This window comes from Castor canadensis, chromosome 4 (assembly GCF_047511655.1).
Source record: "Castor canadensis chromosome 4, mCasCan1.hap1v2, whole genome shotgun sequence".
NCBI classification, from domain to species: Eukaryota; Metazoa; Chordata; class Mammalia; order Rodentia; family Castoridae; genus Castor; species Castor canadensis.
In genome coordinates, this window is record NC_133389.1 from 184,611 (window position 1) to 254,870 (window position 70,260).

At 44.8% G+C, this 70,260-nt stretch overlaps 3 protein-coding genes across 8 annotated transcripts; 1 reads left to right on the forward strand and 2 right to left on the reverse strand.

Annotated features, from left to right (window-relative positions):
- Window positions 1-5,269: 5,269 nt before the first annotated feature.
- Rbfa (ribosome binding factor A) lies at window positions 5,270-14,999 on the reverse strand. 3 transcript variants are annotated; one of them, XM_020162180.2, is made up of 7 exons: window positions 14,742-14,997; window positions 12,381-12,423; window positions 11,490-11,666; window positions 10,708-10,820; window positions 8,124-8,208; window positions 6,863-6,936; window positions 5,270-5,889 (listed from the first exon to the last, which is right to left on the reverse strand). In XM_020162180.2, the coding sequence occupies exons 1-7, from the start codon at window positions 14,903-14,905 to the stop codon at window positions 5,493-5,495; spliced, it is 1,053 nt and encodes a 350-aa protein (XP_020017769.1). In that variant the 5' UTR covers window positions 14,906-14,997; the 3' UTR covers window positions 5,270-5,492. The 3 variants fall into 3 exon arrangements, with proteins under 3 accessions (XP_020017769.1, XP_020017770.1, XP_073925691.1); XM_020162181.2 differs by having other exon boundaries at window positions 11,490-11,691; window positions 14,742-14,973; XM_074069590.1 differs by lacking the exons at window positions 8,124-8,208; window positions 10,708-10,820 and having other exon boundaries at window positions 14,742-14,999.
- Window positions 15,000-15,722: 723 nt separating this feature from the next.
- Window positions 15,723-33,329, reverse strand: LOC109685369 (uncharacterized). The gene is made up of 4 exons (XM_074069577.1): window positions 32,676-33,329; window positions 23,471-23,649; window positions 21,342-21,438; window positions 15,723-15,888 (listed from the first exon to the last, which is right to left on the reverse strand). Exons 1-4 carry the CDS (start codon window positions 32,858-32,860, stop codon window positions 15,723-15,725), a joined length of 627 nt encoding a protein of 208 aa, XP_073925678.1. The 5' UTR covers window positions 32,861-33,329.
- A 14,313-nt stretch (window positions 33,330-47,642) lies between these two features.
- Txnl4a (thioredoxin like 4A) lies at window positions 47,643-60,638 on the forward strand. Of its 4 annotated transcripts, XM_020162185.2 has the most exons (5): window positions 48,736-50,012; window positions 50,086-50,232; window positions 50,636-50,705; window positions 57,259-57,362; window positions 60,293-60,638. In XM_020162185.2, the coding sequence occupies exons 4-5, from the start codon at window positions 57,319-57,321 to the stop codon at window positions 60,462-60,464; spliced, it is 216 nt and encodes a 71-aa protein (XP_020017774.1). In that variant the 5' UTR covers window positions 48,736-50,012; window positions 50,086-50,232; window positions 50,636-50,705; window positions 57,259-57,318; the 3' UTR covers window positions 60,465-60,638. The 4 variants fall into 4 exon arrangements, with proteins under 4 accessions (XP_020017772.1, XP_020017771.1, XP_073925698.1 ...); XM_020162183.2 differs by lacking the exons at window positions 48,736-50,012; window positions 50,086-50,232; window positions 50,636-50,705 and adding exons at window positions 47,643-47,741; window positions 48,005-48,200; XM_020162182.2 differs by lacking the exons at window positions 48,736-50,012; window positions 50,086-50,232; window positions 50,636-50,705 and adding exons at window positions 47,651-47,768; window positions 48,005-48,200.
- Window positions 60,639-70,260: the final 9,622 nt, after the last annotated feature.

The window sequence follows — 70,260 nt, forward strand, 5'->3', positions numbered from 1 at the left end:
CACTGGTAGTGCTTGCTTAGCATGCATGAGGCCTGAGCTTTTAGCCCCAGCGCTGCCAAAAAAAAAAAAAAAAAAACAAAAAAAACAACTATACAAACAGTGTGCATACTTAGCATGCCTGACAGAAACAGTGCAAAAGGGTGTGCATGAAGGTGTGGGGCCAGGGAAATGGCTCCACGTGGCTCCCTCCACAATGGTGCTCTTCACGCCAACACTGAGCTGTTGCAAAGCAGGGCTCAACAGGTGCACAACGTACTGCAACACTAGTTAGACAGAAATACAGACACACACACACTGACCTACATTCACCAAACAACAGAGGTGTGGCTAGCCAGGGGTTGATGAGATGGCAACTGCAAAGACATGGGGAGTGAGAGGGGTCAGAAGGGGGGTTTCTCTCAGTGTTCCTGATTACAGCTACAGCTCAGTCAACACCTGCTTAAAAAAACAAAATTAAATTTTAGAAATGGAAGCAATTACAACTACATTCCAAGTTGGCAATGCAATCACATAGAGAAAAATTATTTTATGACTATCCATGTTTTATTAGATATCTTAATTAGATGTGTTAAGGAAAAAGAGCTACAACCAAATATGAAACTGTTCAGTAGCAGTAAAAATGCAAATGTGGGAAACTACTGTAGCTTGGTGATGAGGTTCCATGAGAATGTCTGCTATTAACTATTTTCTCTGCTTTTGTACATCTTGAAAATATCCGTAATTTTAAAAATTACTTTCAAACCTCCCTCTCCCCCTCCAAAAAAATAAAACCTTACATGCTGTTCTTGCACCTAAGCAACCCAATGCTGAGTGCTGGGGTATCCAGGAGGCAGCCTCACAGCAGGCACCCAGAATGGCACTGAAAGCACTCAGAATGAAGAGGGACCATAGTCCAGGTGCAGGGTGAGGGGAGGTTGGCCATGGTGGTGGGGCTGCCACAGAGGTTGGGCTGTCCAGGAGAAAGGCGACATCCCTGTGAGGGGAGGGAGGGAGCCAGGCACAGGAATGGAATTGGAAGGATGGTATGGGCTGGTGAGCTTTGAAATAGCTGTGGACCTGGTGGGCTTGGGGCACACTGTCCACGTCCCCTTTAGGGAGAGCTTGCTGTCCTGATGCAGGAGTAAGTCAGCAGACACCTCTGGCATCAGGGGACCCATATTTAGGAAAGGTAAAAACAAACCACTGAGGTAAACCTCAACATCAGAATCAAACTTAGCTGTTCTGTATTTTATCTGGCAACCCAGAACAGGTAACCTCACAATAACCACACCAGCCACAGTACCATTAGCCAGTCTGACACTCATGGCCAGCCTGCATCCTCTCCTGTCTCACCTTGCCCCAAACTGTCTGCAGCACCCACTTTCAAGGAGCATGTGTATCCCCACCTCCACAGAGCACACACTACAGCTCCCAGGTGTATGCACTGCATCGAGATGCCTAGCTCTATCCCAACCCTGACAGCAGTAGACACCCCTATGCTCAGGTTCCTGGTCCTACACCATTTTCCACTATATTGAGCTGAACGGCCAAAAGGAGGAAGGGGCAGGAAAGAGTGAGCTGAACCAGGATGCAGGCTGCACTGAGGAAATAGTGGGGCAAAGACACAGAACCATTCTGAGGGTGCTGTCAGGGTCTGACATGCCCCTTCCAGATTCACTCACTTGGAATCATGATCTTCACAGATGTAATTAAAGGTCTCAAAATGAAATCATTCTGAACTTAGGATGGTTCCTAAACCCAGCTATGAAAATCTTCAGGAGTACTTTTGAGGGAGATTTGGTTAAACTCCTGGCCATCTGGGGTAAACTACTCCTGGCTAAACTACTGTAGCCACCTTGAGTTCTTAATTCTTGACAAGGCAGCTGACGTTTTTATTTTGCATTGGCCCACAGATGAGTAACTGTTCTTAATCCCACCCCAGCACTGCTCTGGCTGTGCCTGCAAAATTGGTGTTCCTGATAGGGTTAGCAGGTTAAGTACAAAAGCCTTGTAACCTAAAGTCATTGTGCTGAGAAAACTAAAAGGCCTTTTTTTGTCTTTCTCACTATATAGCCCAGGCTGGTCTGCAACTCAAGATCCTCATGCCTCAGCATCCTGTATGCTGGTTTAAAAATGCTTTTGGGGGGACAGTACTGGGTTTGATCACAGAACTTAGTGCTTGCTAGGCAGCACTTGAGCCATGCCTCCAGCCTTTTTGCTCTGGTTATTTTGAGGTAAGGTCTCACTTTTTGCCTGACCCAACCAGGACAGTGATCCTCCTATTTACACTTTCTGCCATAGCTAGGAGGACAGGCACTTAGCATCATGCCCAGCTAAAAATGGTTAAGATAGGATGTTTGATAGCCTCAAAAAAAAATTAAATCCTAGGAATAAACCTAAGGAGGTGAAGAACCGCTATAATAAAAACTATAAAACAGTGAAGAAGGAAATTGAAGAAGACACCAAGAAGATGAAAAGACCTCCCATGCTCACAGATCAGCAGAATTAATATTGTGAAAATGGCTATATTACCAAAAGCAATCTACAGATTCAATGAGATCCCCATTAAAAATCCAATATTATTTTCACAGAAATAGAAAAATCAATCCCAAAATTCATTTGGAACAAAAGACCCCAAATAGACAAAGCAATCCTGGGCAAAAAGAGCAATGCTGGAGGTATCAAAATACCTGACTTCAAATTACACTACAGGGCCACAGTTAAAAAACCAGCAGGGTCTGGCATGAAAACAGACACAGACCAATGGAATAGAGTACAGGACCCAGAGATGGGGGGAATCTGAAAGAAGAGGGTTGGGGGGTGAATATGGTCAAAGTACTTTATACACATCTATGAGAATAGAATAATGAAACCTGTTAAAAATTATTTTTAAAGGGGAAGGAGATGAAAGTGTAATGAAGGGGATGAATCTGATCAAAGCTCATTGTCTATATGTATGGAAACATCACAATGAAACCCCTTCGTACAACTAATATATACCAAAAAAATGTTTTCAAAAGTGATGTGGTGTTTGTATATCTCCTGAGGTTCCTTCCCCCAGATCTGTCTCTGGGAGTTGTGAGCCCCCAGCCCTCTCACACTCTCCCATCTTACCACAAACTCAGAGACTAGTGTCCCATGAGAGGGAGAGACAGTGACCCAGGAGGCCACAGATTCCACAGTGACATTCTCAAAACCTTCTGATTTCCTGATGGCAAAGGGCAAAGGCCTATCCAGAAAAGGACAGCTTTCAACAACATGGGATCCCATCCTCCAGATTCTTCTCCCAGCCTTCATGGAGCTGAGGCTGCCCAAGACAACCAAACCCACAGGACAGACATCAGGCAAGTCAGCACAGTGCCAGCTATGGGCTCTATACAGCCTTCTGTGGCATATCACTACTGAGTCTTCCAACCTCCCAGGCCAAACAGCTCACGTACACATAGCACACTCAAGCCTCACACACTCATGCATATGTATACAGGGCACTCACACACCAAACACATGACACAGCTGTGCACACATGCACGCACACCATGCACATGTGGGCAGTCACACATATACATCCATATGTCCACACACACCAACACAAAACAGGCACTCATGCATGCACTCCCAGACTCACAAATACAGTGACACTCAAATCATGCATGCACAAGACACACACAAAGCACTCACACTCTTACAGACATGTGTGCAGGTGTCTTGGTGTAGCATTCTACAGCTACATGTAGCACACTACCAGATTCTGCTTGAATATACAACTAGAATTTAGGCAAATGTCAGATTAACAAGACATGGGCCTGCACAGGGCTGACATCATGAATTCAGCCCAACTTGGAAGACATTTTAAACAGGAAAACCACCAACAAAAGGAGCAAATATGTGAAACATGTGGCACTTAGACCACGGAACAGATGCTTATTTACAGTGAGGTGAAACAGGAATGCAGATGGCCACCTGGATCAACCTCAGCTGAGAGCGTGCACTGACTTGGGACCCAAATTGCTCTCTCTGTGGGTCCTTGAATGACAGCTGCTCCACAATAGTGAGCAGCTGAATTAGCAGGCACACAATCTGCAAACAATGCATATATGCTCTATAACCCCTGACGTGAGAGATGTTTATAGCTGCGGACTAGGTAAGGCTGGAGAAGAAGGCATTTGTACTGGGCAGACCCCTATCTACTGGCTATCACTGGTGGCTTCTTCCTGTTACTGGTTGCTGATAGCTGCTGGCTGTTACTGGTAGTTGTCAGTTGTTACTAGTTACTGCTGGTTGTCACTGGTGTCTGTTAGCTGTTCTGCTGGATGTTGGAAGTGCTGGATGTCACTTGCTGGTTACCACTAGTAGTTGTTGGATGTCACTGGTTGTCACTGTGGTACCTTCAGTCATTTGAAGAAATGTGCAGAGAGGGGCCCAGCTCAAATTGTGCTCCTAGCTGAGGTTGAGCAAGGTAGAGCTCTGCATTCTCATTCAGCTCACACCATAAACATCCTTCTTCCCTGTCTAAGCACCACATTTTCCACTTTTTGCACCTTTTGTTGCTGATTTTCTATTTAAAACAAACCAAAAGTAAGTTCCAAGATGGAATCCATTTCCTTTTTTTGTGGACTGGGGTTTTAACTTAGGGCTACATACTTGCAAAGCAGGTGCTCTTACCATTTGAGCAACACCTCCAGTCCATTTTGCTCTGGTTATTTTGAAGATGTGAACTATTTGCCTAGGCTTTCCTTCAGCCATGATCTTCCTGATCTCTGCCTCCCAAGTAGCTAGGGTTACATTCCTGAGTAACCTGGCCAGCTGAGTTTTTTCTTCTGGTAAAGAGTAAAATGATTCACCTCAGAGCTGATAGAAAGAATTCAGCACAACAGAAAGAAGCTGTTCCCTCTAGTGTCCAAGAGTCACACACTCTAGAGGGCAAAAACCAAGCCTATTAACACATGGGTGGATTTTAGAAAAAACACCAGCTGGACAGAGGCACCAAGTAGTCTGTCACTACTTTAGGGACCTTGGTCACAGCCAGGATCACTCAGGAGTCCCCCGAACTCAATGACGCACACTTCCTCTTCAATCAGAAGGTGTAACCAGAGCACAAAGCCGTACTAAAGAGGCCATAATTAGGACCAACACTGAACACCACCTTGGGAAGGTCTGCAAAGGTGGGCCTGTAGACTCTGTCCTCAGTCCTTTGGTAGCTACAGCCCAGGTCTGGCTCTGTGGTGGAGCTGCCTGTACTGGTAACTCTGAGACATGATTTTACTCTCGTCACATTTGTGAGGGTCAGTGATAAGATAACCATTTATATTTTTTATTGCAGAGCGTTAAGAGAAAAACAGTGAGTTTTGGTAGAAAGTGTAAAAGTTTAGATACATGGAAGAACTACTGAAAGTCCAGCAGCAGGGGAATGGGCAACCCACCAAGGTTTCACCTCACCAACTGTCTCTCAAGTACAGACCACGAACCTCACGCAATGTCCAGCAGGTACAGGTGGGCAGTGCTGAGGCCTTGCCCTACCCCTGCCCTGTTCTGCCACAAGGGTCTCGCTGCACCACATCACCTCTGGCCTCTACTCTCCACTCATCCTCTGCTTCCTGGGTTTGACATCCACACCCCAGGGTGCCATCCTCATTGTCTTCCTCCTCCTCCTCACCCGAAAGGAAGCTTCTGGGGGAAGCATCTCGGTCCTGGTGTGGTGGGACCTTTTTTCTCCTTCTTACCCACTGTATCAGCCCAGTAGCCTGCTCCTGCTCCAACAGCCGTGGAACCAGGCTCACTCCCCGGAGCCCCTTCTCCTTCCCCCGTTTGTACTCCATTATTTGTTTGTTGAGTGCCTCATGGTCGATCCCACACAGACTTGAGTTCATAGCAGATCCTGGGGAGTCAGGTGGTAACAGAGCACCAGGGTTCCTGTAGGGAAAAGCAGAGCCTTCACACTGGGCATGAGTCAAACCTCAAACCACAACGCTGTTGCCCAAAATGCCAGCCCAAGGTGCATCCTACATCTCCCACATGTGCACACTCCTATGCATGGGTCTGAGGAAGGCTGGGAGCAGGGATGTAGAAAGGCAATTCAAATGTTAGTTCTCCACCATCAGAACCAGTGGGTAGCACAGCCTTGTGCAGCTGCCGGACAGTCACCAGGTACTGCTGCTGGGTTCACCCCCGACTTTCCTCATGAACATGGTAGTGCACAGAGTCACAGGTGGGTCTGAGCTGTCACTCGGACCACTGGTGCACCAAAAGATGGTTCACTCTTGGAAGAAACACCTGAGTTTCTGACTCTCTGAGGATCTAGAAGGTCTCAGAGCCCTGGGTCAGGCACCCTGACCTATCTCTCCCTCTGGCCCAGACAAGCCAGGCCGGTAGCAGTTCCGGGCCTTTGCTCTGGTATCTGCAGGATGGTTGAACTGCAGACTTTCTGCTGGGCCCTGTGGTTCCCAACAGGCCAGGGATGGATACTGCTCTTCCCTGGGTGTGCCATGCCTACAACAGGGTCCCTCTAAAAACACCCATGAGCTCACTCCCTCAGGCTTGTTTCCTCAGAGATCTACCTGTGCTCCACTGGCCACCTCTGCTCCGGCCCTATTCTTCCTAGAGACAACAACGCTTCCAGCACTGCTGCCTGTCAGCCTCCCCAGCACAGCACCGTCTCCAATCGCAGGGACCACTGCTGATGCTCACAGATGCATCTAACACCACCTGTGTACCTGTGGTCAGGCATTCATAGGCCACTATATGTGGATATGTACTGGGCCTATGGGCAAGTACCAAGGAGGCAATGCAGGCTGGTGGGGACACAGACTATTTGGCCACCATGGAAAACAGAACTTTATGCCTAGGCATTTGCCCCAAGGAATGGAAACATGTCCACAAGCCTCACCTCAAATCATCTCCTGCCAAGTCATCCCTTTCATCTGATGGTCCAAAGTCAGCAACTGCCAGCAACTGATCCATCTGAAAGGCAAGCACATGGTGGGGGCCACACTCAGGCCTCCATCATGGAGTAGCAGTGGCACTGTGCCACAGTCTGAGCTGAAAATTGCAGTTATTTGACACAGCAGGCAGGCTGTTCCCCACACAAGCAGAACCCCAGACCTCAATGGGCTCTGCAAACTATGTGAACACAGCTCTGCTGTTCCAGAGATGTTCTACCAGGCAAGGACCTACACTTCAGACCTCCTAGCACAGCAGCCCACATCAAGCACAGCTTATGGCTTCCCCTATCCAGGATGTTTCTGGAGGGACCTGCAAAGCACCTGGGACTTCCCCTTCCAGGGGTAGCAGGAGCCAGGGGTAGGAGCTCAGTGCGGGTGCTCCACCAGGTACCCAGGGTGGCCCTGTGTCGTGGCCTCAGGCACCAGCATAGGTGAGCCACACTAAGGCCTTGCAGGCACTCCACTTCACTCTTCAGCTTCTCTCTTAGCAGGGGAAATCCCTCACCTCTCAGAGTCACTACTCACAATGTTTTTAGTGCTAGCTATGCAATGAATAACAAAAGACAAACAGGTCAAATAAGGTATTTTCATCTGTGGAGCCAAATCACATCTGGTCCTTCAGTGAGTAATAATTACCTAGATATAATACTGTAAACATTATTTGCTGAATTTTTGGTAAACATTTTTGAGGTGAAACACCCTTTAATAACTACCAGATAACTACTGCCCACTTAAAAAGGTTTTGAACCTTTATAATAAAGCTCCCCCTAAAGTAAGAAAAACACAGTCACAGGGCATATGTCAATTTTTTTTTTTTTTTTGGTGGTGGTGCTGGGATTGGAACTAAGGTCCTCATGCTTGCTACAGCTCAAGCTCTACCACTTCAGCCACTCTGCCAGCCAGAACCTCAATCTTAAGGCCTGTATGGTGTGAGGACACAGACAGACCACAATGAAGAGAGGAAGGTGAGAGGTGGGGCAAGCACAGGAGAGGAACACTGGCCACTCCAAGTTTACAAACTGAGAAACAGCAACTTCACATACTGATCAGTTACAGCATAAACTCTTAATACCAGAAAAGGCCTGGACTGGGGACAGGGAGCGTGAAGGCCTCCCTGATCTTTAAAAGCTGCATCATCTTTTGAGTACTTAAAAATTAATTTAAAGTTACTCATAGAAGTTCATAGTATAAACAGTTCAGCCTTACCTCAGCCAGAACTGCGTGTTTTCTGTCTTGAACAAACACTATTGGTGGCATATTCCTCAGGGTCTGCTGGGACATCAAAAGGTGCCTGAGGAAAAAACATACTTTGCAGGACCATATTTACTGGTCCACACAGGCTACATAAAACTAACTATAAGGCTGGAAGTGAGACTTGCTCGTCCCGTTACTCAAAGGTGAAAATGAGGCAGCTCAGTGTCACACCTGCATGCCCAATGCTCAGGAGGCTAGAACAAGAGGATCACTTGAGTCCAGGAGTTCTAGACTTAGCCTGGGCAACTGTCTTGAGAGGAGAAGGGAGAGGAAGAAAGGGGGAAGGGGAGAGCAGTACAACAGAGAGGGAAAACATCAACCCCAAAACACAACCATACCACAAAAGGATGCAGAACACACCATTCTCTCTCCCTCATTCATTCATTTGCAGTTTTGGGGGGGATTAAACTCAGGACCTCACACTTGCTAGGAAAGCACTCTACCTAATCTACCATGCCCTCAGCCCCTTTGTTCTTTTATTTTGTTTTTGAGAAAGAATCTCACTAACTTTGCCCAGTCTGGCCTCGAACTAGAGCTCCTTCTAACTCTCATCTCCCAAGTAGGGGGGATTATAGGCATGTACCACCACACCTAGCTTTGTTCTTAATTCTGAACAACCTGGTTTGAATGTAAGACACCACCTGTGGCTGTTGGTTACAGGGTTTGGATGCTAAAAACCTGTCCTGCATTCAGTGGACACTCAATGGCACTCCACCTGCACATCCCCACAAGCTAGAGATGAAAGATCTTTGTATAGCTCACAGTCATGTGACACAGACAACCAGGCATTAGGGCACATCCCCTGACCAAACCCTGGATGATCTTTCAAGAGTTGGGAGGAGGACATTCAGTTCAGCCGAATTTTCTGATGACCCAGAATTCAGAAAATACCACTATTTCAAAACTTGTTGAAATCTCTCACTTTCTTGGTTTCATTGAATAGTGAAAGATGAAACTGACCATTCTTTGACAGTTTTAGACAATCTCAGGGGTAACTGCAGATACTGTCTGTCACCCATGCAGAGAGCACAAGATAGCATGGGACTGCTTGAAGTTCTGTCTGGATAAGTGTCCCTCCAAGATGGAGTGAGATACGAAGGGAGGGTCAAGAACAGCAGAGAGGAGTGGAGGTGGGAAGGAGATGTCCAACTCTGAACACTGCTGGGCAGGCTGGACTTGTGTTCTGAGACTGAGAAATCTAAGTAAGTTCTTTATCATCACCCAACTCAGCAACTCAAAATTTTTCGTGTTTTCATGTTAGGATCCTTTACATGTAGACTGGGGAGTGGCTCAAGTGGTAGGAGCACCTGCCTAGCAAGTGTGAGTGAGGCTTCTTTACACTCTTGGAAGTTTTTGAGAATCCCCAAAAGCTTTATCTGTTATTATTTTGGTGGAAATGAGGTTTGAACTTAAGGCTGATATGGACAATTTTGTTGAAAAATAACTACAAATTTTTCTAAAGTACTGAGGACAGTGGCTTTGTTTGCTTTCTGCACATTCCCTGAGGCCTAGCTTGGCAGAAGCCAGCTGGGGTCTCACCACTGCATCTGAATTCTGTTGCTGTTTTGGTTAAAACAGGTAAGAAATTAGGAAAGGAGAACATATTAATAATAGCCCCAGAAATGTGAGGACCTTCTTTGATCCTATGCAAAACCCAACAAATTAAAGACTGCAACCTTAAACCCACCAGTCTCTGGCAGGTGAATGGAACTTCACTGTGTGTGTGCAGGGTGTAAAGTTGCAATTGCACAGGTTTCAGAACCCCACACAGTCTGTCGGGATGCACTGGACTTGTTAAAGTCACAGCTCCCACCAGAAGTGCCTCACATGCTCAAAAGCTACATACTCACAACACTGGATGCTGATTTCTAAAATTCTAATTTTTACTTGGAAGGTGACATTTTACTAATAACAATGTACAGGTAGCTGGTGGAGAGGCTTAAGTGGAAGAGTGCCTGCCTAGCAAGCGTAAAGCCCTGAGTTCAAACCCCAGTACTGCCACCAAAAAAAAAAGACAAAAAAAAAAAACCAAAAAACAGAGTATGGCCACCTGTGTGCCCTGAAGTGGCAGGATCACTTCACGCATCTTTGAGAAAACAACTGCCAAAAACCTGCATCTGAACAGCCACAGGCTGCATTCCTGCGACAGCCAGACCTTGGCAGCAGGCTTTCCACCACAGGATGTTAAAAAGACATGCACTCAAGGGTCAAGGTTTAGTACAATTAATATTTTCTGCTGTTTCATCTACAATACCTTTGGGAGAAAGTGGCATTGTATTTCACAGTGAGAGCCTCAGCACAATGAGAAAGGCAAAATACCCTACTAGTAGAAAAATAGTTTTAACCTCAAGGCCCTTGAAAGGATTTTTGGATCCCTACAAAACTTTGAGAAAAGCTCAGTAGAATGGAAATTCTACTCTGAAATTCAAGAAAGTGCTTCCACAATTTTCCTTAAAATCCAAAATCTTTCATGGGAAAATGTAAAAGTCCACCTTCAAGTGAAACAGCAGGCAACTTAAGGTACGAGCAGTATCACCTCATGTGTGCAGCACTCCTCTGCAGCACGGCCTCTGTGTGCTCATTCTGGGGTGCAGAGAAACTGGTCTTCCAGTATACGCGGCAGGCTGAGAAGTCTGAAGTGAGAGAAACCTGAGACCCACCCAACCACAAGACACTCTTTAGTGTACAGCACTGTCCCCACAGACAGCGCTCTGGAGGTGAAAACTATAGCTGTGTTCTCCCACCCAGGATGCCATTCCTGTGAGGACCAGCAGAGGCCACCACCTCCTGCTGCTGAGCAGTCAGGGCAGGAAGGCCACAGGAACAAAACCGGCTTTCCCTCCTCTCCTTGTCCTGAAAACCACCAGGTCAGCAAGCAACCCTGACCCAGGGCACTCGCTTCAAAGCCATTTTCTGAGATGTTCATCTGAAATGACAACTGCCCCCTATTCTCCCTCTGCCTCAACTCTCTCTGGGAGGGTTCCACCCTCCTTGATCTTAATGCCGGAATACAGGCAGCATGTCCACACCTCCAGGCATCCCCACATTTCTTCCAACATTCTATCTCATCAAACTGGCTCAGTGTCTGACAATCTGCCAGGTGCCATGTGCTCACAGCCCCCACCTGGGTGGAGAGAAACTGGCTGCCTCTACAACATGGCACAGGTGCCCTCTGTGACCTCCAGGACTTAAATGATCAGATTTGTTTATGACTCAGACTCAGCACCACCTCTGACCCAAACCAAGACTGTTGGAATGAGGAGGTCAGACAAGACTGCTGGAGGCCTCCCAGGTCTGCCCCTTGGCCCTGCACTCTACCTTGGAGAGCTCCACATTCAGGTCATAGACCTCCTGGCTCACTTCAGGGGTGCACAGCAAATCTGTCAGCGCTTTGTAGAGAAGGCCATTCAGGGCCCTCAGGCGCACATGGTCTTCCTTCTTGGCCTTCTTTGAGGTACTCTTCATGAGAAATTCCAGCTTGGATGGCTTCTGAGTCTCCAAAAGAAGAACACACCAAGGGCTAGGAGAACACAACTGTCACCAACTTCACTTACACACAGAGACTGTGGAAGGGCTCAGCTGACAACTAGGCAGACAGAAATATCATCCTTGGCCCCTTCTGTCTAATCACAGGCCCAGATCTTTTCAGATTTTATACAGCACTACTCCAAGATTCAAAGTACTGCCAATTTTGGCTATTTCTTTCAAACAGATGTTTGTTTGTAATCACATACCATAAAATTCAGCCTGGAAACTGTATTTTTCTGAGCTGGTGATCCAACCCAGGGCCTTGTGCACACTCTACCACTCAAGCTACATCCCCAGTCCTTCAAGCGGTTAAAGTATTTAATTGAGTACATTTCTAGTATATACAATATACTTGTTTTTCCTAACTGGAATCACATACCATATAAATGTTTCCAGCATATATACTAAAAACTAAGCATATTAGAATTTGATAAAAGAACATTTCTAGGCTGGGGCAGTGTTAAACCACCTGCCTAGCAAGCACAAGGCCTGAGTTCAAATCCTAGTACTGCCAATATAGTACTATATTACTATAGTAATATAGCATATGTAGTAAAAAAAATTCGACAATGTAATCTTTTTCTTTGGAAGGGTGGAAATTCCTGCTGTAGTGACATTTAGCCCACCCACACAGACACCCCCCTCCAAGTAGAAATTCCATAGCTGTAGCTGAATACTTACCAAGTGAGACCCCAGAGAAGGACCTTCATACCAAAACTTCTTTCTATGAGGAAAAAACAAAAATTATATGGGATACCGACAGCAAATTTTGAAGAAAGAGTTATGACCTTGAGAGGCTGGGACACCCCAACCCTATGGAGTTACCTGGATGTGAAGGCAAGTTAATGGGGACCTAAGAAATCAATGTTTAGTGAACAATAACATGGCTGAGGGGATGGGACAGAGGTTTTAATTCAACCTTGTAATTTTGACTTAAGTCTATCTGTAGTCTCAAGGGTAAAGAAAGAGGAACTGTAAATAAATCACCAAGCAACATGAAAGCACTACATCAAGTTGACTGAGTGATCCAGAGGGCAGAGCCTAACTTCTCAATGTTGGAGAGAGGAGTTGCAAGTGAGCAAGATGAAGCTAAATAGTCCATGTTGTGCACTCAAGGTGGAGTGATTACATAAAAAATGTTTATATTAAAGTGAATATACTGAGCACACCTGGCACTCAGATACAGTTTCCAATAATACCTTCCAATAACCAGGGCTCCTTGGAGGAATGGCTGATTCCATGGCTGAGCAGGGAATATGTAAGATGAACCTGGAGCATTTTATAGGGCCAGAAAGTAAGGAGGTGTTAAACCACATGGGTACACTCACAGCAAGACCCCGTATGATGGGGTATGTCAAAGAGACAATTGCTGAGAGGGTTCCTAGTGGCCAAAGATGGAACATTTTGAGTAAAATAAGTAACAGTGGATTATAATCCATGAGTTCACACTGATGATGAATTAACAACATGCAGAACTCCAGATAATTTGTGAGCATAACTCTCCACTCTTTAGGCAGGGGCTGCACACAGAGATTTCCTCCCAATGAAGACAGTACAGAAAGCAGGAAAGAGTCACTGCACAGATACCTGACATGCTCCAGCACAATGATAATCATGTTGGCTAGATATACTCTTGATATGAGGGGGTGAAAAAGCACTTTACCTCTTCTGGCTTCCTCCCCAAATTATCATGAGAAAACAGACAAATTCCAAAGGACACCTACGAAATACCCAACCAGTATTCCTCAAAATTGTGACAGCTGCCAAAAACAGAAAGGGAAAGTGAGAAACTGTCAGTCTAGAGAAGCCCAAGAACACAGTGTGGTCCTGGATGGGTTCCTACACAAGGAAGGACTCTGGGAAAGGCGGATGGATAAGGTATGGGCTCAATTAACAGTAACTGTAACACACGTGCACTACTAACTTAAGGGTATACAAGAGAACCCAAGGTCAATACAGTGGAACTCCTTATTATCTTTGCAATTTTTTCTGTTTTGGGTGGGTCTGGGGTTTGAACATGAAGTTTCAACTTGCAAAGCAACATTCTACCACATGAGCCACACCTCCCTGTCTTTGCAATTTTTCTATAAATCTGAAAGCACCCTTAAAATAGCTCATTAAAACAAAAAAATACATACTTAACTTGCTTAGTGGAACCTAAAATGGTGTGAAAATCAAAATATCTTACCATACTTTTATCATTAAAAAACTAATTATCAGGTCAGGTACGAGTGGCTCATGCCTGTAGCCCTAGCTACTTGGGAGGCTGAGATCAGGAGGATGGAGGCTCAAGGCCAGCCCAGACAAATAGTTATGAGAACCCATCTCCAAAATAACCAGAGAAAAGTGGACTAGAGGTGTGGCTCAAGAGGTAGAGCACCTGCTTTGCAAGTGGGAAGCCCTGGGTACAAATCCCAGTCCCACCAAAAAAAAAAAAAAAAAAAAATCCCACATAATTATAACAAACGTTATCCATCAAATTAAGGCCACATAAAGAGCACTAATATGGAAAGGAAATTCTATCTTTCTTCTTTCCCTTTATTGGAGGAAACTATTCTCCTGACAAAGACGTTGTCAAGAGTCAAAATGAATATATTTATCCCTTTGTTGCTTTTTTCTTTTAACCCAACACACACGCCTGGTGTAATGTGAGGTTTCAGAAGACTTAAAATTGTATAAAAGGAACAGAAAAGAGATGGATAGAAACACGAAACTGTTAAAGGTTAAGGGTGGAACCGCTGGTGATTCGTCAATCATCTAACAAGAACGCAGCATCACGCCTACACCTGTCCCTGCGCAGACAATTGCCCTCTTCCCTATGGACATCCGACTTCTGGGGACACTGCCCTGACCTCTATGATGGACACCAAACCCTGAGGACATTGCCCTGCCCGCTATGGACACCCGACCCCCGCGGACACCGTCCCCCGTGGACAAAAGCCCCCGCGGACACCGTCCGTCCCCTCGAGCACACCTGTCCTCGCACGACACCTCCCTGTCCGCTCGTGGACACCTGTGCCCGCGAACACCGCCAACGCATACCTGGTTTTCGAGGCAAATTTCTTGAGCAAGTTCTTGCTGCCACAGGAGACGGCAGAACCGTGCAGGCCTCGCGCGCGTCCAGGAAGGAGTGCGGCATCGCAGATGCGCCGCAAGGCCCGCAGCCCGGCGCTGGAGCACCACAGGCCGCCGGCCGCAGCGTACATGCCGCGGAGTGAACAGCATACAACAGCCACAACGCACCACGCACGCCGATGGGACGTATGGACGAGGCGACGACTGTGCGTGTGGGCGGGGCGACTGTGCGTGTGGGCGGGGCGACTGTGCGTGTGGGCGGGGCGACGGCTTGCGTGTGGGCGGGACGACGGCTGTGCGTGTGGGCGGGGCGACGGCTTGCGTGTGGGCGGGGCGACGGCTTGCGTGTGGGCGGGGCGACGGCTGTGCGTGTGGGTGGGGCGACGGCTGTACTGTGGGCCGGGCAAAGACGGGACTCGAGGGCGAGGCGGTGTGAGCAGGCTGGTGGGCGGGGCGCGGGCGTTTGGGCGCGGATTGGTCCGGAGGGACGGTGAGGGCGGGGCGAGCGCGGTGCGGCCCCGCCCCTGCCGCTCTCAGCTGCTGCTCTAAGCCTTGGGGTCTGGAAAAGCAGAACCCGGGATGCGAAGTGGGGGAACTTGGCTTTGCTAAGAGCTCGAGTGCTGGGGTGTGGCTCAGGTTGTAGAGCACCTACCTAGCAAGAATGAGCCCCTGAGTTCAAACCCCAGACCACCAATAAAAAAGAAGAGGAACGCTATAGACGACGAAGAGCTTTTCAAGGTTTTCAACGTGAAGAAATGTACATGTCTGAGGACAGATTCAAGCATCATATAACGGTAGGCAGTTTTAAAATAGGTCGTGGCTCCTTGTTAATGTACACTTCACTAGGAATGGTACACGGAGAGAAGCCAGGAGCCTCCCAGCACGTCTTCCATCTGTCGTCTGGACTGGTAAGTTGCACTTCCAATATGAGGTGTCACAGTGATGTTCTCAACTTCGACAGAGGATGAGCTCTGGAGGACAGTATTTGAGGACAGCCTTTGAGAGCTGTTTGGCCTCTCGAACTTCACACTCTGGTTTCAGTTTTCTGGGAAACACCCCCTCTGAGACAGGGGAGGCGATGGGAGGCCCTGTGGTGCCCTCACACCAGTTCTGCCTGTGAGTAAGCAGCACGCATGCAACTGGTCTGAGAGAGCCAGCGTGTGGGCGTCCACATGTGTACCCCAACTGCACTGCACAGAGGCCATCAGCACCACACGGTGGATTAGATACACTTCCCATAGGCAGAAAATGGCTTTAGACAGACAGGTGCCGGTCTGCCGTTATGACACAGCTGAATTCACTTTTGTGTGTCTGTCTGTCTGTCTGTCTGTGGTACTGGGGTTTGAACTTCGAGCCTCGTGTTTGCTAGGCAGGCACTCTAGTCAAGTGCTCTGGCACTTGAGCCATTCCACCAGCCCTGGTTTATGTTGGGTATTTTCAAGATAGGGTCTCCCAAACTACTGGCCCAGGACTGGCTTCAAACCACGCTTCTGCTAGCTGCCTCTTGAGTAGCTAGGATTACAGACATGAGCCACCAGCCCCCAGCTCTGAATTCACTTTTAATGAAGAGAGGCATTCAGAGAGAAAAGATTCATTAACTTGATTAGCAGATTAGAAGGGATACTTCCATGACAAAGGCAAGGAATGGAGATCCGCCTGGAAAGGTGATGAGAGGCAGGGAAGTGGGTCAGGCAGGCAGGGACATCATGATGTGTAATGACTCCCAACATTGAAAGAGGCATGAAACCTTAACCCACAAGGTCTCTTGACCATTTTTACACAAAGGCTAATGGTGGCCCTCCGCCCCAACTGCTGAGGGTTAAGAAGCACTTCAGGAACCCCCAACCCTCTGAAAGTTCTCTGGGGGGTAATGGTAATTTACATTGATGCAGTAATGTTATCAGTACTGATTCAAATAAGACCCATTCTGCACTACAGTCATGGGGGTGGGAACTATGCAAAACACACCAGTGTCTTCCCTAAAGGAAGTAGGAGAGGGCCTGCTACATACCAGTAAACATGGAAAACCAGTCTCATTCCAACTCACTTGGAACCCAGAAATAACAAAATCATGGCCAGCTGTACCAACACCTGTCCATAATAACATCTGGTATATAGGCAAGGCCTGGTTCTCTTGGGAAAGCATAGAAAATACCTCTGTAATTTTTTAAATTTTCTTTTTTTTTTTTTTTTTGGCAATACTGGGGTTTGAACTCAGAGTTTTGTACTTGAACCACACACCAGCCCTTTTTGCTCTGGTTATTCTAGAGATAGGGTCTCATTTATTGCCCTGACTGGCCTGGACCACAATCCTCCTGTATTGCTGGGAAAATCAGCACACACCAGCATACCCAACTTTTTGTTGAGAATGGAGTCTCACAAACTTTTCCCCTGGGTGGGCCTCCAACGATGATCCTCCCAATCTCAGCCTCCCAATAGTTAGCATTATAAATGTGAGCCAGGTGTACCTGGTTCTGCCAGCCCTTTTTCATGTGGGTTATTTTTGAGATAGGGTCTCACTTTATGCCTAGGCTGGCCTGTACTGTGATCCTCCTATTTGTGCTTCCCCACATAGCTGGGAATGACAGGTGTGCTCAATTGTACCCAGCCTCTGGTTGAGATGGGGGTCTTGCAAACTTTTTGCATAGGCTTGCCATCCTCCCAATCTCTGTCTCTCAAGTATCTAGGATTACGGCTTGAGGCACAACACCCAACCTACCTCTGAAATTCTTAATGCCTTGTTCTGTAATGAAATTGAATTGTACCATGACCATACTGGGATATTGTACAACTGGCATTGTTGGTAAGACTCAACTGCCCCATGTAAATAAGGCACATAGCATTACTGATATTGGTGATCAATTGTATTGGGAGACTGAGCTAAAGCCTCTTTGGAATATGATATTTGTGGAAAATGGAAGAACTAGATTTAACAAAATATCACCTGATTCCTTTGCTAAATACTTCTGCACAAGTTCAGCCTACAGTATAAAAGCAATAGATCAAGGGGAAAAGTAAGTAATCAAACTTGTTCAAAAGTACAAAAATGAGTTAGGCACAGTGGCTCATGCCTGTAATCCAGCTACTGGGGAGGAGGGAATTGGAAGGATTGTGGTTCAAGGCCAGTCTGGACAACAAGTTAGAGAGACCCCTCTCAACCAATAAAAAGCTGGCATGATGGTCTGTAACTGTCATCCCAGCTACATGGGAGGCATAAATAGGAGGATCATGGTTCATACTGGCCTGGGCATAAATGTGAGACCCTACTTAAAAAATAATAAAAGCAAAAAAGAGCTGGGGGCATAATGTAAGTGATAGAATGCCCACCTAGCAAGCACAAGGCACTGAATTCAAACCCCAGTACTACATACACACATACACATGAAACGAACCCTAAGTGTGTTAATGCACACATGTGGTCCCAGCTACTCAGGAGCTTAGAACAGGATGATAACTTGAGCCTAGGAGTTTGTGGCCAGCCTAGGCAACATGGTGAGACCCTGTGTCAAAAAGAAACAAATGAATGCATGCAATTGCTTTATAGGATGAGTTAGTTGTTGCATTAAATCTATTTCTGCCCCACACTGTCTGCTCCAAGTGTAAGGCATACTGATGCTATTTCTATATCTGCCATATAGAAAAATACTGTGCTAAATGTAGATGCTCAAATAAATGTGAATGTTGTGCTATAAGAGCCTAGGGCTGCATAATAAAGAATTAACTCACCAGGCAAACTGAGTACTGAATACGTGCACCTTCCAAACAGAGGCTGCCCTTGACTGGCTCATGACAGATGACCTGCAAGTCCTTTAGACACCTGCTTGGTAAGAATGTCTTCTTATACTTGAGCCCTCAAGTGGTGTCAGCCTTGTGGTTTACCATGAATACCTGCTTTATTCACCTGGGCCACCTGTATCAGCTTGACTTCTGCAGAGGCCTGAGACCAAGTAACTAAGGCTAGACCTGCAGGCCCTCCAGGTCTACACAGCCAACCACTGAACCCAAAGGTGCTCAGGGAAGTTTCCCCGGGGGAAACACCTCCCACGTGTGTCACAGAGCATTGCTGGAAGGAATCGATACTGTCCACACAACTGTGGAGTAACTGCAGGCTCATGCCTGGCACCTCTTGGCCCCTGAGCCTTGTCTCTGCTGCCTTCCCTATTTCTTCTCACTGTAATGCACCATAACTGAGTCTGACAGTTTTTCTGAGGTCTTTGAGGCCTCTGGTGGAGTCACTGAGTCTGAAGGTGGTCTTGGTGATTCCTGGCACCACTGACAAATGAGGTCTTTTCTTCTTAAAAATGATCTGGAGCAATCCTTTGTAATGAAAATAATATTTTTATAGTCTCACTAAATAACCCTAACCTTCCTACTTCTAAATTATTTTTGCACAGTTGTGATAAGCAGCAACAAAATTTCTCCCTCAAAATCAGGATGAAAATTTTAAACACATCTGACTAGAAATTAATATGGGTATCAAAAGTTTAAGTTATTTATACAGTAACTATTAAAGCTCTTGGTCACAAAAATAATTCCACATGAGGACTATACTAATTTTTAGATTGAATTGCAGTGTGGGTTATAACCTAATATTTACCTGTGACTTATCAATGAATCTCATAAAAAGTTCATTTCCACAGAACAGGCAACAGAATGATCAGGTGACTTTTAGTGTTTGGGTAGATTTATAACTAAAATTTTCCAACTTCAGTACATTTCTAGTATGTCTCAATTTGTATTGAAATTATTATTATTTTTTTTTTTTTGGCTAGGCAGGTGCTCTTACCACTTGAGCCACACCAGCCCTTTTTTGTGAAGGGTTTTTCAAGATAGGGTCTGGCAAACTATTTGCCCTGGCTGGCTCCAAACTTCGATCCTCCTGATCTCTGCCTCCTAAGTAGGATTACTAGGATTACTGTGAGTGGCTCAAAGTGTAGGCCCTGAGTTCAAACCCCAGTACTGCAAAAAAAAAAGTGCTTGCTTGTATATATGTTATCTATTAATATATTTTGAAGTTTTAGTAAGGATTTTAATGTAACAGGGTAAAAGTTTGGAGAAATTTTAAAAGAGAGGAAAAAGCACCTCCTGCAGAGGTGGGAGACAAGCTCTCTATCGACATTTACTGAACTAATAATTAAAACTGAAGAAACATCAAATACAATCACACAGAAGCCCTCATTCCATGTATTGTCAGGGCAAAGACACTGCCCATCTCTGGCCTCCAGGAAGCCACTTCACACTCAGGAGAAAACATGAGACAAAAGGTGAGTGGTCCTTATGGTGTTGGCCTCGCACCTGACTACATCTGGAAAGCCACTGTTCTAGATAAAGTATTGTTTTCATCAGAGATATCTCTTGGTAAACTTAGAAACTAAATTTGGTTTTAATGTCAAGCATCCAGCTGATAGTAATTTACTTTCTGGACAGAAATCAAAGCCAGGAGGAATGGCTAGTTTAATTTACAACAGAGCCAAGACTCTAATCCTAACAGGCTGGATCACTGGGTCAAAACACAAAAGCTGGCAGTGTGCTCATTACAGTACTTGCCTTGTATGCTCAGGGCCCTGGGATGGATCCCCAGTAACCCCCTAAAAAAAAACCTAATGAGATAAAATAACAATAAATATGAAAGTACACACAGATTTAAGAAAACAATCAAGGGAGTAGCAGTTTCAATCATAACTAAAACTTAGTGCATTCCATGAACAAGGCTTCTCAAACACAAGTATAACTGCACCCTGCAGGTAACTTTTCCTGACTTTTCCACAATGCGCACATCGCAGAGTGGACATCACGACAACTCTGGAGCACACATTGCCAGCCAGACACAGTTGTTACCTCCTGAAATCCCAGCTACTTGGAAGGCAGAGGTAGGAGGATCACAATTCAAGGGCAGCCCAGGCAAAACAGCAAGACCCTATTTCAAAGAACAACCCTGGCATGGTGGTACATGGCTACATGGGAGGTACAGCTACAGGGGAGGCAGAGGTAGGCAAATCTAAGTTCAAAGCTGGCCCAGATAAAATTTCAAAACCCTAGCTGAAAAATTACTAAAAGCAAAAAGGCTGTGGACGTGGCTGAAGTGGTAGAGCACTTCCCTTGCAAGCACAAGACCCTTAATTCAAACCCCAGGACAGAAATAAATAAGTAAATAAAGTAACTCAAAGCACATTTCCACAGTATCTGAAGCTCTACAGTGCTGGAAGGAAGGGAGCATTCATATAGCTACAGTGGAAGGGGTGTGGGAATATGTAGCCTCAAACACAAGACGAAGCGCAGTACAGCCATGAAGGAAAACAACCAAACTGGTCCTGTGGTGCCCAGGGTAGTCAGAGCCATGGAACTAGAGCCTGTAGTGTGCATCCCTGTGGCCCATCCCAAGTGCCCAGAGCACCCACCATGGAGGTGCTGACCAGTGTGGGACGGTCTGCTGCACCTGAGGGGTTGGGCCAGCAGAGACCACATCCCCCAGATCTAGGATTTGTGAGTCTGCAAAGCCAGAAGAAGCATCTGTCTGCCTTGCCACCCTTCATCAGGAGAGACAGAGGCTTTGCCTGGTCTTGTTACCTTGGCAGGGGCTCTGGGTATGTCACATCCAATGCCGCAGCTTTAATGACCCCGGTCTGCAACGCTTCTACGAGGGCATCCTGGTCAACCAGAAGACCTGCATCAGGAGACAACTCTGTAATCATCACAGTGACACACAAGCCAAGTAAGGAAGTTCTGGTCATATTAATTAAAGTTTTAAACTACAGCTTCATTTTGTCCCAATAACAAGCTCAAAGGTATTCAAAGTTTGACAAAGAATGCATGAACTTCACACAGCCTAACATATCTGTGTCCTGCTCATGGAAACCTGAGCCCCCATGCCCATACTCTGTGAACCCACAAGTAACCCACAAAGTTGACTCATGATGCAGGAGAGAAAACTGAGGCTCACAATTACAAACTTGCCCATCATCTTCCTGAACCAGAGCCCTTGTCTGATTCCAGCCTGGGCCCATCTCGTCTTGCACACTACCTCCTCCCTCAAAGCACCATGGAATTTAATTGAGGAAACAGAGTTTGATACTTTCATTTAAAAACTAAACAATGGCTGGCGGAGTGGCTCAAGTGGTAGAGCCCCCACTTTGCAAGTGTGGGGCTCTGAGTTCCAGCCCCAGTACCACATAAAAAACAAACAAACTGGCCAGGTGCTGGTGGCTCACACCTGCAACCCTAGCTACTCAGGAGGCAGAAATCAGGAGAATTGCAGTTCGAAGCCAGCCCAGACAAACAGTTGAAGAGACCCTGTCTCATAAAAATAAGGCTGGTGGAGTGGCTCAAGGTGAAGGCCCTGAGTTCAAGCCCCAGTACCTCAAAAAAAAAGTAAACCAGGCACCAGTGGCTCATGCCTATAATTCCAGGTACTCGGTTGAGATCTGGAGAATAGTGGTTGGAAGCCAGCCCCAGGCAAACAGTTGTCAAGACTCCTATCTGGAGGAGGGCTGCAGGAGTGGCTCAAGTGGTAGAGCGCCTGTCAAGCAAGCGTGAGACCCTGAGTTCAAACTCCAGTACCACCTAAATAAAATAAAAGCTAAACAAGGGCATGACTGGGGATGCATCCCAGTGCATGCGGGAGGTCCTGTTTTAATCCCTAGCCACATAACGTATGCACACACCCATGTGGCATGACTTCAAATACAAAACGGTGTGGTGTGCTTGAGCCACAGAGGCTAGGACTGCACCTGTTGGAAAGCTGTCTATAAGCCACTGCTCTAAGGTCAGGACTGAGCATCTCAACTTACTTACGAGGTGGTTGGAGGAAGTCTACCCTAAGGCTGAGTCACACTTACTCATCCTCAAAGTTCCTGAAAGCATGTAACACACACTATCACTTGGAAGGTCTGGATTTTCAGACAACTCTCCAATAATTAGTTCAGCTGTGAGACTTCATGGCAGGCACTGCCTTCTTCCTTGTTTTCAAGATGAGAGAACTGAGCTGAACAACACATTGGTTGTTGACAGTGCCAGGTCTCACACAGTGTCCTCTGGTTCTTCACACTGCAGAGGCACACTGCCTGTATGTCTGCCCTCAGATCTGATCTTCTCACGCACAATCATGCCAGCTCAAAAGGTCTTCATCTTTCTTCTTTCTAAATGCCCCATCCAACCTACCATGATATCTGATTACAGCACAGGGGCTTGTAACTCCTAGCACATAAATGCCCAGTAATCAAAGTAATACTGAATCGTCTTTTAAAGAGACCACTCAGAAAATTCCTTCCCACAATCCTGCTTGATTAGGATCACACTGCAACACCATGCCTGTCCCAAATAGACCCCAAACTTTGATCTGAAAACCTCATATTATAGCTTTCTCATCTTTTTTTTTTTTTTTTTTTTTTGTCTTTTTCTTTTTTGGTGCTGGGATCGAACCCAGGGCCTCAGGCATGCTAGGCAAGCGCTGTACCACCGAGCTACATCCCAGCCCTCTCATCTTTTTTGTTACTAACTTGAGGTTAAAGTAATACAAAGACAAAAATCAGGACTTTCTAAATAAAACATAAACTTCCCTTCATTCTCCTGCCACCAGTTAAGTGGGTTTTTTGGACCATGGAAGCTAACCAGGGTAGAAAGGGGATGAGAAATGCTGAGGGCAGAGCTGGGGCTCTTGTTTTCTAGCTGTGCTGCCTTCAGATAGACTGGAGCTGTACCTCTGCTAATGTTGACAAGCACAGCACTCAGCATCATCAGCTGCAGCTCCTGCTTCCCCATCAGCCCCTGGGTCTGAGGGGTCAGGCGCACGGCCAACATCACAAAGTCTGACTGCTGCAGCAGGTCATCCAGCCTTTCACAGAAAGTGGCCTCAGTGACTTCTTCCTCCTCCAGCTTCCTATGAAACAAATTACATTCTTATCAGAAATTCATCAGGCTGGCTGGATGCCAGTGGGTCATGCCTGCAATCCTAGCTGCTCAGGAGGCAGAGATCAGGTTCAAAGCCAGCCCAGGCAAATTGTTTGCAAGACCCTATCTTGAAAAAAAAACTTTCACAAAAAAAAAAAGGCTAGTGGATGGTTCAAGGTACAGGCCCTGAGTCAAGCCCCAGTACTGCAAAAAAATAATGAAATAAAAAGAAAGAAATCAGGATGACCCAAAGGGAAGGCTAGAGTTGTTCCCCACTGGGCCAGACTCCCTAGTTGGCTCCAGAAGGCCTGGAGTCTAGGCAACACTGTCCATCCTTAGGAAGTCTCAGTATCACTGGCTCACTTGTAGAAACCCTGCTTACCCAGCATCTGTTCATTCAGACTATAGCCCCTTGAGGACAGGGGCTTCCTGTCCCTGGCCTTAGAGACCCATTTCTGGTCTCCAGTACCCACTGTACCCAGACCTGCTTCCAAGCTGGTCAGGGGCTGAACAAAAACATAAGGTTCCAGGAAAGAAGAGAAAGGCCATGGAGTGCAGTCTATTATTTAGAAAGCAGAAACCAAAGGGTATATGCAGCAAGGATTGTGGTTTTTGTTTTTGTTTCACTTTGATTTTGGTCAAATCTTAGCTCCTACTGTGGTCACCCCAGACAACTGATAATTCCTAAGCTCCAGGGGTTCACAGCCACCAACTGCCTTACAAATATGGTATACAACATTACGTGAATTCTACTCCAACACATCTCTGGCCAAGTGCATTCTGGAAGGAAGACAGATGCCCAGATTCACCCTGGTTCCCCCAAATGCTCAGCCCATATTGCTCACTCAGTTCTAGCATCCCTAACCTTGCCAGTCTTGTGGTGTTTAAGGACAAGACTGCTAAATTTCTCCATTTTCCACTGTGCAAAGACAGTAATTAAAAAGTTAGGGGAAAATGAGGATGCAGAAATTGCCCAGTTTACCATGCCTCCATGAATGTCAATTAAAGAAAACAGTGACAGTTTTCCAAATGTCTTTTAAGGCTAGAAATTTATTCATTTGTTTGATGAGAATTGAGTGAGAATTCCCTGAGTCTCAGCCCTTCGCTGGGTGGCAGGTATGGTGGTGAAAATGTAGAAACATCTACTTCTGCTCTCACCTTCACAGGGAACTGTGAACAAGCAAACAATCAATCCCTGAGAACCACATTCAAATAGCCTCAAGATAGAGAGGGCAGGGCCTGCTGGATCTTAAGTTAAGGACAGGTGTCTCTGGGGAGGGAACAGGAAAGGGGATTCCAGGTAGAAGGAAGTCTGTGGGCCAGGCAGGACACCACTGAAAACATTCCAGAAAGACCATAGAGTCACCTGGGGAGAGCAAGGCAAGGTGAGCTGACCTCCAGGGAAACCATGAAACCCTTAGGCTTGTGTATAAGGGCAGGAGTCAATAGCAAATAAACTTTGTCTGGAAAGTTATCATAGTCTACTTCACTGTCTTTTGCTGGAATGTAGCATTTGCTTTGATTATGAACTTGTAAAGGCATTTACCAATGAAGACATCTCAAATGGTACTGCAGACTGTTCCCACCACTGCTTCCCAATTGTAGTTATTTGGCCGGCTGCTGGGATCTTGTTAATGACTTATAAAGAGGTGCAAATATTATATGAGCTTTTTAAATATTTAGATACCTGTATTTCAATATAATGGACAATTTATAACATTTCATTTTATACATTTAAAAATATTGTTCTGAGATGGGGTACTGAGACATGAATGACTGACAAAGGGGTCCAGGAACCCTGAATCCCTGGGAGACAGGCAGCCACATCACACGGGGCCTCACAGGGACTGTAAGGACCCACTCATCCCAGGTGTAACTGGAGCCACTAGAAGTCTATGAGCAGTGGTCTAGGTGGGGCTGCTCTGCAGAGGGCAGGTGGGCAGGATCAAAAAAGGCTGTGGAGTGCAGGTGAAGGGCAAGGGTGCTGTGTTGAGGTGAGGAAGGCCAGCCTGGTCAGGATGGTCAGTGAAATGAATGGGGAGCAAGTTACTGGGATGGAGAACTGGCTTGCAGAAGGGGTGAGATTCCAAGGGGTTTCACTGGATGGAAGCCATCTACAGAAATGGGGAGCACTAATCAAGGGAGGTAACACAAGTTTTGAGGTGAAAGTCTAGAGTTAGTTTTGGACCCGGATTGTGATGAGCCTGTGGGGCACCAAAGCCAGAGGTACCCTAACAGCCAGTGTGTGTGTTAGTGGCAGGAGTGGGGTAAAAGGGCAGCACATTTGTTCTTCCAACAGTGGGAGACCTAGAAGCTAAAGGCCTGCAGGCTGCTGTGCCTGCTCTGACTTCACTGAGCTGGAGCAGCTGAGACACAAACACACATGCCACTGCTCTTCTGTACAATCCAGCAACAGCTGGAGAGCCGTTCAGGCCTCAGAAGCCTCATGAAGAGGCACCATGTGCCCCATAGTATCAATTGCTGCTCAGTGAGTTTGGATGCATCTTTGGAAATTAAAAAAAAAAAAAATTGCGTGGATGAGTTATCTTGACCAGCAGTCCCTCCTGGAAAGGAAGAGTGGGATTCACATGGGAGTGGAATCCAGTCGAGAGAACTGAGACAGTAACAGAGAGCCCTGCCACTCAGTCCACACCTGTGTCAGCCTGTGTCTCTTGCTTTATGATTCCCTTCAACAAGCACCAGACTTCAACGTATCTCAGCTGTGGGCCAGATTCCAGCAAAGGAGCTTAGACAGGCCCACACACAAATGCAATGCCTGTGAGAAATAACCAAGAAGCAGCATTTGCAGAGGACAGGTGGGTCTGCGGGGCTGGCTCTGTCCCCCAGAGCTGCCAGCCTTCTGTGTCTTCTCCCTTCACAGCACTTGTCACCCTCTAGCAGCCCATTTCCTTCTCTTCCCTCATCAAAACTTGGAAAACTCAGAATTTCTACAGCTTTGTTTTTGCCTAGCAGTGATAATTCAGGCATTTACATTTCCTGACTGCTGTGTGCACTCTCCTTCTGCTGTTTAATTTAAGCTCTTAAAATAGATTAAAAATTAGTTACTTTTTTCTTGTAAGATATTCCTTAATTAAAAAAAAAAGACTATTACCTTTGTTGACATTGCTTTCAACAGACTCAAGGCTCTGAGTTCACGATTTTCTTCTTTTAAAACCTCTGGAAAATTAAGTCCAGAAAGAAAAACAAAGTAGAATATACTTCCAAAATCTTCTTTCAAAGGAAAACCAAGTGCTATGCAGTGTTCTGCCAGACGATTCTTAGGCCAGAGAGAGAAGGTATGGATCTGCTGACCCTTGAGCCCAGGGTGCCACAGGTCCTCTAACTGAGGGCGGAGTCACCAGCATCAAGGACAAAGAACTGACTGAACTCCAAAAGAGAAGGAAGTAAAGAATATATTTTTAATCCCAGCATTCAGGAGGCTGAGGCAGAGAGATTAAGAGTTTGAGGCCGGCCTGGGTAACATAGTGAGACTCTGTGTCAAAGATTTTCATTTAACAATTAAAAACAAGAAACATAAAAACTGGCCAGGTGCCGATGGCTCACGCCTGTAATCCTAGCTACTCAGGAGGCAGAGATCACAAGGATCGTGGTTTGAAGCCAGCACAGGCAAGTAGTTTGTGAGATCCTATCTTGAAAAACCCTTCACAAAAAAGGGCTAGTGAAGAGGCTCAAGGTATAGGCTCTGAGTTCAAACCCCAGTACCAAAAAAAAAAAAAGAAAGAAAGAAACATAAAAACCAAATGCAATCCATAAAAATATTTCTTAGATTTTGGGACAAAGATGAGGTGAGAAAGTAAAGAAAATAAAAAGACAGACCAAGCAGGAGAGGAGGCAAGGGAGAGAATGAAGTGGAGTGGTGTGGGTTCTGGGCTAGACCAGCTGCTTCTCCCCAGACACACTTTCCTCTAATATAAACAGGGTGACAAGCCAGCCTATTGTCACCGTAATGACTAACACGCTGAACCCCAAGTTCTCAATGAATGAACTCTACCAAGGCTGAAATCTAGACATAGTTTGGCTATTTACCCAAGTATCTAACAATGAGCCAGAGGGAGCTAGCACCCATAACACTTAATAGCACCTCTTAGAGCCCTAGCTCCTCATTCCTCTTTCGCTCTTGGCATTTGACAGGTGGATGCGATATCATCCAATCTCATCTCCCCAGCTTGCTTGAAATCAGCGCCAACTGGAAGAGTTATGTCACTGCCACTAGTCACAATCACTTAATTTAAATTGCTTCCTTAAGCCAGTGCCTCTGAAGGATAGCCATGTTTTACACATGTGTCCCCTTTCCCACTGAGGACACATGGGGACATTTTTTATTCTTACCAGACATCTGTCTTGCTCTTATGTGGGAATTTTAGAATGCATTATTTAATGCTGGCATTTAGTCATTTTAATGGAGAATTCCATTTCTGAAGATAAAATATAGTTTAAGAAGTCAGATTAGCTCAGTTTGCTTCCAGTTTATGGATGATCACATACTTTTTTTTTTTTTTTCCAGTCAATGCTGAGGTTTGAACTCAGGGAGTTGAACTTGCTATACAGGTTCTTTACCACTTGAACCACTGTCCAGCCAGGATGATCAGATACTTTTTGAAGGAACAGAGAGAAGTGAAACTTGGCCAGATAATTGTCCTTTGCTCTATTGGTGGCTTCTATTGATATGGCAGAGATGTCGACAGAATAGCTTTTACATAAAAACAGAATAACATCTCATTTTAAGCTGTAAAGAGGGAATGACATCTTCCAATGCTTAAACTTTCTCAGTAACTGGAGCCCTTCCCTACTAAGTCTGCAAGTTTTGTTGTTGTTGTTTTTAGACAGGGTCCCATTATATCATTTATGTAACTCAGGCTTGCCTTGAACTTGTGGTCCTCTTGGCTCAGCCTCCTGAGTAGCTTGGATTATAAGTGCATCCCACTGCATCTAGCTCTGCAAATTTTATAATGAATAAAAGGGAAGGCTATTCTTTATTCCTATTTTTATTTAACAAAGATGGCTTCACTGGTGAATTCTAACAATTGTGCTTTTGTGTGCTGCGGCTGAAATCCAGGGCTTCGTCTTGTGCATGCTAAGCACCAGCTTCACCACTGAGCTACATCCTCATACTCTCTACTAAATATTTAAAGAACAGTACCAGTGCTTCACAAACTTGTCCAAGAAATGGAAGAGAGGAGTACCATGCAGCTTTGCATAGCTCCCTGCCATTCTAATCATTTTTTTCTTTTTTTTGGTACTGAGGTTTGAACTCGGGGCTACACCTTGAACCACTCCATCAGCCCTTTTTTGTGATGGGTTTTTTCAAGATAGGATCTCAGAAACTATTTCCAGACTGGCTTTTGAACCTCGATCCTCCTGATCTCTGCCTCCTGAGTAGCTAGGATTATAGGCCACTGATGTCCAGCTTTTTTTTTTTTTTGAAGTTTTAGCAAGGATTTATTCTAGTATAACAGGGTAAATTATAGATAAGGTGGCAGGGAAGAAAAAGAAAGAGAAACAATTCCTGTTTCCCATGCAGGAAATGGGAGCAAAGGCTCTCTATCCCCTTTTAATCCTAATAAATCTTTTGCTTTCTCCTAAAAAAACAAAAAATAGAAAAGAAAAAAAAGGGAAGAAATAGAAGAAAGGGAACTGCTTCTCAACTTACACTTTAAGGCCAATATTACCCCGATAATAAAATTTTAAAGGAAATATGTCATAAGAAAACTACAGACCAATATCTCGTAGGCGTTATAGGTACAAAATCTTTAGCAAATGCTAGCAAACCAAACCCAACAAAATAGAAGAAATAATTCGCATGTGACCAGGATTACAGAAGGGAAAAATCTCTTGGTATAACCAGCATACGTGCTAATTGGTTGCTATGCTTGTAATTCAAACTGACACTTTTCCTCCATCGCTTCTCTTTCTCTCCACATACTGGAAAGCCCAAAGTTAACATGTTGCAGGAGGGCTGAGACAAAAAGAGGGCACCAAAGCTTTCATGAAGCAAGTTTATTAAGCAAGTCCGCAGCCACTCAGCAGGCTTGAGTCCAAAGGCTGAGCCCTGAGAACAAAGGGGGGTCTTCTTTATATACCTTTTAGATCAGGTTACAGAAATGGGGTGGTACATAATCAAAGTAATTTCATTGGCTGCTTTAACCTTTGGGGTGACGTGACCCTTCTCTGGTCTCCAGGTAACATTCCCCAACTCAAGTTTTTCATTGTTTCACTGTAGCTCTCATTAACTCCCTTCTCCCTCCCTGCCTTCCTGCCACAAACACTCTACTTTCCAACTAAACTAGGCAATCTTCTCCCTCTTCCCCCTCTGACCACTGAGAAGTAAACCTCTGTCAAGCAAGAGACAGTTTTGGAGCTGTAGTACCAGTACGCTGGAAGACAAGAGCCAAGGTTTTGGGACATGCATTTTGCCACATGCTTGAACTGAGCCTCTCAACTCCTCCTTAAGAAGCTCATGGAGCAGCTCACATGGTAAGAACACCTGCCTAGCAACTGTGAGGTCTTGAGTTCAAACCCCAGAACAGAAAAAAAAAAAAAAGCAGAGGTTTTTCTCTCAGATAAATAATAAACTTTATTTCCTTTTCTCCAAATCCCTGCTGTCATTATTTTATGAATTGGCATTGAGGCCAGGAAACCAGCTTTCCAGTAACACTAAGATTAGGCATGCTTAATGGATTCTTTAGCCAAGGCAGTTATGTCATGGGCACAAGATGTCACAGGGGAATACACTGATGCACTGGAGCATTCTTGCTCTCAGAACAGTCTTAAGAACAAGAGGCTGGAGCACCCGAGTTACAGGCAGAAAAGAAACTTTATTTATAAAGAAAGGCTGAGCAGAGAGACACATAGGGTTCGGAAACCAGGTGTCCCCTGAGCAGGGGAAGGCTGAGGTATTTATATATGAAAGGCTTCTGCCTTAACACAAAGAAAGGACATGGAGTAGTCCTATAGGTCTGTTCTCAGTGCGTGTGGGGCTTTCTGTACTTTCTGCTTTTTCTCACCTGAGCTGGTTCCTCTACTTTTCTCAGGCTGTGAGGGCTTCCTCATTCCTAAGATGTCATGGGGCTGATTTATGTTATGGACTGCTACAAATCCCTGCTATGGGTTGGAGTTCCTAACTGCCATCAGGGAGATGGGATGTTGAGATCCAGTCTTTAGCTCCTTCCTGCTGAGAGGAGGCAAAGAGGGGCCCCAGCAGGAGTCAGGGGTCCAAACTCGACTCCAAAGGTCCACGGTAGTAAGAGTGGGTGTGAAGTAACATTTGGAGTTTGATGGAGTCCAGACAAGAAGAAATGAAATGCACAAGATTAAGGAGTCATGGACCGAAGCACAGGACAGCTCCAATAATAGCAATAGGTCCAGGAGAGGGAGAGACCGTGAGAACCAGCCACCAAGCCAATCATTAGGTTTCTATCCATCCATTTTGTACAAGGGGTGATTTTTCTGATGTTAGTTACAATGTTTGTTACAGCTTGTCCATTGTCATCAATTTGAAGGCAACAGTCTGAATGGTTGAATTTGCCACATACGACCTCTTAGAAGATAGTCCAAGGCCAGGCGGTTTTGATATATAGCAGCATGCATTTGGGTCTGTTGTCTGGCCAGTAATTCTAAGTCAGAAGCAGTCTGGTTGGTAATAATTTCTATCACTGCTTATAACCTAACAATTCAATTGAGCATATAAAAGGAAGTCCAATAACCCCAACTCCCATCTTGTGCCCAAGTGGCTGGTCCATAGGTCTCAATCATCCTCTGGGGAGCCATTCATCTTCTCTCCACCTCTATGCTGAGACTTCTCTTTGTTCTGGTCCCCACGGTTTCAAAGAGAGGGTCTCCCAGTTGTCCTCCTTGGGAATTGGGTAAAAGGAAAAACCTGGCTAGACAATCCCTATAGTACAACTTCCTGTCTAAGTGGGAAGGAGTCTGGAGTAGGCCCGTTTCCCACATATCCAGAATAACCCATCTGGCATTTTCCACCACCCTGGGGCAGTGCCAGTGAGGTTATCCCAATATTTGCCAATCTCAGGGATACCTTGAAATGGATTTGCCTCATTAATAACGCAGTGATTTAAGAGTCTGTGGTTGGAGATTTGTAACATTTGGAGCCATTATTGGGTGGGAGTGATGCCCAGTATCAGATAGCCTTTTTGGGCCTCCAGGTTAGATTTGTCCCATTGTAAGAGTACCCGTTGACAAGGGATCTCTCCCACCTATTTTTCATATGTGGGCCCAGTTCTTTTGAGACATTCCTCCCTGATCACTTCTGATGTGAGAAACCAGGATTGGAGACTGTCACTTTCCTTGACACTTATAGAGTGATTCCATAATAGAAGTTGGTAAACATTTAAACTAGACCCTTTCCAAGACTACTCCTCACTCATGAGGGCACCTCCACATATCCAACAAGTTGAGACATTTCATTCTCTGACAATTTTCTCTGCCAGGGCCATGAAGAGATTCTTTCCTATTGCCAGGAGCTCTAAACTTCTCCCTAGCTTGCCTCTGAGTTCATCATATAAACCAGGGGCTTGAGTGGCCATTGGCTTTGGTTGGGGCTAGAGGTTTTTTATTGTCGCCTTAACAAGCTGTTCTAGGGCTAAGTCCTGGATTCCTCCATGTCTGACACTCCCCAGTGTCCCAGATAAGTCCAACAGACCCATTCTTCTAACCTCCAATTGCAAATATAGCCTGCTTTGTTTCCCAAACTCCAGGACTTCCAGTACCATTTACCAAGTGTATGCAAACCTGAGGAGTATATTTGCCCAAGTAACATACACTCAGTTGATGGGTATAGGATGTAAAGTAAGAATGTCTGGAGCCCCCAACATAGGCAGTTTTAAAACATTCACTACATGGGGGTGGCTGGGTGAGGGCCACACTGAAAAGTAAGAGTTCAGTAAGAGTTCACACTAAAAAGTAGAGGAGAGTTATCTACCATGATTATCTATCCCAAGAATGTGAGGCCCCAGCAGAGAAGGCAGACAAGCTCACTTCATGAAGAGGAGTCGGAGGTCTTCTAGAGGCTCACAGGAGTACTGCAGCTCATCTGAGTCTTGGGGAGAAGAGTCTTTGAGGTATTCCAATGCTTGACTCTGGAGATGTGGATCCAAGCTTCCAGTCCAGCCACTTGGACTCCTGTGGGGATGGAAAGAAGCACAGGGCATGGTCTCTCCCATGGGGGCTCCAAAGGCTCCCCAGATACATGAGGAATTTCAATGAGCACCAAGACACTGGGACCAAAGGGCAGAGGAGAAGAAGAGGGGACATGAGAGATGACTTGGTGTAACTTGGTTAGGACTTGTTGGAACTTAGCTAGCTGGGTGATATGGGAGGTAAGTCTGGCTGTTTCACCATCCAGAATGAGGTCATTTGTGAGAAATGAATGGCCATAAAGAGACTCAAAAGTGGTGATACCCAGCTTCCCCAGGGTGTTTCTGAGGGGGAGGAGGGCCAACGGCAGGAGTTTAGGCTAGGTGGTGCTTGAGTAATCCATTGGTCCATTCCACCTTCCCCTAGGACTGGGACCTCCAGGCACTGTGGAGGTGATATTTTATACCTAGGGCCTTGGATACCCCCCAAGTCACTTTGGATCAGAATGCTGTGCCTGTCACTCTGGAGGCTGTGAGGGAGACTGAATCAGGGAATGGTTTCCTGAATTAGAACATTGACCACTTCCTGGGCCTTTTCTGTGGAGCAAGGAAAAGCCTCAACCCAACCTGTAAAGGTGTCCACTATCACTAGAAGCAAATGAAAGCGAGGACTCCCTGGCATGTGGGTGAAATCAATTTGCCAGTCCTCTCTGGGATAGGAGCCCTGTCTTTGAGTCCTGGCTGGGGGAGAGGTTGGTTGCAAGGGTTATTATGCTAACAGATCCCGAATCCCCTAATTATGTCTTGTAGGGTCTCCCTAATTTTTACATTCTCAAACACACATTTGACCAAGGACAGGGTGTTTTCTACTCCCAAGTGGTAGGTTTGATGTAAAGTTTTGAGGACCTTCCACTGTAGGCTCTGGGGTAGGAGAAGTTTGTCTTCAGGGGAGACCCACCACACTCAGTGGTCCAGATGGTAGCCCTGAGACGAGGCCATTTGGGCCTCAGAGGAGAGGTAATGAGGTCTCTCAGGTGGGAGAAGAGATTCTTCCCACAAAAGAGGACCCTGGATATAAGGTCATTGAGCTGCCTCTTTTGTGGCTGCATCTGCTTTTTTATTGCCCAGAGGTATGGGATCATCAGTCTTTTGGTGTCCCAGACAGTAGATAACTGCCACTTGTTGGGGCAAGAGGACCACATCCAAAAGTTTTAGGATTATCTGAGAATGTTTGATGGGAGACCCAGAGGCAGTGAGCATTCTCTGTTCCCTCCAGATGGCTACATGGGCACATAGGATCAGAAAGGTATATTTGGAGTCAGTATAAATATTGACTGTTTTGCCCTGGGAGAATTGTAAGGCTTTGGTGAGGGCAATATGTTCAGCTAATTGGGCGCTGGTGTTTTGGGGCAGTTCTGTCCACAAGATTTGAGTGGACATGACTACTGCTGCTCTAGCCTGTTGCTCTCCATTATTAACTGAGGAGCTCCCATCAGTGAAAAGGGTAAGATCTGGATCTGGTAGAGGCATATCAAGGAGGTTGGGTCTAGGGGTGTAATTTTCAGACAAAACTTCCTCATAGAAGTGACTGAGGGCATCCCCCTCTGTGGGGAGGAGGGAAGCAGGGTTGAGATTAGGGCAGGTCTTGAGGGTCACCTCTGGACAGTCCAGGAGCTGGGCCTGGCACCTGAGTAGTCAATTGTCAGACAGCCATAATCCTCCCTTAGAGCTTAAGATACCTCCCAGATTGTGGGGGGGGGGGGTGTAAATAGTAAGAGGTTTTCCTAAAACAAGTTTTTGAGTCTCTGGTATCTGCATCCTAACAGCAGCAATGGCCCTCAGGCAGCCTGGCTATCCCTTAGCTACATTGTCTAGTTCCTTGTCTAGTTCCTTTGAGGAGTGCTTCCTCAAAGTTGTGTTAAGACCCCAAGGGCCAGTCCCACTTTTTCATAGACATATAGCTGGAAAGAGTCTTGAGAGGGTAAGCTTAAGGCCGGGGCCGAGCCAAGGGACTGTTTGAGCTTAAGAAAGGCATCCTATCTCTCTTTGTCCCACTCAAGGAGGGACTGAAAACACTGTTACATCTCTCACTGGAGATGATATAGGGGGCAAGCGAGTTCAGCATAGCTGAAGATCCAGATTCAACAGAATCTGGTGATTCCAAAAAGAGCCCTTAGTTGTTGAAAGGTTTTAGGAAGAGGATAGTCTAAAATTGGGCAAAGTCACTCTGAGCCTAGGGACCAAGTTTGATTTGTAATAACCAATCCAAGATATTTGACCTTAAAGCTACATAACTGAGCTTTTTCTCTGGAGACCTTATAGCCTCGACTGGTCAAAAAGTTTAATAGGGACTCTGTAACCCTGGAGATAGTGGGTTCAGTTGGACCACAGAGGAGAAAACCATATACACTGGAGTAAGGTGGCCCCCTTGAATTGTCATTTAGCTCTTGTGCCAATGTTTGAACAAAGATATGAGGGCTATCTTGAAACCCCAGGGGCAGGACCATCCATGTTAGTTGTCCTGCAGGTTTTGTGGGGTCCTCAAAAGCAAAGAGAAATTGGCTATCATGGTGGTGAGGTATGCAAAGAAGGCATCCTTTAAATCTAGAACTGAGTAGTATTGGGCATCCTGAGCCAGGAGAGTATAAGGATTAGGGACCACTGGGTATAGGGGCATTATAGCTTCATTGATGAGTCAGAGGTCCTGTACCAACCTCCTTTTATTGGGACCCTTTTGTACTGCCAGGATAGGGGTATTGTAGGGACTGGAGCACTCAACCAGGAGGCCCTGTTGTTTGAGATTATTTATGATAGGCAGGAGGCCTCTTCGGGCCTCCAGCTTTAATGGATATTGTTTTGGGTGAGGGAACTGGAGGGGCTCTTTTATGTGAACCCAAACAGAAGGGGCTGCCCTTGCCCTCTCAATGGTGGAGCTGTCCATCCAGACTGATGGGTCCACCTGTTTCTCAGTTAGGGGCATGCAGAAATACTCTCCAGGGGTGGGGGAGTAGTATTTGGACTTTACATTTGAACAGGAGGTCCCTTCCCAACAAGGGGATAGGGGTCTCGGGGACTAGTAGAAATGTGTTGCAGAAGTGGATATTCCCCCAAGAGCACACCAAAGGCTGGGTAAAATATCATTCTAGGGGCTGGCTTGATATGCCCCATACCCTGACTTTGTTAGACCTGGGACCTGCATAGAAAGGAATGACAGAGAAGCTGGCTCCACTATCCAAAAGGAATATGACCTTGTGCTTCTCAACCATCAGGACTACCCGGAGATCCTAAGTCTGGATGGTGAGCACCAGAACCTGCACAGGAGGCCCTGGGGCCCATCATTCAAGGGAGCCATCTGGCCTCTTCTCCAAGTGGAGATGGGGACAGTGTGACTTCCAGTGTTTACCTTTACAGAGAGGGAAGGGTCCCAGAGTGGGCTGGGGCTGTCTCCCAGGCTGCCCCCCTGTGGATACTGCCCACAATGGTTGCAGTATGGTCTTTCTCTCTTTCTAGTAAGGTCCCAATCATAGTATACAGAAGTAGCCATCTGTACCATCTGGTTTGATGTTCTGTTGCCCTTGACCACCAGCTTTTGAAGTTTTCTATGAATGTCTGGGGCCAATTGGGTAAGGAATTTATCTCTTAGGAGGACCTCCCTGACCTACGACTTGGGATCCACTGTGGTGTGTTTGGTAATGGCCTATTTTAGATGTTGTAAGAAGGCTGTGGGGGATTCACTGGGTACTTGGTGGACAGCAGTAACCTGGGAGTAATTAAGGGGTTTGACTCTATCCCTTTTTAAACTTTCAATGGTGAGGTGAATGAAATGGTGTGTAGCCCATTTGTTGGCCTCACTTCAGGGATTCCATCCAGGATCCATCCTGGGAACCTCTTGGGCACCAATCAGGACTCCAGGGTCCTTGGCTTCCTCTTCTAGGAGTGCAGGCTTAAAAGAGGACTTTGGTAGGTGATAATCATTGCCTGCCTGAGTGGCCTGATCAAGGACTCTTTGCCGCTCCAGGGAAGTGAGGGTTTGATCTCGGAGCAGCATGGCATCTTTCCAAACCAGTTCAAAAGTTTGGATAACAGTATTAAAGGCTTAAGTGTATCGGTCTGGATCATCAGTTAAGCTGCCCAAGTCCTGTTTAATTTCCTTAGGGTCGCTTAATCTGAAGGGGACGTGGATTCTTTCTAGGAGGCCCCCCAGGAACTGGCTGGAGGGGCAGCCAACTCCAAGTAAGGAGGCAAGGGAGCTATGGGGGTTGGGCAGCCACTCTCCTCACTCTCGTGGATGCAGGGGGGGAAGTGGCTTTCTTAGGGGCAACTGGGAGTGCCCTAGAAGTATCCCCTTCTTTAGATGTGTTTTTACAAATCATGGTCAGGGTTTGAGTACTTCTCTTACACTATTCCACCCATTGGGGATGTTCTTTAAGAAGAAAGAACAGCTGTACATAGGGGATTTCTGTCCATTTGCCCTCCCTCTTGCAAAACAGGTCTAACTAGAGAATAGTATCATAGTTAAGTGTTCCACCCTCAGGCCATTTTCCTGATCTCCAAGGGATATTGGGACCAGGCCTGAGTGCAAAAGAAAATCTGGAGCAAGCTTTTTTTCACTCCCTTGTTGGAGTGAGATTTCTTTTGCTCCTGGTTATTACTGAACCTAACTGGGGCTAACTGGGGGTGACTGGAGATGCAGAAAATACAAAGGATATACAGACAGACAGAAAGTGGGATCAGGTATGTTGGGCACTCAAATGGAGATGCCCAGCAGACTCATTGCTTCTTTTCTCTATTATTCTCTTCATTTACTTTGCTTCTTTTCTCTATCTTTATTCTTTAAGGCCTTACTCCTTTGCAGTTCTTTAAATCCTTGCTTCTAAAGTCTTTCCTTAAAACCTTGCTTTTAAAGTCTTTTTTTCTATTCTTTAAAGTCTCTTAGACTCACTCTGTCCCATGTTTTCTCTAGCTGTGCTTTAACATAATCTCTCTTAAAGTCTTTGAACCCCAGACTTGCACTGTCCCATGTTCTCTTTAGCTTTTCTCTAGCTTAGCTTTTCTAAAGCCTATGTATAATGTTCTTGGTGCAGACTTGCACTGTCCATGTTCTCTCTAGCTTTCTTAAAGTCTAGGCCCTCAGACTTGCTAGCAATTCCCCTTTACCAACTCCCTTCAGCAACTCTTTTCCCTTCAGCAATCCTCCCTTCAATTCATCTTCCCCTCAGCAATCCTACCTTCATTTCATTTTCCCTTCAACAATTCTTTTCCCTTCCAAAGCCTCCCACATCAAAAAGCCAAAAGCCCAAAAGCCAAAAGTGAAAGCCTCAAGCAAAAAGCCCCAAAGCAAAAGCACAAAACAAAAGCCACAAAGCAAAAAGCCCCCAAAACAAAAAGCCTCGCATCCTCCTCCAGTGAGTCTTTTAATCCAGTGGTAAACAAGGTGGAGCAGTGGTAATTGGGGCAGGGTGTGATATTGTAACAGGAGAAACCAGCATTCCTGCTTCTCTGTAAACAATTTAGCTGTTCTGCATTTTCTTCTTCTGTGGCTGGGGCTGTGCTAATCTCAGCCTACAGATAAACATCTTAGGAAAAGCAACTGAGCTACATCTTACCTTGCTTATGTCCAGTTCTCATAGGCTTCTTATAATCCACTCTCCACAAAAATCAAAGCCTTTTTGTGAAGGTTGTCAGGATCGATGTCCTTCCAGCATTTTAGCAGGCAGGCAAGGGGAGATTCCTCTGGAACTCGAGAGGAGGAAGTTCCCATCTGGAAAAAGAACATGTGGTCTACAATGGAGGGGGTATTCCTATTTATCAGCATCCCAATAAGCAAATACCTCCTCTTTATTCCTTCTGCTGTCTGTGACCAAGACCAAGGGAAAAGCTGAAAAGGCCTTCCAGGTTGTGGTCACTTCCTGGCATGGCCTTGACCACATGTGATTCTGCTGACCTTAAAGCCCAAGTACTTATAATGTCTCTAGTTAGTAAAGGCATCCAGTTCAAAGAGAACTCACCAGAGGAAGGGCTCAATGAGAGATATAAGGGTAGGAGGGTGTTGGGTGAGCCTGGGGCCAGTTACACCTTCTGGAGAAGACTGTAAGGAAAGGGTGTGTTTTTGGAAAATATGATCTCCCCATGCACTATGGGGGTAGCCATGGAAGAAAACCCAAGTGGCGTGTGCCATAACAACAGTGCAAATACATTCCCTGGGTAATGATGGAGCAGCAGGGGTGTAAGGGAGGACAGGGCTCAGTGAGGTGTGGTAAAAATTCCTAAAATTGGCACTCAGTCAGGGAGGCATACGTCATCCAAGGAAAAGTGGGGGAACAAAAAGGGCAGGGACCCTCCTGAGGACAAAGATGCTTCATTATTTCCTACTAAACGAAGGCATAGCGTCCTCCACTATGTCCCTGAAGAAGGTCACCCAGTGTTGTCAGGAGCAAAAGGGCCACTGGGTCATAGTGCAGAATTGAGAGAGGGAGAAAAATCCTGGCAGTTGGAGGGATTCAGACTCACCCACGTGGCAATAGGCAGTCCCATATAAACCCCAGGACAGGCTCAGAGCACTGCACTCTGAGGAGGGATGCACTGGATTCTGCCAGAAGCCTTAGTGGGCTCGAGAAAATCCCCCTCTACTTTCAGAAGAAACCTTCCTACTAACAGAAAGAGAAGGTGGCCAAAAGTTCTCTTTTGGCTACTCCTCAGCAGTGGGGCTCTCCTAGTAGACAAAATCCATAGGAGTGCTGGACAATCACAGTCACTTCCCAGGCAGACTGTCTCTGGTTAGGCACAGCCAGTACTGACCTTACAACCTGAAGAGAAAAGGGTCCCACCAGAGTCTCCAAGATGTCACGAGCACAAGATGTCACAGGGAAATCCATAGACACACTAGAGGGTTCTTGCTCTCACAACACTCTTAAGAATAAGAGGCTGGAGCACCTGAGTTACAGGCAGAAAAGAAACTTTATTGGTAGAGAAAGGCTGAGCAGACAGACACATAGTGAGGTCCAGAAACTGGATGCCCCCTGAGTGTGGGAGGGCTGAGGTATTTTTATATGTAAGACTTCTGCCTCAACACAAAGAAAGGATGTGGAGTAGTCCTATAGGTCCATTCTTGGTCCAGTCGTGTGGGGCTTTCTGTACTTTCTGTTTTTTCTCACCAAGCTGGTTCCTCCACTTTTCTCAGGCTGTGGGGGGGTTCCTCATTCCTAAGATGTCATGGAGCTGATTTATGTTATGGGACTGCTACAGTTAGACAAGAAAAAGAAAAAACATCCAGACTGGGAAGGAAGAACTAAAACTACCTTATTTAGCTGGGTGCTGGTGGCTCACTCCTGTAATCCTAGTTCTCAGGAGGTAGAGAGTAGAAGGATCAAGGTCTGAAGCCAGCCTGGGCAAATAGTTCTCCAGACTATATCTCAAAAAACCCATCACAAAAGAGGACTGGTGGAGTGGTTCAAGGTGTAGGCCCTGAGTTCAAGCCCCAGTATCCCCCCAAAAATAACTATCCTTATTTAAATATGACATGATCTTGTACGTAGAAAATCACAAGGAATCATCCAAAAACTGTTCAAGGTGGGCACCAGTTCACACCTGTAATCCTAGCTGCTTGGGAGGCTAAAATCAAGAGGATCTTGGTTTGAGGCCAGTCCAGGCAAATAGTTGGAGAGATCCCATCTCCAAAATAACCAGAGCAAAATGGACTGGAGGTGTGGCTCAAAAAAGTAGAAAGTAATAAGTGGTACAAGCACTCCATCACTGAGCTACATCTTTAGCTCTGATTGTATTTTTACATACTAGCTATGAATAATCTGAAAATGAAATTTTTGCTTTTTTTTTTTTAAGGGATAGAATTAGCTGGATTCTGAAGGCCTGTAATCCTGTTGTATTCACTCATAAACAGAAAACCCAGATTCTTGTATGCTATGTGGATGAATCCAGGCAGGATATGTAGACTAGGGAAGGTGATAATAAAAGTTTATTAAAAGTTAGGGAAAAAAGTTACAAAAGGCCATGAAGGGCCAGGTGGAATGGAAAGCAGAGATAGAGCTCTCTGTTACAAAGTGTTTTTAAAAGATCATTCTAGCCTGTGGGAGGGGTAAAGCCCCTGAGCAGTTTTTTATCACCAATAATCAGGGAGTGGGGAGGTTTGGGTGGTTCTCAGGCTATGGAGGCTAGGGTGAGAATAGTCTTTGAGTATTTGCAATTGAAAAGAAGATTGAGAGAGAAATTTTCAATATGAAATACAATGTTAAGTCATATATGTTTAAGAGTCTGATCTTTTCTATGTCCTGGCTGGCCTCAATCCTAGCTGCTTGGGAGGCAAGGATTGGATCACATTTTGGGGCCCACACATGGGGAGGGTAGAGCACATGAGACCCCATCCTTACTAACAGCTGGGTGCAGTGGTATGCACCTCTCATCCCAGTGACAGTGGGAAGCATAAAATAGGAGGACCATGGTCCAGGCCAACCTGGGAAAAAAGCAAGTCCTTATCTCCAAAATAACCGGAGCAAAAAGGGCTGGGGTTAGAGTGCTTACCTAGCAAACACAAAGCCCTGAGTTCAATCCCCCAGTACTGTCAAAAACAATTAAAAAAATTAAAAGGGTAGAATTAGACTGGAGCATGACTCAAGTGGTAAAGCACTTACTTGCCTAGTAGGCACAAAGGGATAGAATTAACTTTTTCTGGCAGTACTGGCATTTGAACTTGTTACCTGCCAAGTGTCAAGGGTCCTTGGCTTCACAGGCCAGAGAACTGGCTCGTGAGGCAGCTGAATGCTGAGCCAAAGCTGGTATATAAAGTAGGATTTATTAGATAGAAAGGAAAGGCTATAGGTACGGAAGAGTAGCAGAGCCCAGAAGCCAGTAGCTCCCTGCTCAGGTGAAGGCTGGGGTTTTTATGGACGTTCTAACTCTGGATTAGGTGGGTTTTTCTCATTGGCCATGGATTCGCAGGCTTTCTCAGGTGAACTGGTTTGGTTTGAACCTTTATTGGGGGAGGGGAAACAATCTTGAGAGCATTTTGCTCATCAGCCCTGTGGCAGATCTATCAGACTCTGTATCTCTCCTTTAGGATGTAGGAATGCAGGCCTCCATCTCCTCAGGATGTAGGAATGATATTGCTCTACATTGGGGATGGGCTACTCACTCATCTGCCTTAGGTCTCCAGAGCCAACAAACTCAGAGCCTTGCACTGCTAGGCAGGTGCTCGACCACTTAAGCTACACCTCTAGCCGTTTCGTTTTGGTTATTTTTTGAGGTAGGGTCTCAGTCTATGTCCCACCAGGATCCTCCTATTTTATCCTTCCGAAACAGAAAGGATGATTGGTGTGTGCCACCACACCCAGTTTCATTGGTTGAGAGGGGTCTGTGAAGTTTTCGTCCCAGCTGACCTCAAACCTCTATCTTCTAGCTCTCCATTTCCTGAGTAGCTAAGATTAAAGGTGTGAGCTACCCCCACCCACCTAAGAAATACATTTCCAGTAGACTAAGTGCTGATCATGTCTAGAGTGAGCATGAGAATAACAATTATTTTTACCCTGACACTGTTTTTTATTGAAGTGGAAGGGGCTTGGAATGTTAAGTCTCTCCCTAAGACCAGCCCATGAGTCTGAAGTCATGGTTAAGGCCATGAGGCTAAGGTAGGCCAACAGATTTACAAAGTACAAAACATTACTGGGTCTACCTGACCACTATGGTATGGTTTACAGGTCTGGATCTTTGTTAAGATTTGCTATTTCAGGAACTGATGTTGACCCACCTTAGGGTAGGTGGCTCAAAAACATCTTGTGACAGCCCATGACCTTGGTGGGCTATTTTGATCCTAACAGGGGCTGTTAGGTGTTTTTTCTCTCAGAGACTTTGATAAATCCTTCATTTTAGTTTCCTTTGTGAGGCAGGATAGATAAGACAGGGAAATTGTATTATTTTAATGAACTTAAAAGGGCTGGACTCAGACATTGGAAAAGGAAGTAAAAACTAAAAAGCCAGTCCCCTTCCATCTTTTCCTAGATGTTGTTACAAGAACAGAAGGACTTCAACGGGCATCTGCCTTCCTCTTTGAGATGTTAACAAGCTGCTAGGATCCTTGGATGGGTAGGGGGAAAGGCTCTCTGGCAAAGGGAAGTCCTAAAACTAACCTACTGTCCCTGTGTTTTGGCTGGGCCTAGACAACATCTCCGTATTTTAAAATAATAAACAGCCTCCATCTTGGGCACTGAGAACCACTGTCCAATGATTGGGGTTGCAAGACTTCTGATGATGTATATTCTCCCATCCCAGGAAAGTAGAAGACCATAGATACTGAACCACTATTTTGAGTCTTTGCTCCCATTACCTGGGTGGGGAACAGGAAATGTTTCTTTTTTTTTCCCCCTACTTTATCCTGTTATACTAAAATAAATCCTTGCTAGAACGTTAACCTTGTGAGACTTCTTGTTGTGAGACACCTTGAAATGCTTTTCACATTTGTGATTTCAAGGACCTATTATTTTGCATGGAAGCTGGGAAGATGTGGGAACTCCCCACCCTACCTCCAGTAACACTTTGCATATTCCCATCACTGTGGCCAACTGCTACCTAACAGGGAGCAAGAAATGTTTCTCTCTTTTCCCCCATTTCTCCCTACTTTTATCCTATTACACTATTCCTTTCCTAATATACTTTACTATTACTTTCATTACATTTTTGCATTTTGCCTGAATTCTTGACTTTCCAGTAACAGGATGATGACTTGGGATCTAGATTAAAAAAAAAAAAATCTAGTAGCTGGGTGCCACTGGCTCATGCCTGTAATCCTAGCTACTTGGGAAGCTATGATTGGGAGGTTCTAGGCCAGTCAGGGCCAATAGTTCAGAGACCCCATCTCCAAAATAACCAGAGTAAAAATAGACTGAAGATGCTATAATAGACAAGTAGAGTGCTTGTTTTGCAAGTACAAAACCCTGAGTTCAAACTCCAGTCTCATCTTAAAATAAATAAATAAATAAATTAATTAATTAAATATCTGGAGGATATATAAGTATACCTAAAGGTGTAGGGATGGGAACTCAATCCCCACAAGATGACTGCTGCTGCCAACTACCATTGAGGGCAACCTCTTCTTGCAATGCACAGCAACTGAGACACAAGGGCCCCTGGAAATTTCCATTTTGACCTCCCTGTGACCTGAAAGGGTAGAAAAGAGGAAAAGGACAGACCAGAATAAGGACAGTGTAAGAACTATGACCCAACCAATCAGAATGTTGCAGGTATAGCCAACCAGATGCTACTTTCTACACACATAATTAGCATAGAGACTTAGCAGCGCCCTGGAAAAAAGTGGATGAAAACCTCGACTATGTCACTTCTCAGGCACCATCCCTTTCCAAGGGAGCTTTCATTCTTTCCCTTAATAAACTCTATGCTCTATGCTCACCCTTCATTGCTCTATGCTCTATTGCTCTATGCACCTCTATGCTCACCCTTCATTGTCCAAGAAGTTCATTCTTCAGCTTTGTGAGACAAGAACCCAGAATGCCAACCTTCCCTCTGGCTAAACACCTAAGCCAAAAAGGTTGAGTGGAAGCTTTCAGTCGACACAAATCTCCCATGACACATCCACAATGATAGCACACAACCAATTCAACTGTTGGGCTTCGCCTACAAATGATGGTACTTCAGGGCCTGTCAGACAACACAGTGAAATGAGCACCAACAATTGGGACCACTAGATTGGGCATCACATTGTTCTATTCCACCATCCAGTCCCAGCCGTCACCCAGTAGATATCAGGAGAAAAGGAGGAACTGTAGTGGGTTAATGCCCCTGCTCAGCAGGAAGTAGTTTCTGGTTATTCCTGGTAAGAATATAATGATCCACACTTTTTGAGGAGGAAATGATATAGGGATGGAGGTGTTGATAAGGAATCACATCCTGGGCTGCTGACGTTAAAGGGATGACTTGTGACATGCAGCAGGGTCTTGCTGACCCATAGTCCCCTGTGGAAAATGACAGCCCCGATTTGACCATCCACAGTCAGGAACTGCTCCACCTGACACGAGAGAGGAGTTGATGATGAATAACCCAGTCTCTGGAAGTTAATTATCCAGTTTTCCAGGACAGACCACCCCCACGTCCACAAGTCCCAATAAAAGCTTGAGATCTTGGGACCCCCCCCCCAGCACAGCATTACTCCTGGGGTCTGCTGCTCTCCCATCTGGAGAGTGTACTTTTACTTTCCATTAATAAACCTGCTCCTGCTTAAGTCTACTCTACTCTGTGTCTGTCCTTGAATTCTTTCTCTGAGGAGACCAAGATCTCTCTGGTCTCCAGACCAAGTGACCTGAATCTGATAACATCTTCATATTGTAACGGGAATCTTGAACAGAGACACGGGACACCAAGGCAATTCGGCAGGAAGTAACATTTTATTGTGCCAGCACAGACTCAGAAGACTTGAGTCCAAAGGCTGAGCCCCAAGTACAAAGGGGTCTTACCTTATATACCCTTGCAAGCAGGTTACAGAAGCAAAAAGCAAAGCTTAATCCATATACAGTTGCATGCAACTCTAATGGCTACTTCGCACACACACACACCCCAGTGCTACATGACCTTCATGTTTAGATTCTTTTAAGTTTTGTCTCTCTTCTATGCCATCCCTTCCCCTTGATACATTACCAGAACACAGATTTGTTTGCTTTTTTTCTGGCCCTCCTCCCCGCTACATTATCAGAACACAGACTCACCTGCTTCTTTTCTGGCCCTCCTCCCTACTACAATATCATGGAATATTAAATTGGCAGTAAAAAGCAAGCACTGATGCCACCTACAAAATGGATGAAGCTTGAGAACATTATGCTAAATACAAGCAGTTACAAAATACTACATGCTATGTTTCCATTTATATGAAATGTCTAGGATAGGCCAAACCATAGAGGTAGAATATAGATTAGTGGTTGCAAGAAGCTGAGGGTAGGGAAATGGAAGCAACAATTACTGGATTCAGAGTTTCTTTCTGGAGTGATACAATTTTTTCTAAAATTAGACTGTGGTACTGGTTCCACAGCTCTCTGAAAAACCACTTCACTTTAAGTGGGTAAAATTTACTTATGTAGATTGTATCTTGACAAAGCTTTTTTTCTTTTGATGGGACTGGGGTTTGAACTCAGGGCTTCATGCTTGCAAAGCAGCCAGTCCAGGCTGACCTCAAACTGCAATTCTCCTGATCTCAGTCTTCTAAGTAGCTAGGGTTATAGATGTGAGCCACCTGCACCCAGCAAAGCTTTTGGTTTTTAAGGTCTATCTGGAACTGGATAGTGGTGATGGCTACACAATATGAATGTATTTAATGCCATTTAACCTACACAATTAAAAATGGTTAGAATGATAAGATTTATCATTATAAATGGAAAAATATTCAATTGTCCTTGCTAAAGCATGGAAGATTATTCTGGACCATCAGATAGATACAGGTACCACTGCAACATGCTCTTCTAGTGGGAAGAGACTGGGCTCAACTCCCAATACACAGGGGAAAGTAGGTATTAATAGCCAAAGAGTAGGGTGAGTGGGGTCTATGGATGGAAAATTACTAGCAGAAGGTTACATGGGGTGGGGCAGGCTTCTGGTTGAGGGCAGGCCAAAGTGACTCTGAGGCAGGAGAACATGGAAGCACAGTTTGATCAAGAGGGGGTGGAGACTGCCCAAATAAAATATCATAAAAATTCCACCTAGGAAATGCCCCCTTCAGGAGACATTTGGATGGGAATGTCCTTGGAACTCCTTTTCTGTAGTTAATTCAAAAGCTACTACATTATGATAAGTTTGTGCAAAGGGAAAGTCCAGAGCTAGCCATGGACTGAGGGCTGGGGAACCTCTCCTCAGATGACTTTTTGTGACACCCCCCATACACACACATGCACACACACACACACACACACACTTAAACTTCATACAGATGGACTGCACCTCATGCATGTAATTATAACAGAATACATTGTGTGTAGGGACAATAGTTATATAACATTCTCCTGTCAATCAAAGCTGTCAGTCATAAGAGAGTTGCCCTTTTCAGCACCCCCTCACCACCGCTCCAGCCTTCAATCACAACCCTGACAGAAAATCGGGGCCTTGAGCTGTCGCTCAGATCCACTTCTGTCTGTGGGAGTATATTCCACTTTCAATAAATCTACACTTTGCTTACTTATTCTGTGTGCTGTGTCCAAAACTTTGTTAACTTCACCAAGAGCCTGGACCATTCACGACTGACAGGTGCTCACACCCCTCCCGACAGTACCAACCCTCCTGCCAGATGGTGGAGAATGAGGAACTTGCTCAAGAGGTGCAGGATGGCTCTGGCTGCCTTAGCACAGTTCTTTGCTAAAAATGGATTATTTATTTGCAGTATTGGGGATTGAACTAACGGTCTCATGCTTGCTAGGCAGGCGTGCTACACTTGAGCCACTCCAGCAACCGAAAACTGAATTTTACAGGAAAGTGCATATATAGACCTAGGAGAAGGTTCAGGCCCCAAAGTCCACTCGGCATGACAGGAGGAGCAAGAATTAGAGGACAGCCTAGACCACACAAGGAACCCCGGTCCGCGCGTGACACGGGCCCCGGTGTCGCAGCAGCTGGCTGGGTAGGGCAGGCGGGCCTGGCGAGCGTGTCCTTCGTGCGCAGGGACAGGGCCCGCGCGACCCACCAGCCGCTCGCACCGTGGCCCTGGGCGAAGGCCGGCCTGGGCCAGTCATTTGGGTACTGCCTCTCGGTCCTCGGGGACAACAGACGCTGAGCTGCGGCCGAGGTGACAGGCAGCAGAGACAGCCACACGGACCTCACGGAAAAGTGCAGCCAGGAGCCATCTAGCCGGACTCGCGCGTGAACGGCCGCTCCTGACGTCAGCGCGCCGGCGCGCGCTGCTGACGTAAGCACGCACGCCAGGAGGTTCCGCTGCGCTGGAGGCACTGGTGTCTGGCGGGTCGGCTCGAGGGTACTGGGCCGGGCTGTGAGGGGCGCAGTGAGTGGGTTGTGGGACTGAGGTCCCACGGAGGGCGTGGGCGCGGGGGCGGGCCAGGGTGGAAGTCCCGTGGGGTGAGTGGCCTCAGGGGTACAGAGTGGTGCCCCTTGGGTGTGGGGCGGCCGAAAGCCCGGAGCGGAGGTCCCCTGGGGTGGAGTGGCATCGGGGATACGGAATGGGGCCCTGGGGTGCGGGGCCGGCGTCTCAGGCCCCGGATATGTGTTCGGTGCCCGCAGGTAGCTTGCGCGCGGCATCCGGCCGCAGGGTTCGACCGCCAGGATGTCGTACATGCTCCCGCATCTGCACAATGGCTGGCAGGTGGACCAGGCCATCCTCTCGGAGGAGGACCGCGTCGTGGTCATTCGCTTCGGACACGACTGGGACCCCACCTGCATGAAGATGGACGAAGTGCTGTACAGCATAGCTGAGAAGGTAACGCCCGGCGGGAGTCTGCCATATTCCCAATGGCCATTGGCCCACAGAGAGAAAAACGGGGTGCAGGTGCAGTGAGGGCGTGCTCCCTGGAATTGTGTGCGACTGCTTTCATCTGCTTCTGCCAGAAGAGGTTCATGAGCCCCCTCCCTAAATAAGTTTGCGGTTCCTGTAGTGGCTTTGGTTGTGTTTCGTTTTGAGACAGGGTCTGCCCTGTAGCCCAGGCTGGCCTCTAACTCTGATCCTTCTGCTTCAGCTGCTCAGTTCCTGGAATTACAGATGCACCACCACCCCCTGACCTCAATAGAGTATTTTTAATTTACTCTAGTGAAAAAAAAATGCATTTGCAAACTTTGTTGAATGTTGAAGCTTACTTTAAATAGCTTAGTTTTAAAGGATTGCCCTTTTTAAGTACTTTGTTGTATTTATAAAGCAGAACTTTAGGTTAACACCATTGTGAACTTTTTTCTTTCTTTCTTTTTTTTTTCCCCAGTACTGGTCCTGGAGTTTGAATTCAGAGCCTTCACCTTGAGCCACTCCACCAGTCGGTTTTTGTGAAAGGTTTTTCGAGTTTTCCAGATAGAGTCTCACAGAACTATTTGCCTGGGCTGGCTTCGAACCATGATCCTCCTGATGGCTGCCTACTAAGTAGCTAGGATTACAGGCATGGGCCTATTTTTTATGAGATAAGATCCTGTTATGTAGCCCAAGCTAGACTCAAACTGTCTATCCTCCTGTCTCAGCCTGAGATTATACGTGTGATCCACCACTTGAGATTTGGTGGATTTTTTTCTTTGTAAGTCGTCTGTAGTTTGTAATGATGCAAATGCAGAAAATGTTAGGAGAAAGTAGAATCATGTTTTGTAAGAGCTAGTTTTCCTAATTTTTCATATACCGAGTCACCTGTAGCACCCTGGCACATACCTGTAATCCCAGCTACTGGGGAGACAGAGGCAAGAGTATGGAGAGTAGTAGGGCAGCCCAGGCAAAGGTAGTGGGAGACTGTCTCAGAAACAAAAGATAGATGTACAAGGCCCTGAATTCAATCTCCAGTACAAAAAAAAAAAAAAAAAAGCAGTTGTATGAACAGGAGTTTTGTTTTTTTTTTTACTAGAAATTCTTTTTGACTATTTTAGGATAACTTATTTGGGTTTTTTGCAATTGTAGCTATGGGGCAAAAGGCAAAGATAGTAACATGTTAATAAAATATTTAACATATTAGTATTCCATAAGTTATTTGGGAGATTATTGGATAAAAACACCAAAGCTATTTGTCCTCTACACATACTAATGTAAGCTATGTTAAGGGAATTCTTTTGAGCACATAGTAGACACAGCTGTCTTTTGGAGTGTTTCTGAAATGTGTCTCAGAGATTCTAATGCTGTTGGTCTGGGGTGAGGCTCAGAAAAGCTTTTTTGAGAAGCATGAGGTTGTGGCTCAAGTGGTAGAGCACCTGCCTAGCAAGTTTGAAGCCCTGAGTTCAAACCCCATATCACAAAAAAAAAAAAAAGAAGAAGAAGAAGAAAAAGAAACAGTGCCCCAGTGGTATGACTTGACTTTAGGCTTCACTTTCAGACACCCTGCCGTGGAAATCAGGGTCAGAGTAGCAGTGCTTCTATCAGCCATTTCCCAGCCTCTTCTCTTGGATTACAAGATGGTGAGGCAGTGTCTAGGGAATCCATGGGTTCTCTTCCATGTTGCTATCCTGCCAACCCAGGGGCCAGAGGTGAGGAGTGTGGTAGTTCAGGGATGTTTCTCGATTGCTGAAGCCATAGTGGACAAGGACAGATGAAGTGAAGAATCACTAAAAAGTAAGTCACCACTGTGTTGAATCAGTTGATTTGGGACATGTGTTCTGGAATCTTTCACTGTTCTACCTTGCAGGTGGCGGCATAAGCATCAGGTCGTGTTCAGAGCCTGCTGCCATCCTCGCTGCAGGTGGCTAGAGATGTGAGAGCCTTTGGCTCTTCATGACCAAGCAGAGCTCAGCGAGAGGCTCTTAGCTAGGAAGCAGATTTCACATGTGTTCATGTAAGTGCTCAGGGATGTCGCCAGATTTATTTTCTTCTTTCCTAAGTCTGTGTGTCAGTTACAGACTGAGTCATTGTGTTGGTCTAGTGGACACTCACTTTATTGGGTACTGAAGCTATTAATTGAGCTTACTTTTTAGTATTTCCTTAGGTCTTTTAAGTTACTCTTTCTTTTGTTCAAAACTTTGGATTACTATTAAAATAAACTTAATGCTGTTATAGTTTAGTTATTAAAAATGCAAACTGGAAGCGCATTAAAAGGTTGGGTTTTTTCTTAGTATAACAGCAAAATATGAACTCATAATTCTGGAAGCCCTTTTGGGGAAGTTCAATAGGAATTTTTGAAATTGAAGGTTTTAGTATAAAGAATCAGTATAACTCTATTTAAAAATCTCCCTCTGCAGAAATGGCAGATAGTGGGGAATCTTCCTCATCTTGTTACGAGCCCTGTTTGGATATCCCAGCTGTTCTAAAGTGAGTAAAAGTTCTCTGTGTTTAGGCTGGACTTCAGTAACCTGTTTCTTTTCCAATGTTTTATCAACTTGCTCCTTCCGCAGTGCCTACCCGACCTTATGCTGGACTAGTTTTGAGCTTATTAATTAATGAAGAAAGTTAGTCTGAAAACAGGTATGCTTAACGGTCTTACAGGTATATAGAGTTTAATAAGTAAATTTTCTCCATAGCAACTGATTTTATGTAGTCTTGAAGAGAGACTGATTCATTTGTTTTTTTGAGCTGTTTTTCCATTTTGTAGGAATAATCCCATGCTAAGTAAAAATAAATGTGACATTTAATTTTTGTGTCTTAAAAAACCCATAACAAGTAGCATTTAAAATATCTTCACTTGCCAGGCACTAGTGCCTCACGCCTGTAATCCTAGCTACTCAAGAGGCAGAGATCAGAAGGATCAAGGTTTGAAGCCAGCCAAGGCAAATAGTTTGTGAGACCCTATCTCAAAAATACCCAGCACAAGACAGGGCCAGCAGAGTGGCTCAAGTGGTAGAGTGCCTGCCTAGCAAGTGTGAGGCCCTGAGTTCAAACCCTGATACCACAAAACAAAACAAAAAACCCTTAGTAGTATATTGATACTCGATAATATATTCTAATAAAATTGTGTATAAGGCAAATATATTTATGGAACTTTTTAAGAAGAATATCAGGCAGGGAGCCTGTCTTAAGCATCCCATTAAGGACTGCAGAATCAGTTGAACCAGTGGAAGTTGGCACTCAGCCAGATAAGGCATCTCATAGGAGCAAATAGAATGTTCCCTATGGAGTTTTCTCTTGATCATAAACAACCCTGTAGTTGGCAGCAAGGTGTGGGGCTGGGACCAGCCATGTGAGAACACAGACTCCAATGAGACACTTGCTCTGTGCTAGCCTATGGCCTTTACTAGCTTGTCCCTGTGCCTCATCTGACTCATCACTGAAGAGGGCAGTAATAATGTAGTGCTAGGTGAGTTCATACACAAGATTTCTGGAAGACTTCCTATACATAGCAAGTAGTGTGTTTAGTAATCATTAGGTGTAGGTTCATAGGTAGAACATCTGTCTGGCAAGCATGAGGTCTGAGTTCATTTTCCAGTACCAAAAAAAATAGGTACTAGAATCATTACCATTACCTTTCTCACATTACAAAATTAAAGTTATTGTGAATAGAGCTAATCAAGGCAAGTCTTAGTTTTTGAAAATGAGGTTATCACTCAGTTTCTGGATAGCTCTAAAATGAATTACCTAAAAATGTAAAAATCGACACTTCAGAAATCTATACTGCCAGTTGACTGTGCAGAACATTTTTCCGGAATTGCAGGTTGAGAAACTATGCAAAGGTACAGAACAGTGAGTGGTTGGCATGGTATAATGTACCAGCCTTCAACTAAGTATTTTATAAGATGGGGCTGGAGGCATAGCTTAAGCAGTAAGAATGCCTACCTAAAAAGTGCAAAGCCCTGAATTCAAACCCTAGTACTGCCAAAAAAAGTATTCTGTGAGAGTTGTATAATTTTAAATTGTAGATAGGCCTTGTGGCACACAGAAGCCCTGCTGAATACTTCATCACTGACTTAGCTGAAGAGAAGGAAGGCATGCAGATGAGTTACGTAGGCAACAAGGTTGGGCATGTAGGCTAGTAGGTTGCCATCTACTGTTGTAAATGAGCAAAAAAATAGAGGAATAGAAACCACCTACAATTACAGAATGCAAATAAAGAGACAAAATTTATGTCTATGGTATCTGGTTTTTTAAAAAAAAACCTGGCTGAGGGGTGGTGGAGTGGTTCAAGTGGTAGAGTGCCTGTCTAGCAAGTGTGAAGCCCTGAGTTCAAACCCCATTACTGCCAAAAAAAAGAAAGAAAGAATTTATTCAGGCCAGGCACTGGTGGCTTATGCCTATAATTTAGCTACTCAGAAGGTAGCAATCAGGAGGATCTAGGTTCGAAGCCAGCCCAGGCAAATCATTCATGAGACTCTATCTCAAAACAGCCCATCACAAAAATAAAGGGCTGGTGGAATGACACAAGGTGTAGACCCTGAGTTTAAACCCAGTACCGCAAAAAAGAAAAAAAAAAAATCCACCTGGAGGCACGACTCAACAGTGGAACAAAAGCCCTGAGCTCAAACCTCAATATTGCCTCCCCCTTTCCCCCCAAAAAATCAGCACTATCAAGGCTACTGCAAATATAGTAGCAAAATGTTATTTTAGATATAGGCTTATGCCAAGTTATATACAAGGGTTATACAAGTAGATTAGTCTAAAACATCTTAGGTAAATGAATAAAGAACTTAAAAAGAAGAAATTCCAATGGTTAAGTAAACTTCAAAGAAAGACCTATTAAAACAGTGCAGTGGGTTTTTTTGTTTTGTTTTGTTTTTTAGGTATATCAAAGATTAAAAGGCCTTCAGTGGTAGCAGTGAAGTCAGTATAATGTTCAGGTAGGACTAAAATTGATAGTCTTTTTTGAAAGCAACTTGGCATTGTGTGCAGAGCCTTAAAAATAGTCATACCTTAGGATCCAGAAACTACCACTTCAGTAGGAGGAACACCCACGTGTGCATAGCCTTATGCTCAGGGAGAGATCTTTGCTGCAACTCATAGCGAAATTGGAGACAGCCAGAACATCCAGTGGTAGGTGAGCAGAGGCTCTCTATTAAGCATCTGTCCAGTTACAGAGCTTGGAACTTGTTCATCTTGTAACCCTCAGGACCTCTCCCTGGGCAGATATTGCAAAATGATTAGTTTCCTAGGATATGACAGGACAGGGGCTTGACCTGGGAACTTTCACTCCACTGGATGGAATGCTGTTTCTTCCCTAAGAGTTTATTTAATGATGTGGAGCCACACCTGTGTGCTTTCCTGACAAGCCAGCATGAGTATGAACTAGGGAAACCTTTACTTGTCACCTTGGAACACTTGTTCACTACTGATTTTATTGGCTATCATACACTTTTTAAAGTAATATAACTTGTTTAAAATGAATATTTGGGCAGATATAAAGCAATGGTTTTTGCATTCTAGTTTTGTATTTTCAAAGTGAATGTTTTTAAATTGGAGAAAAATAGTGGACACCTAGTTTAATTTCAGTTTTACATGAAACATGCCCAGAAATTTCAGTGACTCATTCATGGAATGAAAATTCCATGAATTTTCCTGAGCATTCATGGAAATGCTCAGGACAAACAGTGCTGCCACATGGATTTTAGCCCATGAAGAAGCACTTACTGCAGTCTTTACTGCCCAGGGTTTGGGACGCTTTCCCAGATGAGCTCTTAAAGGGAGAGACTGAGAGGGCTCAGGAGTAAAGGGGGGAAGGGATTGGTGCTATATTAGCACTTACCTAACCACAAACTGGATATGCATCATTGCAGACAGCGGTCTATCTTCCCAAGATCCTGGAGAAGACCAGGATAAGACCCTTTCTTAAGGCAGGCCTAGTAAACTCAGATTGTATAATAATATTAAGGTTATATAATCAAGATTTTTAAGTCCATATTCTTCAAAGACGCACTTATTAAAACTGTGGTATATGAATGCTTTTCATGTACCCCCTTGTCTGAATGCCTTCTGGTACATTTGACAGGGTCATTGGGTATTTGCTGCTCAGCTCAGCTCAGCTCACCTGTTTCACTAAAAAGAGAAGGAAGTTGTGGGCCTGGGGAAATTCGCCTTTTCTTTTGTCCCTTCCTGTTCCAGCCCCTCCTGTCTCATGTCCCAGGTCCAGCAGCCACTCCCACTACCCCCATGTTCACAGTCATGTTTCTCACAAGAGTTGTGCACATTTAACACCTGTGTTCTTCAGAGGTCCACTGTGGCCACAACCTTTGAGCTGTCACCTCTGACCTTCCAGGAGCCAGAGTCCCTGAGCTTTTCAGTCCAGTCTGGCTTGAGTTTTCTATGGCCTCAGCACAGTTCCCTCCGTGGAATCTCTTACCTGTTGGTTTTGGGGGTGGAGATTGAACTGAGGACCTCACAAAAGCTAAGCACTTGCTCTGTCGCTGAGCTACACCACCAGTCCTTTGGGTTTCAGAGAAACCTATGCTGCTTTGTACTTGCCGTCCCCTTCTATCCTCAGCTATGAGATACACTTATGCATTAACACTGAGGCCCCAGCCTCTGAACCAACCTTGCTTAGGCACTGCTGGAAGCAGATGGCGACCAGCTGTGAAATAGTCTCCCCAGCCCAATCCCCTGGCTCAACCCTGGTTTTTGTGCCAGTCACTTCTTATGGGAACTTTTCTATGGATGTTCTTCTGTTTTCTCAAGCTCCGTTTGTCTGAACTCTTGGACCCCTCTTTCCAGAGCCCAGTCTCCCAAGTGTAGGCCCCTAGGGTCTGGTTTCACCTTCTGCATTCTGCTTCCTGTTCCAGGAGGGGTCAGAGACTTGTATCTGCTGCTGTCTTGTATCTTTCACGTTACAAGTGAAATTCTCTTTGCCTGACAAATTCCCATCGTCCCAGGGTCCCTGCCTCTGCCTTCAGACAGGATGAATCCTTCAAGACTCAGCTTAGGAAATCTTATCCAGAGAGTGGGCTTTCAGGCAGATGTGGGTCAGATCTTATCCTGCCATTTTCCATGTGGCTTGATGTCACATGACCTTTCTGAGCTTTCATTTAAAAACATTAGCAGTCTCTATTTAGAGATGTTAAAAGAAATTAGAATTCATGAGTGAGAAGTGCCTTGCCATGGTGGATTCTCAGATGTTCATGACCCAGTCTGTGGGGAAGTAAGAGTGTACTCAAGTCATTGCAGTATACAAGTTTGACATGACAGCCTGCATCTGATGGAATCTATGGGGGCGGATGAATGGGCTAGACTGACCTTGAAGGCACAGGAGATGCATTTGTGTCTTCAAACGAGTTAGCGTTTATTCATTTGCTTTCTTTGATTGCTAAATGCCCCCAAATTTAAGTGGTTATGTGACTGGTATTTAATTTTGTGTCTGCTTTTGAGCAAGGCATTGAAGATGAAATGAATATAACCTCCACTTGTTAATACCTGTGACTGTTTAACTTCTGTAGTGAGGTATTTTATTTTTATATGAAATCAGAATAGAATCTGTTAGTTTACTCTGGAAATAAAAGGTCTAGTGACTTGACCAACACATTCTCACCATGGGCACTGTGGAAAACCAAAGTTTTAGAAATGCGTTCACTAAGAAAGAGAAGAAGTTATCTCCCCAAGGGATACATGATACGGCTACATACCGTATAAGGGAGGTGCGCTAAGAACTTCTGAAAGTGACATGTAGATAGGGAGGTATATACATACCCATAATACGTGACAGTAGACAGACACACACGTCCAGAATGTGCCACGTGCTATAGTGTCATTAAGTTTTCTCCACTAAAGCTGGAGGACAAGTGGAGTCCTCAGTATATATAAACTTTGTCTCTTTCTTTATGGTAGTCCTTTAAATTTTCCTTGTTAATTTTTTTAATATTTCCAAAAGTAATGCAGTTGACTGCTCTTTGCCTGTTGCTCAACTTTAGTGTTACCAGTATTTGCCAGGGTTGTGTTCTCTAACACTTTTTTTTGTTGTTGTTTTGCTGCAGCATTTAATGCAGATCCCAGGCATCATATTATTCATTTATAAATTATAGTCAAGTTTTTAAGCTGTGTGTTTTGTTTTGTGGTGCTGGTTATTGAATCAAAGGGCTTGTGCATGCTGGGCAAGTGCTCTGCCCTGAGTCAATTCCCCAGCCTTCAGTCAGGTTTTTAGAGTGTTAGTCTTAATTAAGAAATTTTGTAATCACAGCTACTCAGGAGATGGAGATTGGGAGGATTGTGGTTCCTGTCAGTTATCGAGACCCAATCTCAACCAATAAGCTGGGTGTGATAGTACGTCTGTTATCCCAACCTGTCATCCCAGCTATGCGGAAGGCAGAGGTAGAAGAATTGCAGTCTGAGGCAAAAACATGAGACCTTACCTGAAAAGTAACTAGAGCAAAAAGGCTAAATAGATTTTTTTAAATATACTCAGAAAAAGGTGGGACAGAACATGGTAAACGCATTAACAGCAATTGCCTCTGAGTGTGGGATTGGAGGCGATTTTGCTCTTTTTAAATCTTTTTGGTTTTTTTCCCTAAACTCTGATGAACTTGGAGTTAAAGAAAAACAATTACAGAGAATTTGTACAGTATTCCTTGGGGTACTGTAGTATTGGCAAGCGTTCAAACCTAAGCAACCAGAGAGAGACAGCTGATTTTTAGGCATGTTAGAGCAGTTGTTTAACATGTGCAGTAAGTACCTTTGCGTGTTCATATGGATCATTCTAGATCAGCATGAATAATACATCTTTGGGTGTTTTCTGAAGGACTTCCCTAACTTGTTGCTTAAGTCAAGTTTAGGTTCTAAGTGGTTCTGGAAAGTGTCAAACTTGTCAGTAGCTTTGGCCAGGGCTGGTGGTGGTGCACTGTTCCTGTGTGCTAGCGCCGCAGGGAGATGTGTTGTTTCATTGTTTTAATTTGCTTTTATGGAATGAAAGCCAAATTGATCCCTTATTTTAGGTTTGTTTTATTTCCTTTACTTTTAGGTTAAAAATTTTGCAGTTATTTATCTTGTGGATATTACAGAAGTACCTGACTTCAACAAAATGTATGAGTTATATGATCCCTGTACAGTCATGTTTTTTTTCAGGTAAGTCATCCTAAAGTTGTTTTCTAAGTGTAACATTGTTAGTTTGGAAGTTTAATGTAACTGGATGAATTCTTTTATTTAGAAACCAGTAGGTTGGGCTGGTGGAGTGGCTCAAGTAAGTAGAGTGCCTGCGTAGAAGCCAGAGGGTCAGGCAGTCTTACCACAGATGATTTTCAAAGTAACAATTCCAGTTTTAGCATTTATTCAGTAACAGATTACCCTTTTGAGAAACTTTTCCCAGAAACCTAGACAAAAATAAAATTAAATGGAAGACAATCTTACTAACCTTAAAGATGCCTTTAAATACAATTGCCCTACTTAGTGTTTAAAAAATGGTAGCAGTCAAGACACCACCCACCCAAAGAGCCAAAGAATAGTTCCTTCTGCCATTGAGTCACTCCTGGTCACCCACCAAGCTTGTAAGCATGGTTTGGGCTTCCCCTAAGACTCACCGTTAGTGTGGATGGCTGTGACTGGTAAGTCAGCCTCTATAGCTGCCATTTACACTGAGATTGTAACAGCATTTTTACTTTCTGTACAAAAAAAAGCTTAGTAAATAAAATCTTAACATTAAAAAAAAAAACTATTGATGCAACTGTCTTCAAATAACTCCCTTGTTAAATACAGTGCATTAACTTTATTTGGTATCCTTTTGTAAGTCTGAAGAAGAAACTCGCATTTACTTTGCTTGTAAATACAAGAGTGTTTTATCAGCCAGAAATTCTATTTGGAAAGATAATCACCGTTAGACATTTTAAGTAGTTGTCAGAATTTCTTACTGTAGTTACTACAGAAGGATGGTCCGTAGCAGTGTAAATCTGTTCCCATTTATGTACTCAAGGTTCTGGAGAAAAGGTGTTCCACAAGATTAGCTGGGTTCCCTGCTTGGGGTCTCAGAACCAAAATTGTGGGTTTATCTGGAAGGTCTAGGTTGGAGTTGTCTTTAGCTCATTTTGGCTGAATCCAGTTCTTTCTGGGTGTGTCATGAAGCCTGGGTGTGTCATCTTGCTGCTGTCATCGAGCCCATTCTGCTGTTAGAGGCCCCTGTACCACCACAGGCAGCAGCAGTCAGCATGTTGGGTCCTTTTCACACCATCTGTCTAGCTTCCAGTTCTTCCTCTGCTTTGAGAGGGTTCAATGATTATGTCAGATTCTCAACCCAGGGTAGTCGCCTTATTTCAGAGCCACATCTGTAAAATGCCCTTTGCAGAGTCGGGTCAGAATCATGGCATGGAAAGTGTTTTAGGATTTTGCCTATGGCGATCTTCCCTCTGGCTCCGGAAGATTTGCTTCCTTCTTATAAGAATGCAGAGTCCAGAGTCTTATTGTCCAGATCATCCAGGCTGTGTGGACAAGGCTCTGCACAGTGACCCCCCACAGCTCTAGCTGCCACTCCCATCTGCTTGTTGACCTAAGAAGCTGAAAGGCAAGTGCTGGGGCAGGCCCAGGAATCAGGCCCTCCTCAAAAAGGATATGGGAGGCCTCCAACCTGGACCAGGGAAACTTGTTAGGTGGCAAAGACTGGGATTTTCCTACTGGCTCCTATTGTCTCACTAGGGGAGAGTCTGCTCAAGTCCCCTTTCCATGATTGGTGTTTGTAGCCAGGTGGTTTGCCAGCCTCCTCTTGGAACTGCATTGGGACCATCGCCTCCTCTTCAAACTTACTCACTTTAAGTGAGGAGGAAGGGCCATGATAGTGGCTAGAGATGCTGTAATGGGCAGGCAAGTTGCAGGAGACAGCCTTGGGGTGGTAGCAGGGACATGCTTGGTGTATTTGTGATGTTTAGGACTGATGGTGTACTTAGATGAAGCTTCCCTCTTCTGTTTCTATGACCCAAAGCTCTAGGACAAGCAGCCAGAGTACTTTTGCCAGTTTATGCATCATACATGTACATTGAGTGTCCAGCAGTTTCCACAGCCTAGTGTTGGACATAGGGTCAGATAAGCTGGGTTCCTGTTCTTACAGAACCTTGTGGACAGGTGTTCACAGAGAAAAATGGTGAAGAAGTCTGTCTAAATCACAGGGCTGCAGAAAGGGGCTTGGTCACATTCAGTACAGAGTTCAGCACAGGTTAGTTTGGTGCAGTCATAGGGCCAGACACATGCATAATCATGATCAGTACAGGTGAGTTTGGTGCGATCACAGGGCTAAACACATGGGCACAGAGGGTGAGACCCAGAGCAGGCAGAGCAACCTGGGTGAAGGTGGGAGGAGGTGTGGTCCCTATCCCAGAATTCCTTAGTCAGTGGAGAACCTGGAATATAGTCCTGGAAGGGAATGTGTGATACAGAAGAGTTCCATCAAATCAGGTGCTCTGAGATCCCACATGGAACACTCCAGAAATAGGGTTGAAGCCAAATGTGTGATCCTGTAGAATAAAAAAGTTAAACTAGTAAAAATTGATCCTCAGAAAACTAGGAACAATTCTTGCAAATATAACAGAGTTAACATTTTGGGAAGTGCAAATATATATTCTTAAGGAAAAAAAATTTAGCCTCTTGAAAGATAAATATCTAAAGGACCATTTGCTGTCCTGGTTGTAGAGATGTTAGATGTCCTCATTTCACGGTTGTGAGGCTGGCTTTTAGTAAAATTTGTAGAGTGTCCCGTAAGCCCAACATGGAAAGTTCACACATTGCTTTTTCAGGAAAATTAGTACAACTCTCTGGAAAAGTTTCTTTCCATGTGACAAAAACTCTGTCCTTTGCCCTTACCCTTCAGGATATTTGTCCAAAGGAAATGCAGAAAAGTACAGAAAGACTTTGGTGGTGGCTGCATTGTATTTTTAGAAAGAGCATTTAGGTTATTTTCATCTCCCCTCTTGATTACATGTGTCCTTAAGTGATGCTAACAAGAGCTTGACATGACAGGAAAAAGGGGACACTTTCTGTGGAATTCTTTCTGTGAATTGGTGCCCTTTCCTTTTCAGGAACAAGCACATCATGATTGACTTGGGCACAGGCAACAACAACAAGATCAACTGGGCCATGGAGGACAAGCAGGAGATGGTCGATATCATAGAGACCGTGTACCGCGGTGCCCGCAAAGGCCGGGGCCTGGTGGTGTCTCCCAAAGACTACTCCACAAAGTACAGATACTAAGCATGTCCTCACAGGCTGCTTGTAGACGCTCGGAGCCATTCCTGCATGGATGTACTCTGGGCTATTCAAAGCTTGAGGGAGAGTGCAAGGAGCAGAGTGCGTGGGGCAGGAGGAATCTTGAAACAGGCTGCATGCCCGTAGCCAGAGGAAGTGAATAAACATACGGTGAAGAAATAGTGGTAATTGTTCTTCAGAAACTCGGTGTGTGATTTACTGACTGGTACTCAGAGTTACTGTCTTGCCCTGGTGTCTATTCTTGATGCTGTTAAGTTCTGCACACTGATGGGTTTGTTAGGGTTGCCATAGCAAGGTACCACAGACTGGGTGGCCTCAACAAAGAAATCTGTGGTCTCACAGTTCTGGAGGCAGGAGCTCTAGATGAAGGGTTGGTTCCATCTGAGGCTCTGGATGTTGCTGGCAGACTTTGGCATTTCTTGGCTTGTAGATGCTTCACTCCAATCTCTGCCTTTGTCTTCACAAGCTGTGTCCTTGTGTGTGTGCTATCTCCAATCAGGCACATTGCATTAATGGTCCACCTCACTCCAGCATGACCTCATTTTAACTAATTACATCTGCAGTGACCCCATTTCAAATAAGGTCATGGCCTGGAATACTAGGGTTAAGACTTAAGTATATGAATTTTGGGATGGTGTAACTAAAGCTATAACAGTATCCAGTCTTAATCTTACTCTGCATTTAAAATGGGACGATGAAATAGTGCTTGTTTGGAGCCTTCCCTTTAGCAAGCAGAGCCATTTCTTGTTCTTCCTAGGGTTGTGTCTGCTGTGTTGGAGTTCATAATGTTCCCTGTGGGAATCATGTCCCTCAGTCCATCCAGCGGAAAGCCCGTCCACTCAGGTTCCTTTTGTTTCACCTCTCACTCAGTAGTGTGGAGGGGCTGAATCTTCCTGTCACCTCTGTGCTCACTGAGATAGAAGCAAGCAAGCGCACCCAAAGCTGGCCTCCATTGGCTCCTGCCTGCTGAGTGGCCTGGAGGCAGGCCACCTCTACTGTACCGCTGCTTTCTCACTGGGACAGGGTATCATCGAGTCTGCCTGGCACACATAGTAGCACACAAGAAGCACTGAGTACTTGGTGGATTCCCAATTCACTGATGGAGTTTCCTGCTGTGAATAACCTGATTTGTTGTCATTAAAACACTGGCATACTTGAAAGAGAACAAATTTCTTACCTACACATACAAATAAATGTGCTTTTTAAGTGAACTGGGCTGGGGGTGTAACTCAGTGGTTGAGCACTTGCCTTCTATGTGGGAGGTGCTAGGTTCAGTCCCCAGCACTGCGAAAATTTTAAAAGTTCAAATTGCAAATATGCAATCTCTAATTTTCCCATTTGTAAGGTAGGAAGTACAGTGAGGCTCCACTTCTCATCCACAAGGATGCTGGACTCAAAAGACTGGCAAGTGTTGAGGGTATGGAGAAATTGGAGACCCCATAGACTGCTGGTAGACATAAAATGCTGTACTCACTTTGGAAGACAGATGGGCAAGTCCTCAAAAAGCTAACCATGGTTTTACCATGTTACTCCTAGAATATGCCCAAGAAAATTGAATACATGTCTACACAGAAACTTGTACATAGCACCATTATTCACAGTAGGCAAAATGTGGAAGCCCAAATGCCCATTGGTGGGTGGGTGGATGAAATGTGCAGAATAAGCAAGTCCACACAAAAAGTGGGTGAGTGGTTGCTGAAAACTGGAGGGGTAGGGGAATAAGAAAGGGGTAGCACAGGGGTCATGGGTGCAGGGCTGCCTTGTTGAGATGAACATGCTCTAACATTGTGACAGTTGCACAACTGACTATATGAAACTTTTTAGTTGTATACTTGGGGTGAATTGTATGAGTTAACTTTATTGATAATGGCTGTATTAGCTATTATGAGAAAGATTAGCAAATATATATTCCACACTTGTGAGTTTATTATGTACTTACTTCAAATGGACTGCCAGAATAAAATACTATGGACTGGGTGGCTTAAACAGCAGAGATTTATTTCCTCACAGTTCTGGAATCTAGAAGTACAATGTCAAGGTTCCAAGCCAGTTTGGTTTCAGGACTCTTCTGTCTTGCAGAAGTCAGCCTTCTCACTGTGACCTCTTTTTTTTTGCAGTACTCAGGGCCTTCACCTTGAGCTACTCTGCCAGCCCAATTTTTGTAAAGGGTTTTTCGAGACAGAGTCTTGTGAACTATTTGCCTGGGCTGGCTTTGAACCGCGATCCTCCTGACCTCTGCCTCCTGGGCAGCTAGGATTACAGGAATGAGCCACCAGTGCCCGACTACCTGTTTTTTTTTTAATGGTGTCACTGGGGTTTGAATTCAGGGCCTCACACTTGATAGACAAAACACGCACTCTTACTGCATGAGCCACTCCACTAGTCCCCTCATGGTTTTACCTTAGCATGCACATGGAAAAAGAGTGAGCAGGCTCCTGTCTCTTATAAGGACACTAGTCCTGTTGGATCAGGGTTCCATCATTAAGACCTCATTCAACTTTACCTACTGAGATGCTCCCTCACCTAGCCACACTGGAGTTAGGGTTTCAGCTTAAGAGTTTGGAGGCATTTATGCCCGTATGCCAGTAGCAACATACAGAAGTTCCAGTCAGTTTGCTCCTGCTTGCTGTTTTCCTGGGTCCCCTGTGACTGCAGTGTGGTTATTTATAATGACTTAGCCATGTGTCCCAGCCTTGATTCAGCTCAAACCAACTAGTGGTTCTCTGAGCATCTAGCGATTTTTCTCCTATCCTCCCAGGATGGCCTTTAGAAAAAGTCCAGGAATTATTGGAGGCAGCTGATGCTAAGGAGTGAGCCTGGAGGTTCAGAATGAAGACCTGAGTTCCTGGAGAAATGGGCAGTGTTCTCAAGGAAAGAGGCTTTGCAAACAATGTCAAATGGGAAATACGTGGTTCCATGGACTGTTGCATAGCACTGACTTGTTGGGTCACAGAGCTCTATGTACTAGCTGAGGAGCTACACACTGCTGGGCAGAGCAGCAAAGTGCAGGCCTTTTTTTGTGTGTGGTGGGTATTTGCCTCAGCTGTCTTCAAACAGAGATTCTCCTGATCTCTGCCTCCTGAGTAGCTAAGATTACAGGTGTGAGAGTTCAGAGTGGCTCAAGTGGTAAGAGTGCCTGCCTAAGAAGTCCTGAGTCCAAACCCCAGTGCCAAAAAAAAAAAAAAAAAAAAATTACAGGCTTTTCTGGCCATTTTTTTTCCCTTGGTGGCACAGGGGTTTGAATTTAAGAGCTTACACTTGGAAAACAGGTGCTCTACCATTTGAGCCACACCTCCAGTTCATTTTGCTCTGATTATTTTTGGAGATGGGGATCTCAATTTCCCAAGTAGCTAGGATTACCAGCATGAACCACTGGCACCTGGCAGCTTTAGGTTATTTTTCAGATAGGGTCTTGCATTTTTTTTTTTTTGCCCAGACCAGCCTCACACTATGATTCTCCTGTGTAGCTGGGATTACAGATGTGCACCACTATTCCCTTATTTTTTCAGGGGCTGACCTGGAACAAGGTCCTGATAGCTGCCTCCTGAGTAGCTGGGATCACAGGTGTGAGCCACTGTGCCCCAGATACTAGGTAATGCCAAATTATTTTCTTAAAGATAGATGTCTGTAAATCAAGATGGTGAAGGCCAGTTTATAGAAGGAAATTGGCTTGGAACTTTAGAAAGGAGTTTGTGAATTTTTGATGGCCTTAAAGTTTTTATTTTAGTTCATACTAATTGAAGCTTTCTTTTACCCTCCTCATCTCTTCAGACTACTGGGTATGTAAACTGTGTTTGGTGTTTTTCATATTGTTGCTTGTTTTGTTTTTGTTTCTGTATCAAGGTCTCATTATACAGCCTAGGCTGGCCCAGTCCTCCTGCTTCAACCTCCCTAGTGCTGGAATTATAGGTGGGCACCCTGTCCATATTTTGTATTTCTTGTGAGAATTCAGATCCGTTTGACTTAGTCAAATATCCACTGCAGTTTCTGCCAGAATTACAATTGCAGCTAAGATGTTTTGAGATTCCCACATCATCAAATGGAGCTATCATGTTTTAGACCAGCAAGAGTATTAAATGATCAATTTAAGACAGGATTAAAAAAACATGCCCACCACCACAGGGAGGACCTCCTTTCTTGGGTGTGTTTGGCTGACTGCTTGTGGCCTACTGCCATGTGCAGAGAAATTGTGGATAATTTCTCATCATGGCATTATTAATAATGTCATGAGAGTAGAGGTGACCTCAATGTCCAGGAGGTAGTTAACCCTTACATGGCTTAGATTATCACAAACGATGGCAGGTTATGCAGCTGTGACAAAGTGTATGTGAAAGTATACACTGTAAAGAGAACAGGATATTAGACAATAGGTAGTGTGATCAAATGCATAAAAGTGTGCATAGCCAAGCACTGGTGACTCAACGCCTGTAATCCTAGCTACTCGAGAGGATCATGTTTCAAAGACAGTCTTGGCAAAATAGTTCTTGATACCCTATCTCAAAAATACCCAACACAAAAAAGGGCTGGCAGAGTAGTTCAAGTAGTAGGGCACCTGCCTAGCAAGTGTGTAGGCCCCGAGTTCAAATCCTGTACCACCAAGAAAAAAAAACTACATAGAACAAATATCAACAGTAGCCAACTGATGATAAAATTATGGGTGATATGAGTTTTATAATACATAGGAATGCTTTTTCTATAAATGAGACTATAATTGATCTCATTTTTTCAATAATAAAGCTCTTCTTTGGCCTGGAGAGAGAGGAGCTGAATAACTCTTCAAAATGTTCTCTGTGTAACCTACAAAATAAATTTTTTTGGCAGAACTGGAGTTGGAACTCAGAGCCTTACGCTTGCTAGGCCAGCGGTCTTACTGCTTGAACCACTCTGCCAGCCCTACAAAATAAACTTGAGTTTGAATTTGACCTTGTACTTTTCTTTAGTAATTCCTTCGGGGATGGGGAAGTGGGGCCTCAGGACAAGAAAGCTCACAGGGAGAAGAGTGTCAGCCTTCAGGCTGAGAGAGAAGGGCAGCCTGTGTCCCCAGGCCCTGCCTTCCTTTCTCCAGTTAGGCCCATTTTGCTGGGCTCTGGGGGCTCCACTGTGGGGAGCAGCTGGGGCTCGAGTTTGGACTGGTCATATTCAAGCAAATCTTTCCCAAATGTGAGTGGCTAGCAGGAATGAGTGGAATGCAGCTCTTTAAAAGCAACATCCAGCTGGTGGGGTGGCTCAAGAAGTATGAGTGCCTGCCCTAGCAAGCATGAGGCCCTGAGTTCAAACCCCAGTGTCACCAAAAAAAAAAGTTAAAGTTTAGCCTAAAAGCAACATACAAAAATGGGGCTGGGGATGTAGGTCAGTGGTAGAGTACGTGCCGATATACAAAGGCCCTGGGTTCCCTGCTACAGGGGAGGAGATATGAGTAGTGTTCCAAGGCCCGGAGGTACAAGCAGTTTGGCATGAAGAGTAGCCAAGAGGCCCTCTAGCAGGAGAGAGGGATCTGGGGGAAGTTTACGGTGGTGTTGATAAGCAGGGCTGCTCTGCTGTACTCCCCCCATCAAAAACCAAATAGATAAATAAAAGCAACATCCATCAGAAAACTGCTTATGAGCTGGGTGCCGGTGGCCCACGCCTGTAATCCTAGCTACTCAGGAGGCAGAGATCAGGAGGATTGTGGTTCAAAGCCAGACAGAGGCAAATAGTTCTTGAAATCCTATCTCGAAAAAAAACCCTTCCACAAAAAAGGGCTGGTGGAGTGGCTCAAGGTGTAAGCCCTGAGTTCAGACTCCCTTACAACCAAAAAAAAAAAAAAAAAAAAATAAAGGAAACTGCAGCTTATGTTCTTTTTAAAAAGAGCTGCACAGAATTTGAATTTGGGAAAAACTTGAACTAATATAGCTTATGCTTTTTTTCCCATGATTTATAGAAAAATATTTTGCCATTGTTTACAACTGTCATCTTTTGTGAGCAGTTTATCACCTTTTGAATTATATTCTTATTTCATTGTCTTTAATCTTTTATTTGTTAAAATGAATTTTAACTTTTAATGGGCTGGGGGCATAGCTCAGCAGAAGAGCACTTGCCTAGCATGTGTGAAGCTCTGGATTTCATCCCCAGGATCCCAAAAATAAATTCTAAAATTAAAATCTAGACATCAGAGTTCATAGTGTATAAATTATTACTCAAAAAGCAGTTTTCATTTTAGCAGTTTCAAGTAACTTGTTTAATAACATCTTCAGGTCTGTAAGAAAAATTTTTAAAGAGGTTAGTTGGTTTATACACAAATTAATGTACAGTTAAATAAACCCAAATACAGTTTTCAACAAAGTACCCTAATTTCTTGTAACTATTAAAATATTTTATATAGGCAAAATTCAGCATGCAGGAAAAACTGAAATAATGAAGATTTTCCTTTTAGTCAGATGGGAGTTGGTGTGGGGTCAGAACTCAGAGTGGAAACAGCTCGCATTCTGCAGACAGTAGGACGGAGCATTGAGTCCTTCCCTGTGACTAGCTGGCAGCAGGAGGGCCAAAGACAGGCGCTTCCTCAAAACATGCTGCCTATTGCATTTTTTTTGTTTTTTTGTTGCAGTGCTGGAGTTTGAACTCAGGGCCTACACCTTCGAGACACTCCATCAGCCCTTTTTTGTAATGGGTGTTTTCAAGATAGGGTCTCGAGAACTATTTGCTTGGGCTGGCTGTTAACCGCGATCCTCCTGATCTCTGCCTTCTGAGTAGCTAGGATTTCAGCATGAGCCACTGGCACCTGGTTTGCCTATTGCATTTTAATGCATGCTGAAAAAGATTTGCAGTTTCCTGGAGGAGACAGGCAAAATGCCCAATCTAAGAAGACGTAAGGGTTTGTAGTAGGGGTCAGGACTCTCCTCCCTCATGTGAACATGAGCAAAGGGTTTGCAGAATCCTCTGAAGGCAGAAGCCCTGTGGGAAGAACCCCTGGCCCAGTGGGTTGATACAGATTCAAACTTGTGTAGGTTTTTCCATATTAGCTTTTGAATAAACTTTTAGATATCTGACCTCCTGGTCATGCTGCCTTTAATGAATGTGTGTATCAACAAAGCAAAAATTTGACAACTTACTATTTTATTTGATGCCCAAACCTATATTTAGTAGGTTTCTGAACTAGTTTTAAACAGCAGCTGGAGCTTGGGCTGTACCCAAGTCGGGGGCACCACGGAGGTCAGGCCTGCCTATTCCTGCTCTCACCCCTGTCCTGGACTCAAGAGATGGGCCTGTGAGAGCAGGAAGGTAGAGGGCTTGGAGTACACAGGGCCCAGAAGGAACCAAGCCTTCTGGACAGGTGAGGCATGTCTGAGAACCTTTGTAGGTAAAGCTGTGTTTCCCGCCTACCGTCAGAATTTTATTTTATTTTTGTTTTGCTTTTGGAGACAGGGTGTCTATGTTGCCCATGCTGGTTCTGATCTCCTGGGCTCAGTTAATCTTCCCAACTCAGACTCCCAAGTACAGTTAGAATTTGAGAGCTCCCTCCCTGCCACAACGTTCTGCAGCTCTTGGAGAGCAGGACATAGCTTACAGTGATCTTATTTACCAGAATGCTAGATTCAGATGTTAACAAATCACTACTAGGTGAACTAGCGCTGATTCGGCAAGATAAGGAGGAATAATTTGCCAAAATTTGATAACTGGTATAGGTCACAACTGTGAGTAAACAAAGACATTTAATCTGTTCAATGAAAACATGGTCATATTTAGAATACTATGTCATAATGTGCATAAGTATTTTAATAAAGTTGTGTATTTCCATGCATGTCACAACATCAGTCTAGTCTGAGACCTCAAACAGCATTTTCATGCCTCCTCAAGACTGGGAAGTTCATTAGAAAAGGAATGTTTCCATTGCAGTGCCAAGTGGGGTCCTCAGGGCCACTCTGGGAAGTGTTAAGGGCTCAGTGTACATACTCTGACTTCTTCAATCCATTATCCCAAACAGGAACTAATTATAACCCTGGTCTCTAGTTCATCGTGATTTGTGTTCTGGCTGAAGACTAACTTAAGGAATAGGAGTGAAAAATGCTCTAATGAAATCTGATTTTAAGTAAAAGTTTAAAATGTGCACTTCTTAAGGAATTATGTTAAAGTGTTTTGGTTGGCATATTTAGAAAAGAGCATTTGGAAATACCTCTTACTATTCCTAAAGGTTTTTCATGTAATACAGCAACAGTAACTCGCATAGCAAACAAATGTGGGATTGTATTTTTTAAAAAAGATATCCAAAAGGTCTCCTGATAGTCACCGTTTGTTCTTTCACAGGATTCTCAATCCCCGCTTGCACCATTAGGTCATTCACATTCTTCTGCAAGTCCTCAATGAGATTTCCCATTTCTTCCAGTACAATGTCAAGGAGTACCACACATGAGGACCTTAGTGTTGAGCAGCCAGCCAGACTTGCCCTTAAAGACCCCTGCTTCAAATCGTACCTGTTCAACACAGGTGCACGAACACAAGGGGAATTGGAGACAGTCTGTCAGAGCAAGTTAGCTACCTCCCCTCACTCAGTTTTTCCTTTAAGCTGTGAGCTCAGTGTTGAAAAGTTGGTTCCCCTTGGTTAGACATAGATTTGGGGACATGAGTTTGGTACATTTTCACCAAACTGAGTGAGTATAAATACAATGGAAAGTAACTCTTTAAAACTAACTTCCCTAAGCTTTTATTTTATCATGTTTTAGAATCATTTTTGTCCTTACCATCTTCAAAATCAAAAGTTGCAAGTGGCTCCATATACAAATACTTTGCACAATTTTTAAGACATGAATTTGTGTAAAGTGAGCTCACATTGGGCAAATGTAACCCTTAGGTGGATTTGCTGAAACAGGAAGCATTCTATTCAAATTTTGTCTCATTTCAAGTTTCTAAGACCAAACAGTGGGCTGCTGAAGTAGAAGCAAAGGTGGGGAGAGCCATGTATGGTTTAGAGCTATTCTCAAAGAGTCCTCACTGTGTGTCTGTGTTGTAGACAGTAGACTGATTGCCCAGTTAGGCTTGAGGGGAAACCCATGGAGGAATGTTGCACATTTGTACTCCTGAACTTTATACTAATCATTCAAATGTCCTATATCAGCATGCATACACACACTGCATACACACACACACACCCCCAGCATCAAATGTCCTGTATTGCCAGTCAAGCAGGAAGTAGAACCCTCTGCTACAGGCAAATGGTAATATTACATGAAAGTGCAAATGTAAACACTGGGAAATCTAAGTAAACAATTATTCACTAATAATGGCAAAGGACAAAAAGATATCCCAGGGTAATTTGACTTTTCCAAAGCATTAGTGTTTACTAAAAATAAAAAAGGATATTTCTGAGGTTTAATGTTGCAGTAAGAGCTTGAAAATGTTCTTGAAGTTCCTGAAGTAGATTTTCTGCCTGAAAAAAACGAACCATAAAACAACTGAATTACAGCCTTGTGCCACTGCACCCAGCTGTGGTCCACTGATTTTTGATAAAGGTACCAAGTGTTAGGAAAAGAGAGTGAAACATTTATAAGCAGGCCCCACCCTTCCTCACCCTACAGAATTAGCTGGAGCTGTGGCTCAAGTGGTAGAACACCTGCCTGGAAAGCATATGAATTCAAATTCCATACCACACACACACAAAAATAGCTGGGCACTGGTGACTCACACCTATAAATCCTAACAACTCAGGAGACTTAGATCAGGAGTATCACAGTTCTAAGTCAGCCCAAGCAAATAGTTCGTGAGACCCTATCTTGAAAATAACCAACACAAAACAGGGAGTGCCTAA

What these genes read in the sequence shown, in the direction of transcription:
- Rbfa (XM_020162180.2), bottom strand. Translation starts at nt 14,905, where the DNA reads ATGTACGCTGCGGCCGGCGGCCTGTGGTGCTCCAGCGCCGGGCTGCGG. An exon ending in AGGAGTGCTGCACACATGAG is followed by an intron (nt 8,209 to 10,707) that starts GTGATACTGCTC and finishes TTTTTTCCTCAG; the next exon opens with GCACCTTTTGATGTCCCAGC. An exon ending in AACACGCAGTTCTGGCTGAG is followed by an intron (nt 6,937 to 8,123) that starts GTAAGGCTGAAC and finishes CTTGCCTTTCAG; the next exon opens with ATGGATCAGTTGCTGGCAGT.
- Txnl4a (XM_020162183.2), top strand. Translation starts at nt 48,048, where the DNA reads ATGTCGTACATGCTCCCGCATCTGCACAATGGCTGGCAGGTGGACCAG. An exon ending in TGTACAGCATAGCTGAGAAG is followed by an intron (nt 48,201 to 57,258) that starts GTAACGCCCGGC and finishes CTTTACTTTTAG; the next exon opens with GTTAAAAATTTTGCAGTTAT. An exon ending in ACAGTCATGTTTTTTTTCAG is followed by an intron (nt 57,363 to 60,292) that starts GTAAGTCATCCT and finishes TTTCCTTTTCAG; the next exon opens with GAACAAGCACATCATGATTG.
- LOC109685369 (XM_074069577.1), bottom strand. Translation starts at nt 32,860, where the DNA reads ATGGGAGAGACCATGCCCTGTGCTTCTTTCCATCCCCACAGGAGTCCA. An exon ending in CTCCGACTCCTCTTCATGAA is followed by an intron (nt 23,650 to 32,675) that starts GTGAGCTTGTCT and finishes TTTGTTTCATAG; the next exon opens with GAAGCTGGAGGAGGAAGAAG. An exon ending in GCTTGTCAACATTAGCAGAG is followed by an intron (nt 21,439 to 23,470) that starts GTACAGCTCCAG and finishes CTCCTGATGCAG; the next exon opens with GTCTTCTGGTTGACCAGGAT.